Source organism: Neolamprologus multifasciatus, chromosome 7, assembly GCF_963576455.1.
Source record: "Neolamprologus multifasciatus chromosome 7, fNeoMul1.2, whole genome shotgun sequence".
Taxonomy (NCBI): domain Eukaryota; kingdom Metazoa; phylum Chordata; class Actinopteri; order Cichliformes; family Cichlidae; genus Neolamprologus; species Neolamprologus multifasciatus.
Genome location: NC_140445.1, coordinates 66,406,079 through 66,475,991, shown reverse-complemented (window position 1 = coordinate 66,475,991; position 69,913 = coordinate 66,406,079). Strand labels below are relative to the sequence as shown.

General features: G+C 42.6%; 5 protein-coding genes across 8 annotated transcripts in view; 1 reads left to right on the top strand and 4 right to left on the bottom strand.

Moving 5' to 3' along the window:
- Positions 1-5,254, bottom strand: part of LOC146515964 (cytochrome P450 2D15-like) — a 26,764-nt gene extending 21,510 nt beyond the window's left edge. For 2 of the 3 annotated variants that reach the window (XR_014874975.1, XM_085165638.1), the window contains exons 1-8: positions 4,655-5,254; positions 3,894-4,056; positions 2,999-3,151; positions 2,741-2,901; positions 2,437-2,505; positions 2,255-2,359; positions 1,914-2,052; positions 1,302-1,387 (exon numbers count right to left, since the gene is read on the bottom strand). Coding sequence is in view for 2 of the 3 variants with exons in the window: in XM_085165638.1 (XP_085021764.1) it covers positions 1,302-1,387; positions 1,914-2,052; positions 2,255-2,359; positions 2,437-2,505; positions 2,741-2,901; positions 2,999-3,151; positions 3,894-4,056; positions 4,655-4,822 (1,044 nt within the window). In the remaining variant the exon portion in view is untranslated. Of the gene's footprint in view, positions 1-1,301; positions 1,388-1,913; positions 2,053-2,253; positions 2,360-2,436; positions 2,506-2,740; positions 2,902-2,998; positions 3,152-3,893; positions 4,057-4,654 lie in introns of all 3 variants that reach the window. The other variant, XM_085165641.1, reaches the window with a different exon arrangement.
- Positions 5,255-12,893: 7,639 nt separating this feature from the next.
- Positions 12,894-17,662, top strand: LOC146515963 (cytochrome P450 2J2-like). The gene is made up of 9 exons (XM_085165645.1): positions 12,894-13,095; positions 13,202-13,362; positions 15,171-15,239; positions 15,337-15,441; positions 15,666-15,804; positions 16,443-16,528; positions 16,853-16,954; positions 17,036-17,177; positions 17,265-17,662. The coding sequence occupies exons 1-9, from the start codon at positions 12,951-12,953 to the stop codon at positions 17,450-17,452; spliced, it is 1,137 nt and encodes a 378-aa protein (XP_085021771.1). The 5' UTR covers positions 12,894-12,950; the 3' UTR covers positions 17,453-17,662.
- A 2,273-nt stretch (positions 17,663-19,935) lies between these two features.
- Positions 19,936-24,982, bottom strand: LOC146515962 (cytochrome P450 2J4-like). The gene is made up of 11 exons (XM_085165644.1): positions 24,725-24,982; positions 24,222-24,384; positions 23,652-23,804; positions 23,397-23,557; positions 23,179-23,247; positions 22,998-23,102; positions 22,665-22,803; positions 22,125-22,210; positions 20,651-20,752; positions 20,428-20,569; positions 19,936-20,333 (listed from the first exon to the last, which is right to left on the bottom strand). Exons 1-11 carry the CDS (start codon positions 24,884-24,886, stop codon positions 20,146-20,148), a joined length of 1,470 nt encoding a protein of 489 aa, XP_085021770.1. The 5' UTR covers positions 24,887-24,982; the 3' UTR covers positions 19,936-20,145.
- A 10,797-nt stretch (positions 24,983-35,779) lies between these two features.
- LOC146515961 (cytochrome P450 2F3-like) lies at positions 35,780-46,285 on the bottom strand. Its single transcript, XM_085165642.1, has 11 exons — positions 46,031-46,285; positions 44,465-44,627; positions 43,969-44,121; positions 43,701-43,861; positions 41,711-41,779; positions 41,509-41,613; positions 41,146-41,284; positions 36,826-36,911; positions 36,400-36,501; positions 36,177-36,318; positions 35,780-36,089 (listed from the first exon to the last, which is right to left on the bottom strand). Exons 1-11 carry the CDS (start codon positions 46,190-46,192, stop codon positions 35,902-35,904), a joined length of 1,470 nt encoding a protein of 489 aa, XP_085021768.1. The 5' UTR covers positions 46,193-46,285; the 3' UTR covers positions 35,780-35,901.
- A 5,345-nt stretch (positions 46,286-51,630) lies between these two features.
- Positions 51,631-68,742, bottom strand: LOC146515960 (cytochrome P450 2F3-like). 2 transcript variants are annotated; one of them, XM_085165636.1, is made up of 11 exons: positions 68,532-68,742; positions 63,067-63,238; positions 56,144-56,296; positions 55,887-56,047; positions 55,690-55,758; positions 55,480-55,584; positions 55,153-55,291; positions 54,811-54,896; positions 54,588-54,689; positions 54,365-54,506; positions 51,631-54,277 (listed from the first exon to the last, which is right to left on the bottom strand). In XM_085165636.1, exons 1-11 carry the CDS (start codon positions 68,691-68,693, stop codon positions 54,090-54,092), a joined length of 1,479 nt encoding a protein of 492 aa, XP_085021762.1. In that variant the 5' UTR covers positions 68,694-68,742; the 3' UTR covers positions 51,631-54,089. The 2 variants fall into 2 exon arrangements, with proteins under 2 accessions (XP_085021762.1, XP_085021763.1); XM_085165637.1 differs by having other exon boundaries at positions 63,076-63,238; positions 68,532-68,741.
- Between the last annotated feature and the right edge of the window lie 1,171 nt (positions 68,743-69,913).

The following is a 69,913-nucleotide window of genomic DNA, read 5'->3' as shown; positions in this document are numbered from 1 at the left end:
CAGAGAGCTTTTCTATTCAGAGGGCTCTCTTCACTGTTACTTAATATGGAATTGATCTGAACACAGTAAGAAATCCTGATAAAAAGCCATATCAGTCTAATTTCCTCATTAAAACAAATCGTTACCTGTTGTTATTAATTAACCTGCAATCACATGAAAACTACTTTGTCTGCACACACCAGTGTTCTGCAAGAACAACACCCAGTGGAGTTTGTCCAAGTACTCCATGTGTTTTTTATCGCACAGCAGCATTACTACATGTTATGCGTCACGTTAAAACATGTTGTTTGCATAAATAATGTTCCTTCTAATAGTCATTACAAATAACTATTCAAAGCATGGAAAAGGTTAATGATGATACTCCTTTACCATGAAATGCTTCTTTTATGGTCCATAGATCAAGTCTACATCAAGTCAGACCAATTCCTTCAGTAAAAGCAGAGCTGATGGTTTCCTGAATAATGCTGTTTATGTGCATCTTCTAATTCGTTTTGTAGTTTTAAGATTTTGGATCTGTTGCCAAGACAACCAGACCATGAAATCTTTTGCTTCTTTTGAAGAAGCAAAAGATTCAGGATGACACCGATTTGACAACATTTTAATTCAGCTGAAATGCTGGAATTTGTGCTTACTGTCTCCATCTCATCCTATCTCTGGCATCCTCTTTTTGTCACGCCAACCCTCTGCATGTCCTTCTTCAATATATCCATGAACCTTCTCTATGGTCTTCCTCTTTTCCTACCTGCCAGCTCCGTCTTTACTATCCTTTGTCCAAATTATCCACAGAGGAGGGATGTACATGTGTACAGCAAACCATCTCAGCATTGCATCTCCAACTTTGTCTCCAAAATGATCAACGTGAGCTGTCCTTCTGATATTCTGATTTCTAATGTTTACCATCATAGTCACTCCAGAGCATACGTCTGCTCTGCAGGCTCTTTCCACATGTTCCCTACTCTCACTATAGATCACAATGTTATCTACAAACATTAAAGTTCACAGAGACTCCTGCCTGATCTCATCTGTCATTGTAAACAAAAGGTCCAATCCTGAAGTAATTCCAGCCCCAACTTGAACCAATTTTCAAATCCTGCTACATTCCTGATCGCTGTCTTGCTGTCCTCGTACATGTCCTACACTTTTCTAATATATTTTGTATCCACTCCTGACTTCCTCATCCAGTACCATAGTTCCTCTCTTGGCATCCTATCATATGATTTCCCTCGATCTATGAAGACCCAGCGCAACTCGTCTAAATAGAGGACAACTGTAAGTAGCAAGATCTCTAACATATACAGTACCTGGGTGTAAGGCATCTTGTGTCTGTCCTCAAAACTGGCTCGATCTTTCCCTTCCAATACTTGATCTATTTCTTGCTGACATTTTTCTGTGTAAGAGAGATAACATCACACATTAACATCCACATTTCACAATACAGCTTCCATCCATCCATCTTCTTCCATTTATCCGGGGCCGGGTCGCGGGGGCAGCAGCCCAAGCAGAGAAGCCCAACTTATTGCCGGCTATGAGGACCAGGCTCTTACAACGGTTGTATAAGGATCGAATGGCCCGTAGCAATGGGTCAGACACTCCACAGGACACCTGAGGGACACGGTCGAATGCCTTCTCCAAGTCCACAAAACACATATAGGCCAGTTGGGCAAACTCCCATGTGCCCTCAAGTATCCTCGACAGCTTACACAACATGATAACACTGTATTTTGTAAGTAATAATTTGGGGTTCAAAAGAAAGTTGAAAATGCATAATGATTAAGCAGGTCTCCTTTTGGCCCCGCCTACATTTTTTATAAGCTGTGTTTCAATTTAGACTCTGTTATGTGAAGGCTACAGACAAGTCATAGAATTCAATGACAAATAACCATAACATGCATTATTTACATGTGCCGGTTTACCTTGTATGTGCGGGTAGTTCATAAGGTAAAGAAAACCAGTCAGTAGGGTGTTGGAGGTAGTGTCAGTCCCAGCAACATAAAGATCTAAAGAGTACATAATGAGCTGGTCCTCTGAAAATGAAGACCCGTCATTGCCTCGCTACAAAAAAGGGGAACAATTATTGTAAGACAAATGTCTTAATCTGTTACTGGAAATTAATTAAAAATTGTAAAATAAAAACAAAAACATTTCTGTGAAGTATTTAGGCATTTCCTTTTAGAAAGTAGGATTAAATTAATTTGATTTTAAATATGCCTAATACATATGTAAAACAGATCTGTTTCTTTTCACACTCACACACCTTCTCCAGCTCATCCAGATAGCAGTCAATAAAATCTCGTGGCTCTCCAGGAACTCTGGTCTTCTTGTGCTCATTGATTAAATCAATTGTAATATTGCTACAAGTCTAAAGAGCAAACGACATTATTCACAGTTTGAAAGAATTTTACTTCTTCCTTCTGTAAAAGTGAAAATTAAAATTACCTCCATATTCTGAAGGGCCTTTTGGAAGGGCAGTGGCAGGTTACGAATTATAGGGAAAGAGTCATAGAGCTGAAAGGAAAGACAAGCTGGGTAATTTGCTTGAATATCATCAGAGGCGACCAATCCTGGTTTTCCTTTTTTGTTGGTTCTACTTATCAAATTAACACGCTAACATGCTAAAGCTAGATGTGACAAAAACATCTGCATGTTAGTTTTGTTACAGGTGCAATTGTTGCAGTAAAATCTCCGCCTTAATGATATTCCTGAGGAAACTTTGTTACCTCAGAAACATGCTTTTACTCACCATAGCCCACGGTCCATTGACTATCTTGGTATTCTCAGTGAAGCACTGAACAATCTGTTTGATTAATGCGTTGTCATACTCGTAGCGTCTAGCAAACAGAACCTGGCAGATGATGTTGGAGGCCGCATTGTGAAACATAACTCGAGGACTCATGGTTTTACCTGGTAATGTAACAGCACAGCATTGTAAAACAACACAAAAGAACATTATGGAAACAACGGCTCAGGACAAAATTCAGTTATGTGGACCAACGCTTACCAACGCTCTCCTCCAGCGTGCTAACAAGATATTTTATCTCTTCATGAATCCGGTCCTCCATCGAGTTCTTCCCCAGACCAAAGTTCCTCAAAGTCATCAGAGCAAAGCGACGATGTTCCCTCCAACTAGAGCCGTAATCTATCATAACGACCCCTATGACAAAATTAGAAACACAAAGAAGGGAAAGACGTAAAGATCATCAATGCTGACAATTTGTCATCATTGCTCTACTTTCTGGCTTATTTCATCTTTTATTTATATTTTATTCAGTACAGCTCGATACACCAGCATCTCACTGGAGTTTCACTGCAGTCAGAAAGGACTGTTAGCATCTCTAGCATGCATGCTAAAATTCAATTATTGATTTAACCGTGAACCGTAGTGCAATTCCAGGATAACTATGAGAATATTAAAATAAGCAACAGGTCAACTGATAGAAGCTGCTCTGGGAATGTTAGACTCTGGTTAAACATGCAAACACGTGCAATAAAAACATTTCATTGCCTGAACATGTGAAGCAAGTCATTTTTTAACCAGCTTGTTTCAAAGAACATGAACCAAAGTGGTTTGAAAACTTAGATCATCTTATAATTTAGATTTATATTTGCTGTTTAAAAAAAATGTGTTTGTAGTTTTTTGTATGATGGATGGAAGTTATTAGTAATAATGTAGCTTGATGTATTTTTTAATTTTACATCAATTTATTTGCAATGTTTTGTGTCTGTTTTGCCACCATGATTATTTCCAAAGTAATGAGTATTTTCTCTTATGAACGCACCAAATAACAACAAACTAAAACCTCCAACATTAGAATCCAGAAAGAAATAGAAAGACTTTGTTTGGCTTTTTTTTTGTAACAGATGTTATGTTTTTTGATAGATAACATCTGTTCTACCTTTCCTGTTGGTGATATCATTAATAAACAAGTCTTGGGGTCGTCCAGCAAAATCAGCAGCCTTAGTCACCATCGCCTCCTTTACGGCCTTCAGCCCATTGATAACTACAGCTGGTTTACGACCGATGAAAATACTGTAGACATCTCCATAAGACTTCCTCAGCTGGGAGGGAACAAAATGACATGACAGTGACTGAAATCATTTAAAACATATTCAGATCAACATTTCTTTCTAAAGGACTTAAACATATTTACCAAATTATTTAAATTCAGTGTTTACTGACCTTCAGGGGAAGTACCATACAAGTTTATATAGGCAGAAGTTAACAGTCATGAGATAAAAGGTATTGTACTGGTAACTAGAAAGCTGTTTATTGCATGTTTAGCGTGCATGTTGTTATTGCAAATTTGTAACTTCAAAGTACATTAACAAAACGATAATACACCACAACCCTTAGTTTACCACAGAGATTAGCTGATATGCAATGTTACTGAACATTCCTGCTAAATCGTTATAGTGTAAGATTTATGGATTTCAAATGATTTCATTTACCAGTCACAGCTGTTTCATGGTTTCATGTCTTTAACAATAAAACCACAACAACTCTTGAATCTGTTAATGTCAGGAAAATCACAATAATGTTAATTTATGTGTGAGTTTTAGTATCTAAACATTTAGAGCCATTTAATACTATTAATAAATCCACTAGTGGGATAAGAATATGACATTTAAACACATTTCATTGCAAGGTTTTTCTTACCCTCTCAAAGTCCTTCAAGGGGTTCTCTAAACTCAGCTGCAAAATGGTTCCCAGTATGGGAAAGACTGGGGGTCCTGGTGGGAAGTTCTTTGGCCTTTTGGATTTGACCTGAAGGAAGATAAAGAAAATGCAGATCCATAGCAGCACAACTGAAAGAAACATGGTCATACGAGTTGGACTGCACTGAGAGGAGTAGCTGGCTGACCTGATTATAAACGCGTAACTCAGCCAGCTGTTTACCCTTTGCTCTATGTGAAAGGTTAGCCCCACCTTGAAAGAACAGCACACATTGTTCAACCACTTTTTGCATTCAGAGGCTAGTGGTGTCTATTCAATGCCTTGTTCTCCACTTATTTGTTCTTTTTCTTTGTACTGGAATGGCAAACTTTGGTAGTCTAAGAGCACTGTGCTGGGTTTGATTGATACAGATGATGGAGTATTACAGGGGTAAAGAAAGTGAATGGCCTAATATCTCAGAGGTAGTTTATGAAAGAAAACTGTGAAAAACCTTCGAGAAAATATGCTGAAATATTTGAAAAAAATCTTTAAAAATTCTGTAACATGTTTAAAGTCAAGATGTTGCTGCTGCCCTCACCATGCGCTGTACAGTTTACACGGACAGTGAGCTCAACAAGTGTCCAATAAAACACTTTTACTGGACCATACTTGTTAAACTGTAAGCAAACATAGATAAAGATAAAAGACAATTTCAGTGTAATTACATAAATTATGTAACAACGTAAGTTCACATCAGTCGCACACCCTATTCAATATATGGTCAAGTAAAGTAACTCTGCAAGGTTTTGAAGCCACAGTGACATACTTAGTTCTGACTGGATATTACCATCTGCCTCACTAACTTTAATCATGAGACAATTAAATTACAAGAAAATAACAATCTGTGAATCATGAAATCAACTGAAACATACTTACAGATTGTACAAACTCAACACCAAATAATGCCTCTTTACACTGCTGTGCCCCAGAATAAAACTGTTTTATATGCAGAAGTTTAAATTACTTTACTGGGATCAGTACACTCCCGGCCTGGCATCTATAAGATGCCAAATCCAGAAACAACATATATACACTACCAAACACAACAAGCAAACACAAACAAGAAGAATGACCTCTGACACAGGTCTTGGGAACCGTCACCATTTCTGATAATCTTTAATAACATGATGTTTACCAGGAATGAGTATCAGGTGTGATTCATCTGATGTTAGCTGGGCTCTTGTTAACCACCCGACAACTCTGAGATGTTTCGAGGAAAGGTTGCGCTTTGCTGAGTTGGCTTGATTAGCCATGAAGAAAAGACTAGCTGGTCAGCTGGATTGTTGTTGGTATACACATACTTCCATTGTCTTACTCTTGTGAACTGTTTGATCTGTTCTTTTCAAACCATAGATGGCCGCCGCTGGAGATCGGCCATTACCAAACACATGGACCTTCATCTGAAACTCAAGGTTGAGGTCACAAAACCATAAGACACAAAAATAATACCAAAGTTTTTCTTTGGGATTCAAGAAGCTGTGGAACATTTGCTGAATGTCAGTTATACTGCAAAAGGTCCGCACTTGAAACAGACAAGCAAAGCGAACAGGCTGTTATTTAGACCTGAGCCCGGTGTAGCACATGAAAAAGGGACATATTATTGTACTGAGCGCTGAAGTCAAACACTCCTTTGATTTGCCATGACTACTGCGGATGACAGACACCAAACCTTGGTAAGTACCAGCATTCTTTACCATGTAAGAAGAATCTGGTTGACCATTGCAGGGCATCTTTTCCATGAACTGTACATAGTGGTCTTCCATCTCTGGCTTCCTTCCTACACCAAAGAGACATGAGACATTTGAGGTCTTGCTTCCTGTTGTAATAGCTGACGCTGTCTCAGTGACTGAAATGGGAGAGGGGCCACCCAACTGTCAGATCAATCCTTGACGAATTCATATGCAAAGAAAAAGCTTCTTTTCAAATGAAAATGTGTCTAACTGTTCTTCCCCACTCTGCGACACACCCGCTGGGGGTCAAACTCTGGTAATTGGTGATTCTGTTCTCAGACATGTGAAGCTAGAGACACCGGCAACCATAGTCAATTGTCTTCCAGGGGCCAGAGCAGGCGACATTGAAGGAAATTTAAAACTGCTGGCTAAGGGTGAACGTAAATTCAGTAAAATCCTAATTCACGTCGGCAGTAATGACACCCGGTTACGCCAATCGGAGGTCACTAAAATCAATATTGATCGTTGTGCAACTTTGCCAAAACAATGTGGGACTGTAGTTTTCTCTGGTCCCCTCCCCAATCAGACCAGGAGTGACATGTTTAGCCGCATGTTCTCCTTAAATCGCTGGCTGTCTGAGTGGTGTCCCAGAAACGATGTGGGCTTCATAGATAATTGGCAAACCTTCTGGAGGAAACCTGGTCTTGTTAGGAGAGACGGCATCCATCCCACTTTGGATGGAGCAGCTCTCATTTCTAGAAATATCGACAAATTTATTAAACCCCTCAAAATATGACTATCCAGAGTTGGGACCAGGAAGCAGAGTTGCAGTCTTACACGCCTCTCTGCAGCTCCAACCCATCTCCATAGAGACTGTGTCAGCTCCCAAAAAGACAAAAAACAAACTAAAAACCAGCAACAAACAACTTAAACATAAACAATTACAAAGAAAGAACAATACAGTATCCACATCTGAACCAAAGAGTAAAACAGTGAAATGTGGATTATTAAATATTAGGTCTCTCTCCTCCAAGTCTCTGTTAGTACATGACTTAATAATTGATCAACAAATTGATTTACTCTGCCTTACAGAAACCTGGTTGCAGCAGGATGATTATGTTAGTTTAAATGAATCAACACCCCCGAGTCATTCTAACTACCAGAAACCTCGAAGCACAGGCCGAGGGGGAGGTGTGGCAGCAATTTTTCACACCAGCCTATTAATCAACCAAAGACCCAGACAGACTTTTAATTCATTTGAAAGCCTGATGCTTAACATTGTCCACCCCAGCTGTGAAACTCAGAAACCAGTCTTACTTGTTATCATGTATCGTCCACCTGGGCCTTACACAGAGTTTCTGTTTGATTTCTCAGACTTTTTATCTGATTTAGTTCTGAGCTCAGATAAAATAATTATTGTGGGTGATTTTAACATCCATGTAGATGCTAAAAATGACAGCCTCAACATGGCATTTAATCTGTTATTAGACTCAACTGGCTTCTGTCAAAATGTAAAAGAACCCACCCACCACTTTAATCACACTCTAGATCTTGTTTTAACATATGACATAGAAACTGAACATTTAACAGTGTTTCCTGAAAACCCTGTCCTGTCTGATCATTTCCTGATAACATTTACATTTACAATAATTGATTACACAGCAGTGGAGAGTAGACTTTATCACAGTAGATGTCTTTCTGAAAGCGCTGTAACTAAGTTTAAGAATATAATCCACCCACTGTTATCATCTTCAATGCCCTGTACCAACATAGAGCAGAGCAGCTATCTGAACGCTACCCCAACAGAGGTCGATCATCTTGTTAATAATTTCACCTCCTCACTACGTACGACTCTGGATACTGTAGCTCCGGTGAAAACTAATGTCACGGTTCTGGGTCAGTTTGACCCAGTATTTTGAGTTGTCATGTTTTGGTGTGTTTTTGCATTTTGGATTCTTTTCTTATGATGATCATGAATCTATGTTTCAGTTATTCTTGTTTAGGGAGTTGTTCGTAGGCTTTGTGTTCTCATGTTTTTGCAGGTTTAGTTCAAGTTCCATGTGTCATTTTCTGTCTGTCTCTCAGTGTTGAGTCAAATTTAGAGGATCATCATTTAGCCTGGAGAAATAGTTTGCTGCTTTATAAGAAAGCCCTCCGCAAAGCCAGAACATCTTACTGTTCGTCACTGATTGAAGAAAATAAGAACAACCCCAGGTTTCTCTTCAGCCCTGTAGCCAGGCTGACAAACAGTCAGAGCTCTTTTGAGCCAACCATCCCTTTAACGTTAACTAGTAATGACTTCATGGTGAGGACGACTCCGAGTACAGACAGTGGACTCTGGACTTTGTAGAACCACCTGCTGATCAATGCCGGGAAAACCAAGGAGTTGGTGGTGAACTTCCGGAGACGCAGACCCACCACACTGACACCGGTCAGGGAGTGGACATTGAGATAGTGGACTCTTATAGGTACCTGGGTGTTCATCTGAATAATAAACTGGACTGGAGCCACAACACTGATGCTCTTTACAGGAAGGTTCAGAGCAGACTCTACCTGCTGAGGCGGCTGAGGTCATTTGGAGTACAGGGAGCGCTTTTAAAGACCTTCTATGACTCTGTGGTGGCGTCTGTCATTTTTTACAGTGTTGTATGTTGGAGCAGCAGTTTATCGGCAGCTGAGAGGAAGAGGTTGGATAAACTCATCAGGAAGGCCAGCTCTGTTCTGGGATGCACCTGGACCCAGTGCAGGTGGTGGGAGACAGAAGGACTCTGGCCAAAATAACATCTCTGATGGACAGAGTCTCCCACCCCATGCATGTAATTGTTGCTGAACTGCAGAGCTCCTTCAGTGACAGACTGCTGCATCCTCGATGCATGAATGAGTGTTTCTGCAGCTCCTTCCTCCCTGCAGCTGTCAGACTGTGCAATCAAAACTGCTCCCAACAATCATAGATGTTTACATCTGCGTTGTAACTGCAATAATTTAATCAACCAATTCACACTACAACCTGGGTTTGCCTCTTATCTGTAGTTAATTTTTTAATTTAATAACTGTACAGTACTCTGTTTATAGTAACCATTATCCTTGTAAATATGTAAGAAAAAAAAACTGTGTATGTTTCTGTTCTGTGTCCTGTGTACTGTTTGTTCATATATGTGTCTTTCTGGCTGCTGTTACAACCAAATTTCCCCTTGTGGGACAATTAAAGGATTATTCTATTCTATTCTATTCTATTATCTATTATATTCAAGTTGATGATAACAGTTCTTGTTGATCGGAGCTGGCTTGGCCCTGACTTATCGAAGAATTAAGGAAGTGGAACCGGTTGTTCAAACCCCCACAAGGCTGCCCGCTGGGATTGAAACAATGGGACAAGGCGTGAGTTCTCAAAATGGGCTCATTGAGTGCAGCATGGATAAGATCTTGGAGAAGCTTACGGCTGCCGTGAACACTCAGAATAAGACCTCTGAGTGCAAGTTGGATTACATCTCGGAGAAGCTCACTGAGTTCTCAGAAATCGGCTCTTTGAGCACAAGAATGACAACATCACGGAGTGCAAGTTTGATAACATCATGGAGAAGCTCGCGGCTCTCCAACGGGAGATTGAGAGACCAGTGTTGGACTGTTAGAACATCTTTGAAATTCACATGAGTTGTTCGCACTAAAGTAAAAACCACCATCACTTGATGCGGATACCCCTTTGGCGCCAGCTGTGGTCTCAAGGCTGGAGCTGAACAACACCCTGATAACAGGCTGTGCTTTGACTGTTCCTCCTATCCTACGCAAGGCCACCTGTGTTGGCTGGTAGACTGTTTACTTAGCCTGGCAGGGCGAAGGACACTGTCTCAGCTGAACTCTGGACACACACACACAGACATATATACACATGCAGATGTACACTCATCCCCCCTCCCCCTCTAAACGCCTTCGACGCTTATTCCCCTCCGATGCTGACGGTGGATCAAGGAGACCAGCGCTTATGCTGCAGGCCCGGATGTACTGTCTAAATCAGCTGTCTCTCACCCTTTACCCACCCCTGTTGCTTGCCATGTGTTTCTTTGGTGTATTTAGAGTTTTTTCATGTGCAGAGGTGTTGGAGCTCAGTCTGGGGGGAGTTATTTTTTTCTCCTTATCTTTCCTCATGTTGTGCTTTTCCATGTTATACCTCTCTGACCTGTCTTCCCCATGTGATGTTTGTGTAACGTATGTCTGGTGGGAAGTGTAAGACGGCGCTGGCATGGCTGGCAGCCTTGACCCAATTTCCCTCGGGATGAATAATTAATCAATAACAGTGGAGTTCAGTTTTTTTCTCTTTCAACTCCAGCACTTACCTTTGGCCTCCAAAGCTCGCTTACTTACCTTTGGTATTCCAACTTCTTGTTAATCAATACGTGACACTGATTAGGGCTGTTTGATATAACAGTATATATCGGATGACGATAGGAAAATGTCTATCGTTTAATATTACGCTATCGTTTGTTTCGTGGTGTTGCAAAATAAACTTTTTATGGTGATGGTCACTGTAGAGGCTATATTAATTTCTTAAAGTTGTCTTTTTTTCTTATATTTAAAATAACCACACTACAGATGGACAAGCGACTGTTTTAATGCGTTGTCATTAGCAACAACAACGGTAAACCCATCGTGTGACTCTGCTGTCCGCTTGTGTATTTTCCACATAAACCTTTCACAATAAAGCTGAAGAGCCTGTTGAGGTTTTTCAAAATAAACTGGAATGATGACAACAAACATTATTCTCAAACATCAAATTTCAGAATATGCATCAAACAAATGATCTCAAATAATAACATAAAGTAAGTATAAATGGCACTTAGAGTCACCACGTGGATGCAGGCACAGAGAATACCAGTATGACCAGTAAAGATGAGGCAGAACCAGGTAGCTCCAAACAGAAGTACAAGTCCAAACAAATCCAAATTTATTCTTAAATGAGTGGCTACCTCTGTAGCATGGACATGGTTTGGTTATGAAAAGTGTGACATAGACCAGAGAACTGTACGATGCAAGTTATGCAGGAAACCGGCCCCCACCTCAGACTCAAACACGGCAAACCTCTTCTACCACCTACGCAAGAGTCATGTGAAAGAGTGTGGAGAGAGTTTATGGATGAGAAGCAAAAAAGAGCCGTCAGGTGCTCAAAATAAACCTTAGACTCAAACATTAGAACAGCAGCACGCCGTGTAGTAAATACATAGAAGATGGCGGCCGTTAAAACGTATGTCTAAAAATGTATAGTTTAATGCATCGGTCAAAACACTCGACTCCAGGTACACGACACCCAGCTGAACACGCAAGTCAAGTTGCCCGAGATTCACAGAAAGTGTAAAATTTTTGTGAAATATATTGTTGTCGGGAGGATAAATGTCATATCAGGATATGAGATTTTGGTCATAACACTGATTAATCTGCATTTATCTGGAGGTGGTTGAGTCAGAATGACTTTTCTCCTCACTTACCTTTCACACAGAACAAAAAGTAAACACCTTGACTTGCTTTCAGCAGCATGATAGCGCCATATCACAAAACTCAGATAATCTCAAACCAGTTTTTTGAACGTGATGTGGAGCCAACAAATCTGCAGCTACTGCATGATGCTTTCCTGTCAGTACGGACCAGAATCTGTAAGAAGTGTTGCAGGCACTTTGTTGAGTCTATGTCTGAGGACAAAAATGGGTTCAATTTGGTAACATTGAGGTGTACCTAATAAAGTGTCTTGGAGAGCACTTTGGAGAGTAAGTAAGTAAAATTTATTTATATAGCACATTTCACAGATAAAAATCACAAAGTGCTTTACAATAAGATCAGACATACAAGTGAAAATTAATTAAAAGCCTGTTTGTATGAAAATGTCTTCAGCTGCTTTTTAAAGGAGTCAGTACACTGTAAAATCTAATTAGTTCCCAGAACTCAAAAAAATTGAGGAAACTCGTTTCCAACATGAGTGCTGGTCCCGAACCTCAAAGATAGTAAGAAGCAAGCAGAGGGAGAAAAAGCAGAACATTTTTCAGAAATCGATTTGATCCTTAATGGCTGTGCAATTATTGTAACATAGAGTTTGCTTATGTTGTTAAATAAAGTCTAGATTTGACATTAATATATGCCACAGATGTTCAAAAGCTGCCACAAAGCATGAAAAAGAAATGACGTCTCTGAAAACGTCTGAGCATTTTTGCAAATATGTGATGTCTTGATATTTTAACTTTACACAACTACATTCTCACCTGAAAATATCTTAAAAGTTTATTTTGTGTTTTTTTTTTTTTGTGACTCAGAAAAAGTAATAAGTTTTTTAGCTGCGCTCCTCCACCATCCATCAATTCATTTTTAATGAATTGAATTCAATGCGATGTTAGGTAGGACTACAAAAAAGACGTGAATTTGTATTCACACATTCAAATTAAAATTCCACCAAAAGAGAAAAAAGATCACAAAATGTTGCCAGTTTACTTAAGAGGAGGCAAAGTTCAGCTCTGTCCTGTAGGATAACCACATGAACTATTCTTAGGTTCTCTCCTCTTTGAGCTACTAAACTTGTTGTAGGGGTCCTTATGGCTGATTACGGCTCTAGTTGGAAGGAACATCGTCGCTTTGCTTTGACCACTTTGCGGAACTTTGGTCTGGGGAAGAACTCAATGGAGGACAGGATTCATAAGGAGATAAAACACATCATTAGTACCCTGGAAGAGAGTGTTGGTAGGTCCATCTGTGCATCCATAGCTAAATTGGGTAGTGCTTTTTCCCTGTCACGTTATTGTGCATTATTTCACAATTCTGTGCTGTTACATTATTTCTTGCGCAGGTAAAACCATGAGTCCTCGAGTTATGTTCCACAATGCGGCCTCCAATATCATCGGTCAAGTCCTTTTTGCCACACGCTATGATTATGATCATGCGTTAATACAATTTATTGTCCGATGCTTTACTGAGAATACCAAGATAGCCAATGGACCATGGGCTATGGTGAGTAAAAGCACCTTTCTTAGTCTATAACAATGATAGCTGCTTTATGTGTCACAACCTCTGTGGAGTCTGTAAAGTTTCAAGAGGAACTAAGATCCAGAATGAAGATACAGAAACACCAACAAAAGACAAAATGTCCCAGAAACGCAAAATCATTCATTTGAATTTTCAATTTCATGCTCCTAACTTTGTGGGAACAGTTTGGGGACGGCCCATTCCTGTTCCAACATGACTGTGTACCAGTGCACAAAGCAAGTCTATAATGGATGATGAGTCAGTTTGCTGCAGAAGAAGCTGACTGGACTAAACAGAGTCCTGACCTCAACCTGACACAATCCTTTTTGGATGAATTAGACTGGAGACTGTAAGCCAGACCTTCTCGTCCATCATCAGTCAAGAATGGCCAAAAATTGCCACGAACACTCTTGTGAACTGTGTCGAAAGCTTTCCAAAAAGAGTTGAAGCTGCCATAGATGAAGAGGGTGATTCAACATGATCTTAAACCCTTTGGGTTAATAATTGGATTTCACTCATATGCTTGTGCAGCCAGATGAACGAATACTTTTGGCAATATAGTGTATATCAGACAGAAACTGAAAACCTAAGCAAGACAAACGATTAAAGTAATTATCAGATTAAAACTGAAAATCAATCAATCTTTACACACACACACACACTTAAAGAGTAAAATCTGGCTGGGCACACATGAGCCAGGTGAGGAAACACTATCACGGGGAGCCGGTCACAGACCGCAGCCTCCAGGCCGGGCACACAGCAGGAGGGAGGCAAAGAAGCCCCCCAGCCAGGCTGAGAGGACCCACAGAGCCCCAGCAGCCACGGTCGATCACAGCCCCGGTGCAGAGAGCGCCCTCCGAGGAAACACTGGAGATATGACACAATAGGATATATACTGGGTAAAAAGATAAAATAAATAAGAACGGCATACAATATAAATATAAATATAAATAGAGTAAGAAGATAAAAATTAATAAGAATAAAATCAATAAATATTAGGTAAAAACTGAATTAATAAATAGAAAAACAGAATAGAATAAATAAGCGTAAAATAAATAAACGTTAAGTAAAAGCTAAATTAAAAAGGTGGTCTTGAGCCTGTTCTTAAAAACATGTACGTTCTCTGCGGCCCTGAGCTCCTCCGGCAGGCTGTTCCACAGACGAGGACCATACCACTGAAAAGCTGCCTCTCCGTGAGTATGTGTCCTGACTTTAGGGACAATCAAAAGGCCAGTACCAGAGGACCTCAGGGTCCACGAGGGTTCATATGGTAAAAGCAGATCTGAGAGATAAGAAGGCCCAAGACCATTAAGACATTTAAAAACCAATAAAAGAACTTTAAAATCGATCCTGAAACACACGGGGAGCCAGTGCAGCGATTCTAAAACCGGTGTAATGTGGGCCCGCCCTCTGGTCTTCGTCAGCACACGAGCTGCAGAGTTTTGTAAAAGTTGTAAAGGTGAAATATTCTTTTTGGGGAGACCAGAGAGCAGGGCAGTAATCAATGCGACTGGTAATAAAAGCATCAGCATCTCCGTGTTGGCCCGAGAGAGAATAGGGCGGACTCTGGCTATATTCTTTAGATGATAAAATCCAATTTTGGTTACATGTTTAATATGTGGGATAAAACCAAGCTCAGAGTCAAAAATAACACCCAAGTTTTTCACTTGTAGCGAAGCACATAGTGAAAATGCAGTTCATGTTGTCCTTTTTAGTGGTTGGAAATACTGAGGATCTTTTATCAGGTACAACTGAAGCTCAAAGGAAAACTGAAGACTTCTCTTTATTTACAGCTGTATGACTCTCTTCCTTTAATTCGTTACCTGCCGCTGCCTTTCAGGAAGGTCTTCAACAATGCTGAGGTAATACAACGAAAACACTAACTACAAGGACATACTCTATGTACTTTATTTGTTGAAAGCAAATTGTAAGAAATGAAGAATCCCTTGTATTTTTTAGGCTTTAGAAAATCTTATAGCTGATTTTGTGAGAGAGCACAAGAAGACCAGAGTCCCGGGAGAGGCACGCGACTTTATTGACTGCTATTTGGATGAACTGGAAAAGGTGTGTGTAAAAGGAGCAGTTTACAATGTCATATATTAGAATTTATATAAATACAGGTTGCAGTTTAATGAATTAAAAACTAATCAATTTGAATTCATTCTAACACAACTCTTTAAAACGAGATTCATAGTTTTAATGCAGAAAGGTGAACATACGTGTGGCTGTGACCGTTCTCTCTCGTACTGTGTCTGTCACTTTCTTTTCCATTTGTAACTTTTTCTTAGAGAGGCAACGATGGTTCTTCATTTTCAGAAACGCAGCTCCTTAGGTACACCTTGGATCTTTACATTGCTGGGACTGACACTACATCCAACACCCTGCTTACTGGTTTTCTTTATCTTGTGAACTACCCACACATACAAGGTAAAGCTGCACATATGACTTGGCTTTTTGTTATCAGCTCTTGTTCTCTTGTACCATGAAGTCATGCACACTGCTGTGCTGTATACTAAGGCCCTTAATGTAAAACAGCATTTTTGCAAATGATTTGGGATGTTTAGGTCCAATATACTGGACTGCATACACAGTACAGCTACAGGGGCTGCTCGTCCATGGAAACCCATGTCACGAAGCTGCCGATGTATAGTTTTAATGCCAATGGTAATGCCAGAGGAGGACGGCTCTGCATTGTCATTGATTCAGCAGAGCATTAGCAAGTTTAATGCACTGTGTGCCTCCGCATTCAGCAAACCCACTGTAACTTCATATGGTCTGTCACTTTGTGGCTGACTTTAGTTGATTGGAGTACCACACTCTGATTCAGTGTGCTCTGTGTAACAACTCATTCCTTCACAGATGTTCGTAAAGGCACATTGCATGGCTACGTGCTTAATTTGTTACATCTGTGGCAAAGACACTGAAAACACCACAATATTAAGCATTGTGGTCAAATACTTGTCCATATAGTGTATATCAAATGTTGTATGTTACTTTTCTAAAATCATAGTTATATCACTGGTTATGGTGTACTGCAAAGTGTTTGTGTTGTCCTGTTCTAACAGAACAATGTCAGGAGGAGATAGACCGAGTGCTGGAAGGGAAAGATCAGGCCAGTTTTGAGGACAGACACAAGATGCCCTACATGCAGGTATTTTTCTTTTACTTACATTTAAGGTGTTTGGTTGTGAGTGCCGTGTTTGTTAGATGGTGACACAAAACCATGTAAAGTTTAGAAATAATTTATAAATGAGTAAAAATGAAACGGTAACTCTATTTGTAGCTGTGTCGATTCTTCTCAGAGACTCAAACCAAAGCACAGACGGTCAAACAACAGCTGCTCTGTGGAACTGCAGATCCACTGGATTATTCGTCAAAATATTGCTCAAAGTATATATGCAATGTTTTTGTGGCTGAATTTGACAGCATGCATGTATTCTGCTCTAAGTCAAAGAAATGTCTTGTCTTCATCCAGGCTGTGATTCACGAGATACAGAGAGTTGCCAACACTGTTCCTCTCAGTGTCTTCCACTGCACCACTAAAGACACAGAGCTGATGGGTTATTCCATTCCCAAGGTAAGGGCCAACTGGTTAAATAGGTAGAGGCAATAAAGTGACGAGCATCCTTAATGGTTTTGAGCTTGATTTCGTCCTCAGGGAACAATGATCATCGAGAATCTGACCTCAGTGCTCAGCGAGGAGGGACAGTGGAAATTCCCTCATGAATTCAACCCTGAAAACTTCCTTGATGACAAAGGAGAGTTTGTTAAACCAGAGGCCTTCATGCCTTTCTCTGCAGGTACATGAAAACACGATTCACATACCGACATAGTTGATTAAATCTTCTGTCGTAGATGATACTGCGATATTTTTTTCAACGTCTCAGGTCCTCGGGTGTGTCTCGGGGAGGGTCTGGCTCGCATGGAGCTCTTCCTCATCATGGTGACTTTGCTGAGGAAGTTTAAGTTCATCTGGCCCGAGGACGCAGGAGAACCAGACTTCACTCCGGTCTATGGAGCCACTATGACTCCCAGCCCTTATCACATGAAGGTCCAACTCAGGACCGTGCACTGAAGTGGCGTGCATAGGTGGAAGATGCAGAAAGAAAAAGTGCCACTTAGTTTTGAAAACCTGTTTAATGAAGAATGCTGTACTTAGTAGTTTAAATAGCTTCTGCTGGGATGTTTTTAACACAATGATTCTCAAACTGTGGGACATGGAGCCTCTGCAGGTGAACAAGTGTATTAAAACACTAGACAGTCTCTAATAAACATGCCAAACTCATACTTGTCTTACTCCTTTTTAAATCACTTTCTCAAACATTAGGAACTTTGTTTTGGAGCTCCTCGATATTAGATATTATTCATAACTCTTGACTAACTCTGAGTCAGTATAAATGGAAGCATCACTGAGGCTACGAACAACTCTGAATGCTACAGTCACTTACATTATTCCTCTTTCCATTAAAAAGGTGCATTTTTAAACTCTAATAGCACTTTAGAAAACAATGAATGATAACCAACAGCACTGGTCTGAGAAATGATGGAGGTATTGACGTGTGGAGACGTGTCATCAAAGCATTCAAATTAAATGTGTACCAGCTGCTGCAGCATGGGTGTTGTTGTTGTTGAGTGTGTGCAGCAGTGTTGTCACGGCAAAACGTTGTCCTTTAGACGTCTCATGTAGCAGAAAAAATGACAGAGTTAAACCCTTTGTCCTTTGGCCTTACTGTCTTTGAACAGTCAACACAACCACTCAAGATGTGTCGAAAACTTTCCACATGTGTAGTTAGAAGATGGGTCTGGTCCACGATGGGAACACATCAGTCTTCTGCTTTATGACAGCAGATTTGCCTCCACTAGTTGAATATCAGTTGTTTTTGTTTACTAGCACAAGTTAAAAAGAAATAATCACTTTGCGACCGACCGTCAGAGCCAGACTTTGGCCATTTAGCACAACTGTTACTGTTCAACAACAGTTTGAAATAATAACCTAAACTGAGGATACGCAGTCATTCCTGACTGCTGAATCATGCAGTTTTTCAAATGACCTAAATTATTGATGAATATTCAAAAGTATTACTGAACAATATAAAGCACCTTGAGGCGACTATTGTTGTGATACAGCCAAGTGTGACTCACTTCACACTTGGCTGTATCCAGTGAATACTGTGAGTCAGTTCTTTGGCAGTTCTGTGCCTTCCTTTCTTTATAAGCCAATATTTGCAAAGATTATTTTCTATATGGGTGAAAGGGCTTGTGTTATCTAATTGATTGCATATCAATCAATTAGATAACATGAGTGATGTTAGTATTTTGAGTTCACTGTTAAGTTTTATTAAGTTACATTTTTTTGTTGAGAATTAATAAAATAGAAGATGTCTATAATGTCCTGATGGTCCTTGAAGTATACAGGGGGAAGTACCACCTCCTGCAGTTCACTGCATGGTTGAGCTACAGGGGCCGGCTGAGCTACATATTTAAATGTGGGTGTGCCAGCTAAATATTTTTACACTATGACCTGAAAATTAGACTCTGTGCATGTGTTATCTAATTGATTGATATGCAATCAATTAGATAACACATGCCCTTTCACCCATATAGAAAATAATCTTTGCAAATATTGGCTTATAAAGAAAGGAAGGCACAGAACTGCCAAAGAACTGACTCACAGTATTCACTGGATACAGCCAAGTGTGAAGTGAGTCACACTTGGCTGTATCACAACAATAGTCGCCTCAAGGTGCTTTATATTGTTCAGTAATACTTTTGAATATTCATCAATAATTTAGGTCATTTGAAAAACTGCATGATTCAGCAGTCAGGAATGACTGCGTATCCTCAGTTTAGGTTATTATTTCAAACTGTTGTTGAACAGTAACAGTTGTGCTAAATGGCCAAAGCCTGGCTCTGACGGTCGGTCGCAAAGTGATTATTTCTTTTTAACTTGTGCTAGTAAACAAAAACAACTGATATTCAACTAGTGGAGGCAAATCTGCTGTCATAAAGCAGAAGACTGATGTGTTCCCATCGTGGACCAGACCCATCTTCTAACTACACATGTGGAAAGTTTTCGACACATCTTGAGTGGTTGTGTTGACTGTTCAAAGACAGTAAGGCCAAAGGACAAAGGGTTTAACTCTGTCATTTTTTCTGCTACATGAGACGTCTAAAGGACAACGTTTTGCCGTGACAACACTGCTGCACACACTCAACAACAACAACACCCATGCTGCAGCAGCTGGTACACATTTAATTTGAATGCTTTGATGACACGTCTCCACACGTCCATACCTCCATCATTTCTCAGACCAGTGCTGTTGGTTATCATTCATTGTTTTCTAAAGTGCTATTAGAGTTTAAAAATGCACCTTTTTAATGGAAAGAGGAATAATGTAAGTGACTGTAGCATTCAGAGTTGTTCGTAGCCTCAGTGATGCTTCCATTTATACTGACTCAGAGTTAGTCAAGAGTTATGAATAATATCTAATATCGAGGAGCTCCAAAACAAAGTTCCTAATGTTTGAGAAAGTGATTTAAAAAGGAGTAAGACAAGTATGAGTTTGGCATGTTTATTAGAGACTGTCTAGTGTTTTAATACACTTGTTCACCTGCAGAGGCTCCATGTCCCACAGTTTGAGAATCATTGTGTTAAAAACATCCCAGCAGAAGCTATTTAAACTACTAAGTACAGCATTCTTCATTAAACAGGTTTTCAAAACTAAGTGGCACTTTTTCTTTCTGCATCTTCCGCCTATGCACGCCACTTCAGTGCACGGTCCTGAGTTGGACCTTCATGTGATAAGGGCTGGGAGTCATAGTGGCTCCATAGACCGGAGTGAAGTCTGGTTCTCCTGCGTCCTCGGGCCAGATGAACTTGAACTTCCTCAGCAGAGTCACAATCATGAGGAAGAGCTCCATACGAGCCAGACCCTCCCCGAGACACACCCGAGGACCTGAGACATTGGAAAAGACCGCAAAATTATCAAAAACACATTGATTGAACTGGCCATGTCTGTGCTGTTACTCAGCGTGTTTATGCTCATGTACCTGCAGAGAAAGGCATGAAGGCCTCTGGTTTAACAAACTCTCCTTTGTCATCAAGGAAGTTTTCAGGGTTGAATTCATGAGGGAATTTCCACTGTCCCTCCTCGCTGAGCACTGAGGTCAGATTCTCGATGATCATTGTTCCCTGAGGACGAAATCAACCTCAAAACCATTAAGGATGCTCGTCACTTTATTGCCTCTACCTATTTAACCAGTTGGCCCTTACCTTGGGAATGGAATAACCCATCAGCTCTGTGTCTTTAGTGGTGCAGTGGAAGACACTGAGAGGAACAGTGTTGGCAACTCTCTGTATCTCGTGAATCACAGCCTGGATGAAGAGAAGACATTTTCTGTGCTTTATCTGACTCTGAGCAATTTTTAAGTATTTTGACTTAAAAACAACAGAAATTAGAGGCTGCAGAGGTGGGGACCTCTCCCTATAAGCCACCAACAGGATGCAGTATTAATGAGATAATTTCAGCTGATATAACCTTAAAAAATATTCAGACAGGGTCACCTGGACTAGCACATGCCTCTGGCAGTGCCAGGAAATCTGATCCTATCTAATCTTCACAGTCATGTGATGAAACACTCCTGCCATAACATGACCATTAGGTGCAACCCACAACATGTTCAGACATGCAGGCCCTTCATGCAGCCAGAGCTGCATGTTATTGTGTTTGTAAGCCAGGGCTGTGTTAGGGAAAGGCTGTTCCTAACATCCTTCCTACCTATCCTGGTACTTCCTAGCTACAGCCTGTAACCAGGACATTATGCAAAACAAGCTTTTAAATTACAATATAATTCTTTCAAAGCAGGCAACCCTGATGGTTGAGTGCGTATGTTTCTTATAAAATCAGTGGGTTTGCTGTGGCTCAGCAGGTAGAGCAGTGTGTGTGAATGTTAATAAGGAAGCACGTAAAACGACAGAAAAAAGTGTGAATGGGTGAATGTGGCATGTGGTGCTCCACGAGAGCAGAAAAGCGCTATATGAGAAGCAGCCCATTTACCATGTTAGGCTTTCTAAATATTCTGGAGCATGAACCTGACACTCAACGTTTGTGACAGCGCACGACGACAGAGAGGCTACTCTCCCTGTTAGCTGACACTGCTGTGGAGCATCAGTCTAATGTTCTGCTTTAAATAAACAGTTACCTGATGTGGAAACATAAAACTTCTTTGTCAACATCATCACACAGCAACCTTACTAGATTTTATGCATTAAGATAAAACACGTTTGTGTTTCATGTCTAATGAAAACATTCAAACATCATAGTTCACAGTGTGGAAAAAGGTCATGATGACTCTGCAATATGATTTCGACATGAAACGCTCTTTTTATTATGAGTAGACCAGTTCCAGTCAAACCAGTTCTTTCTACAACAATGGAGGCTCCACGGTTGGGTGGATTTCCTGAAAAGAAGCTGCTTAAATGCATCACCTAATGTTAGTAATGATGACCAAAGTGGTGAGTTTTTGTGTCTGTTGCCAATATAAACCAACATAAACTGTTTTGAGGAACGAGGAGATTCAGGCTGATATTTATTCTGTTTTCCACCTACTGCTTGACCTGGAGCTATCGTCTTATTGTGGACCCTGTGCATGTGTGTGTTCTCTCTTTATGATTACCTGTAGGACTTGCTATGCTGTTTAACAATGCCTGCTAAATAAAAGGCAATTATAAGTCTGATATACAGTACCTGTGTGTAAGGCATCTTGTGTCTGTCCTCAAAACTGGCCTGATACTTCCCTCCCAACTCGTCGTCTATCTCCTGCTGACATCTTTCTGTGCAGGAGGGATAAAACCACACATTAAATTCCACATTTCAGATATCTGTAGGTGAGACAAAGGCAGACTACACACAAGTAATGTAACACTAAAGCATTAGGCCCGCAGAGATGGAACCTTCTGTATTCATTCAATTTGTCTTCAACCTTTAATATGAGATGATATTAGTCATATCAAACACCACATCCACACCTAATCTAATACAAATAATTTGTACCAGTAAGGAATTGAGTTAAGTGGGACTCTCCTTTGTTAAGTTAATATAACGAGCATATAGAATATAGCATGCTGGGACAGGCATGGCCCCTTTTGCTGCTATCGGGTGTGGCTCAGGCTAGACTGTATTATGTGAAGGCTGAAGTACAAGTGAACACCTGGAAAACCTCGAGCAGGACCACAGACACCAATGACAAATAACCATAATATGTCTTATTTACATGTGCAGGTTTACCTTGGATGTGTGGGTAGTTCATAAGGTAAAGGAAAGCAGTAAGGAGGGTGTTGGAGGTGGTGTCAGTCCCAGCAAGGTGAAGATCTAAAGCATTCATAATGAGCCGGTCCTCTGAGAATGAAGACCCATCATCGCCTCTCTAAAAAGAGGGGAATAATGAATATGATAGAAATGCCTTCAGCTCTTTACATTTAAAACAGATTTTTTAACCATCTTGTGAACTAAAACTATACAAATATCTCCTTTTGGAAAAGTGCAGGTTTAAACTCACATAATTTTTATATTTCGTATACTCAAAATAGAGCAGATCTGTTTCTTTTCACACTCACACACCTTCTCCAGTTCATCCAGATAGCAGTCAATAAAATCTCGTGGCTCTCCAGGAACTCTGGTCTTCTTGTGCTCATTGATCAAACCAATTGCAATTTTCTTTGAAGTCTAAAAAGCAAACGTAGTCACTCACAGTTTGAACAAATTTACTTCTTCCTGCTGGTAAAGTGAAAATTAAAATTACCTCAATATTCTGAAAGGCTTTTTGGAAGGGCAGTGGCAGGTTACGAATTATGGGAAAAGTGTCATAGAGCTGAAAGGAAAGATAAGAGAGTTAAATGAGAGTGGGGGGGATGAACACAGAACTTAGTTTTGTTATCAGTGAAATTGTCGCTGCAAAACTTCAGCCATGACAGGATTCCTAAGTAAGCACGATTACACGGGAAACATGCTTTTACTCACCATAGCCCACGGTCCATTGGCCATCTTGGTATTCTCAGTGAAGCACTGAACAATCTGTTTGATTAGCGCATCATCATACTCGTAGCGTGTAGAAAACAGGACCTGGCAGATGATGTTGGAGGCCGCATTGTGAAACATAACTTGAGGACTCATGGTTTTACCTGTAGAAGAGATTATTCAGCAGAACAGAATTTTACAGGAATGCAAAGGAAACAACAGCAAATGCAACGTCGTTGTGGTCACAGACGGACCTACCAACACTGTCTTCCAAGGTTCTAACGATGTATTTTATCTCTTCATGAATCCTGTCCTCCATCGAGTTCTTCCCCAGACCAAAGTTCCTCAAAGTCATCAAAGAAAAGCGACGATGTTCCCTCCAACTAGAGCCGTAATCGACCAAAATTACTCCTAAAACAGATTTATCAGCACAAAGGGAAACAAGATCATTTACTTTCTGGACTGTGTCATCTTTTATTACGCTCCACATTCATTAATAGAGCTCTATTGTTCACATGGTCCAGCATGTGTGCTGCACCGTTGTATGAAGAGGAGTATTCTACAAAGAGATAACAGCAAAAGGTGAATTTTCCTAACCCATGTTGTCCCTGCATGCTTATCTCAAACTGGGTGTTTTTCCTCATGCATGCAGTAAATAATAATACACTAAAACATGAAACCATAGAATCTAGTATATGCTAACGTATATACTGGATTTTTTAGTTTGTTTTGTTTTATTTATTTAATTTTTCGTTTTGCTGTTTTGGGTACTGATGGTAAAATGTGTGTGAACACAGTGTATCATGTGATAGATAACATCTGTTCTACCTTTACTCTTGGTGAAATCATTAATAAACAAGTCTTGGGGTCGTCCAGCAAAATCAGCAGCCTTAGTCACCATCGCCTCCTTTACGGCCTTCAGCCCATTGATGACTACAGCTGGTTTACGACCGATGAAAATACTGTAGACATCTCCATAAGACTTCCTCAGCTGGGAGGGAACAAAATGACATGACAGCTTTTGAAATTTATGAACCAGATACTCAGGTGGACATTTCCCTCCAACACGGTTAAACATTTCTGTCCAGTAATTTCAGTTATTCTGTGGAGAGAAATAAGCATCAAATGAACTGATCCTGAACATTTCATGGAGGGATACAGAGGAAGCCCACATATTTACAGTGGGACATGCTTACATTTGTGGATCTGTGCAAAGTTGACAGCGTGAAATTTGTCTCAAGACTCCACGTGACTGATCAGATGATTCGTGCACGTGCATTTCAGGTTTTCTAAGCAAGTGAGAGTGAAGTAACGTGTATGTTTTTTCTTACCTTCTCAAAGTCCTTTAAGGGGTTCTCCAAACTCAACTGCAAAGTGTTCCCCACCAGGGGAAGGCCTGGGGGGCCTGGTGGGAAGTTCTTCGGCCTCTTGGATTTGAGTTGAAGAATAAGAAATAAAAGGCAGAGGCATAGCAGTGCAATAGAAACAAACATGGTGAGATGATTTGGACTGCACTATGAAAAAGTATTAGTTATTACTGATCTCTGGCTCTCTTCCACAGCAATGACTTGAAATGAGAGGAGTAGCTGGCACACCCACATTTAAATATGTAGCTCAGCCGGCCCTCTTCTAGCTACACACCTTGAGATTTGTGTGAAAGGTGAAACACAGCGTGATCAAAACAGAGCACATTGCTCCACCACCTTTAGCGTAATGTGACAGGCTACTGTACAGCGGTATCAGATTTCCTTAAATATCACATAGTGTCAGGCATTTTCTGTGTTTCATTTTCTTCCATTGTTAATAAAACACATTTCAATACGATGGTCCTCATTTCTATGTGAAGAAGAAAGTGGAAGTAAACTGGGAAAACTGAATAATCTACAAGAATTTGCAGTGACTTGTAAAGATCTGAAAGAAAAGAGTGAAAGAGTCAGAATTTCCAGGTAAAAACCGAGCTGAACATGCTCTAACAGCAGGAAACCCTCACATAAGATCATAAACTAAATAAACTTTAATATTAAGATACAAAGAGACAAAGCGTAAACAAGATTTAGATAAAAAGACCTGATTCTTTATTTTATAAATTTGTAACGTGTGGTTCTTATGTAGCACTGGCAACAATGATTGCACAGCTGTGATATGGAAAAACTAAAATCATAAAATGAAAATGTATCCATGTACAAGGATCACTCTAATGGCTTTAAAATATCAGTCGGCTGTTTTCAAACTCTTCTTTGAGAAAAAGAATGAACAAAAGAAAACACTCCATTTGTGTGAGTTGAAAGGCCTGTTGGATCATTGAACTGTACAGGTGCTGAACTCTATCCACAGGTTTCTGTAAGAGCGTACGTAGGCTGCCATGACAGACCACTACTTCCGTTGTCCGGTTTTATACTTCCGGTTACTCAAAGCGAGACCCAGCGTTCAGTCGTTGCTAACAACAAAATTAGTTACTTTGTGCGGTAATAAGTGGCTTTACCTGTTCGAAGATGAGCTCGGGTTCAACGTGTGCTGTCGTCGGCTGCCACAATAATTCAAGAAAACTGAAAAACGCATTAGAAACATTTTGCCTTGAACATGAGCAACTTAGAAAGGCCTGTCCGTGCCCACCGCCCTACGCACTGCACTCTATGCCGCGGAAGGAGGATCGGAAACTAGCGTGGCTGGCAGCTTTAAGACTCAAACACCCTCCAAAGAGAGTTTATGTTTGCTCCTTTCATTTTATCGATAAAAAGCCCACAGAGCTACACCCCGACCCGGAGCTTTATCTTGGCTATGACCGACCCCCACCGAAGAAAAGAAGAAAGCTCACTCGGACCACTTTGAGTGTGACAGCTTCCAGTAATACGAACAAGAACACAGAATCTGTACCCGGTAAGTGAAAGTGTAAATGTGGTTTGCCACCGTTTCGCATTTTAATCACGCAATTACTTTTACTAAATAATAGCCTATGGTGAATGGCGTTAGTATCAGCACTAGCTGGTTATTAGCAGCAAAGTCTCAATTTTAACGAAAGTTTACACCCGTGGTTAGTAATTAACACCAGCCGCATGCTGCCAAAAGATTAGCTCCAAGGGCTGTAAAAGTCTTAGGTTTGTGTTTATAAAGAACATGTTTTTTCAAGTCGAGAAAACTCAAGTAAAAACGTTAAAAGCAACCTTTGCAAAAATACCAACATTGGTGACTTTTTTTTAGAATGAAAAATAAAATCTAATCACAGTAATGGAATAAAATTGTGACAAATTTTTAGGGGACTTAGGAACATTTTATGTTGACATTTATGATTTTGCATTTGTGTGAAAAAATGTAGAATGAGAAATTTCACTCAAAAAATATAATAAGCTAAGTGACACTTTACAGTTTCTCTTATGCTAACAGTTTGACTGTACATCTGATCATATTTTTGTCTTATTCAGACTCCACAGTGTTATGTTCAGTGGAATTAGACCAGGCCAGCATCTCCACACAACCCCCTGAGCCACATCTGCACTCAGTCCACACACAGTGGGAGGATCCTTCGCAACAAGACCATCAATACTGCAACAGGTCTCGCAGAAAAGATGTGCAGGATAAGATGACTCAGTGTGATGAAGTTGCATATTTCATTCTTCAAAATGATGCAGACGCTTTGCTGTACACTGGGATAGCCTTAGAAACATTTAACACACTTGTGTCGACACTGGAAGGATATGACAACAATGAATTTACCATGCCTGTCCGAGATCAAGTCCTTATGACACTTATGAAATTAAAGAGTAACCGAGTAATGGGTGACCTAAGCCGCCAGTTTCATATATCACAAAGCATGGCCAGCAAGATCATCTCACACTGGTTAGACAAGCTGGAGGAAGTTCTCCGACCATTAATTCCATGGCTGCCAAAAGAAACTATTCAAGCAACTATGCCTGAAGCCTTCAAGAAGAACTTTCCAAATACTACATGCATTATAGACTGCAGTGAGACCCTTTTACAGAAACCCAGAAATCTGGGCTCAAGAGGGGAATCATACAGCCATTATTATTCACACAACACAGTCAAATATTTGGTTGCTGTTGCACCATGTGGACTAATCATGTTTGTGTCTGCGGCATATGGCGGCCGATGTAGTGACAAATTTATCACAATGGACTCTGGAATATTAACATACCTAAAACCTGGTGATGAAGTCATGGCAGATAGAGGTTTTACAATTAAAGACTTACTCTTTGAGAGAAAAGTTAGATTAGTAATACCCGCTTTCACAAAAAAACGTAGACAGCTAACTGAGGAACAGCTAACATACACACGTCGGATTGCAAATGTAAGAATCCATGTTGAAAGAGCAATCAGACGCTTGAAAGTCTACAAAATACTTTCACAAATTGTTCCTATAAGCATGGCTCCTAAAGTAGACAAGATACTGAGAATATGTGCTGCTCTAGTGAACTTAAGAGAGGATCTCATTCGTGACACACAATAAATGTGTATGTTATGAACAATTGTGGACTCTGGGATATTAAGATGGTTACTCAGAACATAAAGTTGTGTAGTGTAATGTAATTATTTTAAAGTTAAAATTTGATGTACATATATGTAGAGAGTAAATAATTCCAGGTCTCCCTTTTTTATCTTCTGTTCTAGAAGAAAGGTTATGTGATACAGTACATATGTATGTGTGTGTATGTATGTATGTGTATATATATATATATATATATATAACAATTGCAATCAATTGAACAATTATCACTTTTTATTCAACCACAATGTGATAAATTTCTTAAATGAAAAAAAAAGATGTTTTTCTCAAATCTACAATAATTAGTTGTGCATTCTTGACATTTTTTTGTGTTGGAAGATTACAGAAATACAGAACTATTCACAGCATTTAATGTTGTCAGTTTGTCATTCATTTCCCACCATATGTTACAACTATGTACATTTTAGTTGTATTGAAATATTTAACAGATTTCATATTGAATGTGTCCTTTCATTCACAAGACAGAGACCAAACTCTGCAGACATGTTGGTGTCTGACTGTCCCATTTATAGTTGTAACAAGCATTAAACCTTGCTCATTATCTTCAAGTATCTCTCATTTAACTGAAACCGTCCTGCTGCATACTCCTCTACAAGTCGAGGTAAGAAATATGAGAAGTAAAACCCTCTCAAGCGCTTTACTTGTTCCTTTACAAATGCTTCATCATATTGCACTGTAAATGAAACATGCTCAGTAGGTGTCCAGATCACAAGTGTGGCAGTCTTGAGCCCTGTGCAAAACATTGTAAGTTGGACTTGCATGTAATAGCCTCTGCTGCCAGTTTTCTGCAGCTGCAGTTCGCCATCTACCAGTTTGATATCGCTGCATTTCTGGGTAAGCTGCTCCATGAGTGAAGGATAAGTCGGCACAGGACATTTTATTTCTAGAAGCACATCTGAGTCAATGACCCCGTCAGGACTCGCAGAGAGCCATGGCTCCTGGATGCTGATAACACTACCCATGTGAAGGATGTTCATACCCTGTTCTTTCAGCTGATGACAAGCTCTAACTTCATTTTCTTTACCATGGTTTGTTGCATAATTCCCACGAAAGGAAGGGTACATGTGCTCAGATAAAAATTTATCATTTTTTGTGGTGGCACGTACTGGAACTTTTTTAGCGGAGCTTGCTGTAAGTCTGATTTTCCTGCAGTTGTGCCACAAATCAGATGCACTTTGCTCTTTTGTTTCTTCTTGTAATTGTTCTGCTTGCTCTTCAGAAACTTGAATGTATGCCTGGTAGAATGCCCTGCATGGATTACAGCTTAGTTTGTAACTGTGTGCTTGGTGTGGCTGAAAAAATTGCTCATCAACTTTACTGTTGCGGTGAGGACCTGCAGATGGCGAGGCATTGTAACACTTTCCAATTAATGTGTTCTTGAGGAGGAAAAGTGGCTTCACTGGTGCTTTGCTAACACTGTCAATAAAGTCTTGGTGTGTAAGGTGATATGGTGTGTTAGGGAGAGATTGTGTCACTGCAGTCCGGGAGTTCACATCGTACTGCTGCTCTGCCCTATGATGTCTGAAGTTTATCTGGCTTAGACGTTTAGGTTCAAGGTTCTTTGCTGTCCCTGCATTCCACCTGTGCTGCTCGTCTGTACACGCAAGCCCTGTCTTTCCACTGATCGCAGCATTCTGCACCTGTAACAAACATTAATAGTTTTTTCTGTCAATACTCTAGATTTAACATAATGAGGAAGTTTACACTAACAAAAGCAGTACACGGTCGGTGTCCTGCATGTTATAGATATGACCCTGGGTCAATACACCTGAATCCTATCCAAAACAGATATAAACACTGGCAAAGTCACCCATATTATCCATTTCATATTAATAGTCAGTTACTTTTTGATGCAGAAATATACATCCACAGTCTAATTTTTTTCAAAGTAGTGTGTGTGTACAAATATACATATATATAAACAAACGTGTATTATACTACCCTGTGTCACTTCTTATAACTATAGTTTTTCTTGTCCTGTAAATTTGCCCTTAATGTGCAGTCTTTTATTTATTTTTTTATATTTTATCTTCATGTGATTGTACAGCATACAGCCCACACAAAGTTAACGAGTGGCTTTCACATGTAAACAGTGCTCCACGTAATACTTGGCTAGATGGCAGTAGCGTGACTCCTTAATCACAGCCTTTGACCAGTCCAGTGTTTCTGTTTCAGTGATTTAAACATTGTGATATCCAGATAAGTGATATACCTTCCACAGAATAGCAGCCGCATGACTACATGATCTTCCTAATCCGGCGATACAGGAACAGCCGACTGTCTCCACTACTCCACTTTCTCTTAGCATTACCCATGCTAAGTGTTTCGCTTGATTAATACTCTGGCTCGGCTCTACAGCTGCTTTAAGAAAAATAAAGTCGCCTTGTTTGTTGAGCAGTACTTTATCAATTTTGTTGCTGTGCAGGTAATTATACGCCTCGGTGCTCTTGTAATTACGTAATTCCTCGCCATCAACGCCTTCGGAAAATACAAGGTAATTAATAATGTCGATGTAGCTAACATCGGGCCATAGTTTCATGTCATCTACCCACTCCGTGAGAAGTGACGGGTGAGGCACTGCAACTGAACTGTCCTCGCTTCTTTTTAAAACATCTCTACTGTGTATCCACCTTCGATGTGTTGCCATTTACTCCAGGTAAAAGAAACTGCAGTGAGAGAAATCTTTATCAACAGTCAAGGTGTAACCCCACAACTGTCAATAACAGCGCAAGCGGAAGTAAAAAACCGGCTTCCGCTATGAATCGGGGTAATGGCGCGAAATCAGAAATACTGTGGATACAGACAGCACATTACGTAATCAGCTAAGTAGCAAAGGGCCAGCTGCTGCTGAGCAACCAACCTCGTTTTATTGCAAGGATTTTGTAAAGTAGATGAGTCATCGTTACTTTGCAACAAAATCTTCACCTAGCTGCTCTTGCTAATGCTGCTAGCATTATGGAAACATTAAGGCTAGCAGAGTTACTGAAGTCCATTACATCAAGACTAAAAGAATCTTGTTAATGTTTGCAAGTGCTGCACTGCAGGGAGGACTTTATCGTGAAAGCATGGCTATAAAAGTCTAAGAATCCAAGAGATGCAGTTGGATCAAGTTGAGGATGTGCATTTCTTAAATAAGGGTTGTATAGGAATTTCTTTTACTTATGTATTAATCACATTATTTTATTGTATGATGCCTTGGTGCCACTGGATTTTAACAAGTCTCACACTCATACATTAAGACAAATGGTGGGGGTGTAGTAAGGAAGTTGGGGGAAGCAGACGACTCCACAGGAAGAGTCTTTTGTCTCTTCGAGGACTCTGGGAGGTAGCAAGGGAGTGTGAACCTTAAGGTGTGAAACAGCTGTGTACTGCCTTTTGTTCCTGAAGAAGGTATTTTACTGAGAGCCATGCTAGGCTCAGAGAGACTCTGCTGACCGTCTGCCCCGCGGTCATGTAGGCTCTCCACAAGCTTGCTTTTCTGTTCTTTGTGTGTTTGGATTAAAGAATGTTAGCTACCGCTCACCGCTCGTCTGCAGGCTTTATTTAAGGGAAAACTTCCACAACAGGGTTTCAGTAGATTTAATGCAAGTTCAAATCTTCAATGTTTCACGTTTGAAGTTTGAAATAATCATATTTTAATACTTTTTATGATCCTGTAAGTGTCTGATATTGAGTTTAAAGAGATTCTTTGAAAAATTCTTCGAGGCCTTTAATGACCATAATGATCATGGTGTGGTACTAATAACTGACAAAAGCTCAGTTATTTTCTTCTCAGTCAGAAATAAGAAATGGATAAAAGTTTCCCAGATAACTTCTGACCAGGACTAACTGCTAGTTAATGTCCATCTGCACACCGCCTCACTGTGGCGCTCTGAGTTGGACTTTCATGCGGTAAGGTTTGGGAGTCAGAGTGAGCCCATAGACTGGAGTGAAGTCTGGTTCTCCTGTGTCTTCGGGCCATGTTTTGGAATGTTCTGTCGTTCTTTCTGTATACTGAAAAGGTAAAATGCTAATTTGTTAGTATGTATGAACGACACATAAGAAAGGATATATGTATAAATGACTAAATATAGATTTTTTTTAATGTTATTCTGACTGTGTCATACAGGTCAGGTTTTTTTACTTGGGAGTACAGTTCAGTGATGATCCAGTCCAAAGATGGCGAGCCGCCCCTCCAGGATCCTTGAGATGATTGTTTTAAGAAGAGAACTAAATTCTTTGGACGAGCCGTGAACTGTACCAATTCTACTTAAGTGGTAGGACAGATTTGCACTTCATTCCTCCTTTGCACATCCTGCAAGGAGAATCCTCATTGCTGGACTCACACTTAAGGGTGTCGGCTGTGTGAGGAATTAGAAATTATTTTGCTGCTATTGTTAATAATCATCATCATTACCATTGCATTAATAACATAATCTACAGTATTGATATTGCATTTAGATGTTTAAACATTTTGGTACCCAATTAGCCTTTATTACAGGTGCAGTTATAACCATGTTAAACTGTTGAGTTGAATCTATAATCTTAAATGCTTTTGAATGCTTGTTATAATCTTAAATGTGTACGTGCTGGCCTTCTGTCTGGTGGAAAAGGTTACAAGGTTCAGCTGGTGAAGTGAGAGGTGAAACTGAGTGCAGTTCATGCTGACACACACACACTCACACATTAGATAGATTCATTTATAGGTGAGAGGTTAATCATGTTTGCTTGTAACTCTAAAATTGTCTCTGTAAAAGAGGAATAGTTTCTTGCTGTCTCTGCAAAAACAGGAACAGTTTCTTGCAGGGTGTGGGTCTGGTGTTCCAGACGGGAAGTGAAAGTCAGAAGGCTGACAGGAAGCATCTGTCGTGGAGATGGAGACAATGTTATTTTAAACTGTGTTAAGTCATTGTGGTTTTGAAACCTATGTATGAACTGTATCTGAGTGACGTTGAAGGGGCGTAGTAAATTTAAGCCCTGAAAGGTATAAAACACCTGCTTATGCTCTGTAAGTCGGGGATCGGCGCTGTCTGCGTACAGCGGCGGTCTTCCCACGCGTGTCATTAAAATCATCGTTTGACTTCACCCGGCCGGATCAGTGTTGTTATTTTGAAAGTAGATTACCTCCTCTATCCCTCCTCAATATTGAACCTAACAGCTGACACGAGAGAGAGACTGAGTCAAATCCCCCGGGGTTGTGTGTGTTTTGTTTATTATGTTCTGCGACTTGGGCCCAATTTTTCCTTTCATGTACTGTTATTGTTTTAATTGTATGTATGTGAGATTCTTTAATTGTGAATACAAATTGATCAAACCAAGTTCTCGCGTTTCATTAGTCATCCACTCTGCTCCAGTAGTCGAACCTCAGCTATTGGCCCAACACACAGGTAACCATTTAAATCTGTATCCCAAGTGTTGAAAGGGGTGTTACAGAAAATTGGCGAGCCAGCCAGGAGCAGGTGGCAGACTATTGACGCTTTGTTTTCATTTTTTCCTCCTTTTTGGGCAAAAATTCTTATCTTCAGTCATTATAACAGTAATTTGCCAAATTGGTGACATGGAAGTAGTGACCCGTGAGCTGGTAAAAATCCCTAAATCTGTCATGGTTGAAGGGTTAACCTGGACTGAGGTGGACAATGAAGTACAGAGCTATCTAGAGACTCATGGTTCTATTAACCGTGTCCTGCGTATAGATGAACCCAACTCAAAGTTCCATAACAATGCAATTGTTGAGTTCACTTTTGGTACCGCGCTGCAAACGCTTGCTCCTTTGTTGCCATTTAAATACAAAAGCCCCACACGGCCTGATGTGACTTTCCACGTGTGTGTGCTTGCTAGTGTCTAGCTGCGGTTAGCCATAGTGCTACTGAGAGTTACATGTCTGAGTTGCAAACCATTGCTAAGTTTACAGGGAAGTCATTTCAGCTTCTTTTGCAAGATGAACTAACTAAGTTGAGCTCTACAGTTGCAGCTACAGTAGAAAATGCCCCTGTGGACAGGAGTCATCATGAGGGAAGTCAGGCACCTAATTTCAGCTCGGCATCATTACCGCAAGGTGCAATGCAATCTAGAATTGCTCCTGATACCACTATTCAGGGTGCTGCACTACGCTCAGCTCCAGAGATACAAAACCTGACCAAAGAGCAACATCCGAGAATACCACCAGTGATGGTGAGTTCATGCCCAAATCATTTGCAAAAATGGCTGTTTTATATTAAGGGCCTTAGTATACAGCACAGCAGTGTGCATGACTTTATGATACAAGAGAACAAGAGCTGATAACAAAAAGCCAAGTCATATGTGCAGGTTTACCTTGTATGTGTGGGTAATTCACTGCTCAAACAGCAGGAAACCCTCACATAAGATCATAAACTAAATAAACTTTAATATTAAGATACAAAGAGAAAGCGTAAACAAGATTTAGATAAAAAGACCTGATTCTGTATTTTATAAATTTGTAACATACGTGTGGTTCTTATGTAGCACTGGCAACAATGATTGCACAGCTGTGATATGGAAAAACTAAAATCATAAAATGAAAATGTATCCATGTACAAGGATCACTCTAATGGCTTTAAAATATCAGTCGGCTGTTTTCAAACTCTTCTTTGAGAAAAAGAATGAACAAAAGAAAACACTCCATTTGTGTGAGTTGAAAGGCCTGTTGGATCATTGAACTGTACAGGTGCTGAACTCTATACAGACAGCACATTACGTAATCAGCTAAGTAGCAAAGGGCCAGCTGCTGCTGAGCAACCAACCTCGTTTTATTGCAAGGATTTTGTAAAGTAGATGAGTCATCGTTACTTTGCAACAAAATCTTCACCTAGCTGCTCTTGCTAATGCTGCTAGCATTATGGAAACATTAAGGCTAGCAGAGTTACTGAAGTCCATTACATCAAGACTAAAAGAATCTTGTTAATGTTTGCAAGTGCTGCACTGCAGGGAGGACTTTATCGTGAAAGCGTGGCTATAAAAGTCTAAGAATCCAAGAGATGCAGTTGGATCAAGTTGAGGATGTGCATTTCTTAAATAAGGGTTGTATAGGAATTTCTTTTACTTATGTATTAATCACATTATTTTATTGTATGATGCCTTGGTGCCACTGGATTTTAACAAGTCTCACACTCATACATTAAGACAAATGGTGGGGGTGTAGTAAGGAAGTTGGGGGAAGCAGACGACTCCACAGGAAGAGTCTTTTGTCTCTTCGAGGACTCTGGGAGGTAGCAAGGGAGTGTGAACCTTAAGGTGTGTAACAGCTGTGTACTGCCTTTTGTTCCTGAAGAAGGTATTTAACTGAGAGCCATGCTAGGCTCAGAGAGACTCTGCTGACCGTCTGCCCCGCGGTCATGTAGGCTCTCCACAAGCTTGCTTTTCTGTTCTTTGTGTGTTTGGATTAAAGAATGTTAGCTACCGCTCACCGCTCGTCTGCAGGCTTTATTTAAGGGAAAACTTCCACAACAGGGTTTCAGTAGATTTAATGCAAGTTCAAATCTTCAATGTTTCACGTTTGAAGTTTGAAATAATCATATTTTAATACTTTTTATGATCCTGTAAGTGTCTGATATTGAGTTTAAAGAGATTCTTTGAGAAATTCTTCGAGGCCTTTAATGATCATAATGATCATGGTGTGGTACTAATAACTGACAAAAGCTCAGTTATATTGTGGTAAATAGACCAAGCTTAAAAACAACTTAGTGAAAAGCCAAATCAAATGTAACTAAGAAAATGACTGAGGTGAAATGTTTGTTTGAAGTTTTATGTTGTTGGGCCAGAAACAATCTTTAATCTCTTTATGGAGTCATGAGCTAACAAATAAAGAACAGCCTGAAAATAAAAGAAGCTGATTCAAACTGTGGAAAGTGTGATATACAAGAAACAAATGTGAGTTTCATACGTTTATTTCATATTTCACCAATGCAGTAGAAATAAGAAATGGATAAAAGTTTCCCAGATAACTTCCGACCAGGACTAACTGCTAGTTAATGTCCATCTGCACACACCGCCTCACTGTGGCGCTCTGAGTTGGACTTTCATGCGGTAAGGTTTGGGAGTCAGAGTGAGCCCATAGACTGGAGTGAAGTCTGGTTCTCCTGCGTCTTCAGGCCAGATGAACTTGAACTTCCTCAGCAGAGTCACCATGATGAGGAAGAGCTCCATGCGAGCCAGACCCTCCCCGAGACACACCCGAGGACCTGAGACGTTGAAAAAAATATCGCAGTATCATCTACGACAGAAGATTTAATCAACTATGTCGGTATGTGAATCGTGTTTTCATGTACCTGCAGAGAAAGGCATGAAGGCCTCTGGTTTAACAAACTCTCCTTTGTCATCAAGGAAGTTTTCAGGGTTGAATTCATGAGGGAATTTCCACTGTCCCTCCTCGCTGAGCACTGAGGTCAGATTCTCGATGATCATTGTTCCCTGAGGACGAAATCAACCTCAAAACCATTAAGGATGCTCGTCACTTTATTGCCTCTACCTATTTAACCAGTTGGCCCTTACCTTGGGAATGGAATAACCCATCAGCTCTGTGTCTTTAGTGGTGCAGTGGAAGAGACTAAGAGGAACAGTGTTGGCAACTCTCTGTATCTCGTGAATCACAGCCTGGATGAAGAGAAGACATTTCTTTGACTTAGAGCAGAATACATGCATGCTGTCAAATTCAGCCACAAAAACATTGCATATATACTTTGAGCAATATTTTGACGAATAATCCAGTGGATCTGCAGTTCCACAGAGCAGCTGTTGTTTGACCGTCTGTGCTTTGGTTTGAGTCTCTGAGAAGAATCGACACAGCTACAAATAGAGTTACCGTTTCATTTTTACGCATTTATAAATTATTTCTAAACTTTACATGATTTTGTGTCACCATCTAACAAACACAGCACTCACAACCAAACACCTTAAATGTAAGTAAAAGAAAAATACCTGCATGTAGGGCATCTTGTGTCTGTCCTCAAAACTGGCCTGATCTTTCCCTTCCAGCACTCGGTCTATCTCCTCCTGACATTGTTCTGTTAGAACAGGACAACACAAACACTTTGCAGTACACCATAACCAGTGATATAACTATGATTTTAGAAAAGTAACATACAACATTTGATATACACTATATGGACAAGTATTTGACCACAATGCTTAATATTTGAATTCAGGTGTTTTCAGTGTCTTTGCCACAGATGTAACAAATTTTTTCAATTTCAATTCAATTCAATTTTATTTATATAGCGCCAAATCACAACAAATGTCGCCTCAAGGCGCTTCATAGATACAGAGAAAAGCCCAACAATCATATGACCCCCTATGAGCAAGCACTTTGGCGACAGTGGAAAGGAAAAACTCCCTTTTAACAGGAAGAAACCTCCGGCAGAACCAGGCTCAGGGAGGGGCGGCCATCTGCTGCGACCGGTTGGGGTGAGAGAAGGAAGACAGGATAAAGACATGCTGTGGAAGAGAGACAGAGATTAATAACAGATACGATTCAATACAGAGAGGTCAGTTAATACATAGTGAGTGAGAAAGGTGACTGGAAAGGAAAAACTCAATGCATCATGGGAATCCCCCGGCAGCCTACATCTATTGCAGCATAACTAAGGGAGGATTCAGGGTCACCTGGTCCAGCCCTAACTATATGCTTTAGCAAAAAGGAAAGTTTTAAGCCTAATCTTAAAAGTAGAGATAGTGTCTGTCTCCTGAATCCAAACTGGAAGCTGGTTCCACAGAAGAGGGGCCTGAAAACTGAAGGCTCTCCCTCCCATTCTACTTTTAAATACTCTAGGAACAACAAGTAGGCCTGCAGAGCGAGAGCGAAGTGCTCTAATAGGGTGATATGGTACTACAAGGTCATTAAGATAAGATGGGGCCTGATTATTTAAGACCTTGTATGTGAGGAGCAGGATTTTGAATTCAATTCTGGATTTAACAGGAAGCCAATGAAGGGAAGCCAAAACAGGAGAAATATGCTCTCTCCTTCTAGTCCCTGTCAGTACTCTTGCTGCAGCATTTTGGATTAACTGAAGGCTTTTCAGTGAGTTTTTTGGACATCCTGATAATAATGAATTGCAGTAGTCTAGCCTGGAAGTAATAAATGCATGAACTAGTTTTTCAGCGTCACTCTGAGACAGGATATTTCTAATTTTAGAGATGTTGCGCAAATGGAAGAACGCAGTCTTACATATTTGTTTAATATGTGCGTTGAAGGACATATCCTGGTCAAAAATGACTCCAAGGTTCCTCACAGTGTTACTGGAGGCCAAGGTAATGCCATCCAGAGTAAGAATCTGGTTAGATACCATATTTCTAAGCTTTTCAGCGCCGAGTACAATGACCTCAGTTTTATCTGAGTTAAGAAGCAGAAAGTTAGTGGCCATCCAAGTCTTTATGTCTTTAAGACATTCCTGCAGTTTAACTAATTGGTGTGTGTTATCTGGCTTCATGGACAGATAGAGCTGGGTGTCATCTGCATAGCAGTGAAAATGTATGCTATGTCTTCTAATGATGCTGCCTAGGGGAAGCATGTATAATTTAAACAGAATTGGTCCTAGCACCGAACCCTGTGGAACTCCATAATTAACCTCAGTGTGTGAAGAGGACTCTCCATTTACATGCACAAATTGGAGTCTATTAGATAGATATGATACAAACCACTGCAGTGCAATACCTGTAATACCTACAGCATGTTCTAATCGCTCTAATAGGATATTATGGTCAACAGTATCGAATGCTGCACTAAGGTCAAGAAGGACAAGCACAGAGATGAGTCCACTGTCAGAGGCCATAAGAAGATCATTTGTAACCTTCAATAAAGCTGTTTCTGTGCTGTGATGAACTCTGAAACCTGACTGAAACTCTTCAAATAAACCATTCCTCTGCAGATGATCTGTTAGCTGTTTGACAACTACTCTTTCAAGGATTTTTGATATGAAAGGAAGGTTGGAGATTGGCCTATAATTAGCTAAGACTGCTGGGTCTAGAGATGGCTTTTTGAGTAAAGGTTTAACTGCAGCCACCTTGAAGGCCTGTGGTACATAGCCGATTATTAGAGATAGGTTGATCATATATAAGATCGAAGAATTAACCAATGGCAGGACTTCTTTGAGCAGTTTTGTAGGAATGGGGTCTAAAAGACACGTTGATGGTTTGGAGGAAGTAATTATTGAAGTTAACTCAGAAAGATCGATTGGAAAAAAAGAGTCTAACTTAACATCAATGGAACTAAGAGTAGCTGTAGATAATATTACATCTGTGGGATGATTATTGGTAATTTTTTCTCTAATGATAAAAATTTTATTTGTGAAGAAGTTCATGAAGTCATCACTAGTTAACGTTAAAGGGATGGTTGGCTCAAAAGAGCTCTGACTTTTTGTCAGCCTGGCTACAGTGCTGAAGAGAAACCTGGGGTTGTTCTTATTTTCTTCAATCAGTGATGAGTAGTAAGCTGTTCTGGCTTTGCGGAGGGCTTTCTTATAAAGCAACAAACTATTTCTCCAGGCTAAATGATGATCCTCTAAATTTGTGGCACGCCATTTCCTCTCCAGATTACGAGTCATCTGCTTTAGGGTACGTGTTTGAGAATTATACCACGGGGTCAGGTACTTCTGATTAGAGACCTTAGTTTTCACTGGAGCTACAGTATCCAGAGTCGTACGTAGTGAGGAGGTGAAATTATTAACAAGATAATCGACCTCTGTTGGGGTAGCGTTCAGATAGCTGCTCTGCTCTGTGTTGGTACAGGGCATTGACGATGATAACAGTGGCTGGATTATATTCTTAAACTTAGTTACAGCGCTTTCAGAAAGACATCTACTTTGATAAAGTCCACTCTCCACTGCTGCGTAATCAATTATTGTAAATGTAAATGTTATCAAGAAATGATCAGACAGGAGAGGGTTTTCAGGAAACACTGTTAAATGTTCAGTTTCTATGCCATATGTTAAAACAAGATCTAGAGTGTGATTAAAGTGGTGGGTAGGTTCTTTTACATTTTGAGAGAAACCAATTGAGTCTAACAACAGATTAAATGCCATGTTGAGGCTGTCATTTTTAGCATCTACATGGATGTTAAAATCACCCACAATAATTATTTTATCTGAGCTCAGAACTAAATTAGATATAAAGTCTGAGAAATCAGACAGAAACTCTGTGTAAGGCCCAGGTGGACGATAGATGATAACAAGTAAGACTGGTTTCTGAGTTTCACAGCTGGGGTGGACAATGTTAAGCATCAGGCTTTCAAATGAATTAAAAGTCTGTCTTGGTCTTTCATTAATTAATAGACTGGTGTGAAAAATTGCTGCCACACCGCCCCCTCGACCTGTGCTTCGAGATTTCTGGTAGTTAGAATGACTCGGGGGTGTTGATTCATTTAAACTAACATAATCATCCTGCTGCAACCAGGTTTCTGTAAGGCAGAGTAAATCAATTTGTTGATCAATTATTAAGTCATGTACTAACAGAGACTTGGAGGAGAGAGACCTAATATTTAATAATCCACATTTCACTGTTTTACTCTTTGGTTCAGATGTGGATACTGTATTGTTCTTTCTTTGTGATTGTTTAAGTTGTTTGTTGCTGGTTTTTAGTTTGTTTTTTGTCTTTTTGGAAGCAGACACAGTCTCTATGGAGATGGGTTTTTGGGGGGGTAGCAGGAGGAGAGAAGCTGCAGAGAGGCGTGTAAGACTGCAACTCTGCTTCCTGGTCCCAACTCTGGATAGTCATGTTTTGAGGGGTTTAATAAATAATTATTAAAATTATTAAAATTATTAAAAAGCCATAAAAATTAAGCACGTAGCCATGCAATGTGTCTTTACGAACATCTGTGAAGGAATGAGTTGTTACCCAGAGCACACTGAATCAGAGTGTGGTACTCCAATCAACTAAAGTCAGCCACAAAGTGACAGACCATATGAAGTTACAGTGGGTTTGCTGAATGCGGAGGTACACAGTGCATTAAACTTGCTAATGCTCTGCTGAATCAATGACAATGCAGAGCCGTCCTCCTCTGGCATTACCATTGGCATTAAAACTATACATCGGCAGCTTCGTGACATGGGTTTCCATGGACGAGCAGCCCCTGTAGCTGTACTGTGTATGCAGTCCACTATATTGGACCTAAACATCAACAAATCATTTGCAAAAATGCTGTTTTACATTAAGGGCCTTAGTATACAGCACAGCAGTGTGCATGACTTCATGGTACAAGAGAACAAGAGCTGATAACAAAAAGCCAAGTCATATGTGCAGGTTTACCTTGTATGTGTGGGTAGTTCACAAGATAAAGAAAACCAGTAAGCAGGGTGTTGGATGTAGTGTCAGTCCCAGCAATGTAAAGATCCAAGGTGTACCTAAGGAGCTGCGTTTCTGAAAATGAAGAACCATCGTTGCCTCTCTAACAAAAAGTTACAAATGGAAAAGAAAGTGACAGACATGGTACGAGAGAGAACGGTCACAGCCACACGTATGTTCACCTTTCTGCATTAAAACTATGAATCTCGTTTTAAAGAGTTTTGTTAGAATGAATTCAAATTGATTAGTTTCTAATTCATTAAACTGCAACCTGTATTTATATAAATTCTAATATATGACATTTTAAACTGCTCCTTTTACACACACCTTTTCCAGTTCATCCAAATAGCAGTCAATAAAGTCGCGTGCCTCTCCCGGGACTCTGGTCTTCTTGTGCTCCCTCACAAAATCAGCTACAAGATTTTCTAAAGCCTAAAAAATACAAGGGACTCTTCATTTCTTACAATTTGCTTTCAACAAATAAAGTACATAGAGTATGTCCTTGTAGTTAGTGTTTTCGTTGTATTACCTCAGCATTGTTGAAGACCTTCCTGAAAGGCAGCGGCAGGTAACGAATTAAAGGAAGAGAGTCATACAGCTGTAAATAAAGAGAAGTCTTCAGTTTTCCTTTGAGCTTCAGTTGTACCTGATAAAAGATCCTCAGTATTTCCAACCACTAAAAAGGACAACATGAACTGCATTTTCACTATGTGCTTCGCTACAAGTGAAAAACCTGGGTGTTATTTTTGACTCTGAGCTTGGTTTTATCCCACATATTAAACATGTAACCAAAATTGGATTTTATCATCTAAAAATATAGCCAGAGTCCGCCCTATTCTCTCTCGGGCCAACACGGAGATGTTGATGCTTTTATTACCAGTCGCATTGATTACTGCCCTGCTCTCTGGTCTCCCCAAAAAGAATATTTCACCTTTACAACTTTTACAAAACTCTGCAGCTCGTGTGCTGACGAAGACCAGAGGGCGGGCCCACATTACACTGGTTTTAGAATCGCTGCACTGGCTCCCCGTGTGTTTCAGGATCGATTTTAAACTTCTTTTATTGGTTTTTAAATGTCTTAATGGTCTTGGGCCTTCTTATCTCTCAGATCTGCTTCTACCATATGAACCCTCGTGGACCCTGAGGTCCTCTGGTACTGGCCTTTTGATTGTTCCTAAAGTCAGGACACATACTCACGGAGAGGCAGCGTTTCAGTGGTATGGTCCTCGTCTGTGGAACAGCCTGCCGGAGGAGCTCAGGGCCGCAGAGAACGTACATGTTTTTAAGAACAGGCTCAAGACCACCTTTTTAATTTAGCTTTCACCCAACGTTTATTTATTTTATGCTTATTTATTCTATTCTGTTTTTCTATTTATTAATTTAGGTTTTACCTAATATTTATTGATTTTATTCTTATTAATTTTTATCTTCTTACTCTATTTATATTTATATTTATATTGTATGCCGTTCTTATTTATTTTATCTTTTTACCCTGTATATATCCTATTGTGTCATATCTCCAGTGTTTCCTCGGAGGGCGCTCTCTGCACCGGGGCTGTGATCGACCGTGGCTGCTGGGGGTCTGTGGGTCCTCTCAGCCTGGCTGGGGGGCTTCTTTGCCTCCCTCCTGCTGTGTGCCCGGCCTGGAGGCTGCGGTCTGTGACCGGCTCCCCGTGATAGTGTTTCCTCACCTGGCTCATGTGTGCCCAGCCAGATTTTACTCTTTAAGTGTGTGTGTATGTGTGTGTGCGGGGGGGGGGGGGGTGTATGTATCCATGTTTGTTTATGTCAATAAGAGTGTGGGGAGTGAGTTGGAGGGCGGGGTGGGGTGGGTGCTTTATAAATAAAGATTGATTGACTGATTGATTGATTTTCAGTTTTAATCTGATAATTACTTTAATCGTTTGTCTTGCTTAGGTTTTCAGTTTCTGTCTGATATACACTATATTGCCAAAAGTATTCATTCATCTGGCTGCACAAGCATATGAGTGAAATCCAATTATTAACCCAAAGGGTTTAAGATCATGTTGAATCACCCTCTTCATCTATGGCAGCTTCAACTCTTTTTGGAAAGCTTTCGACACAGTTCACGAGAGTGTTCGTGGCAATTTTTGGCCATTCTTGACTGATGATGGACGAGAAGGTCTGGCTTACAGTCTCCAGTCTAATTCATCCAAAAAGGATTGTGTCAGGTTGAGGTCAGGACTCTGTTTAGTCCAGTCAGCTTCTTCTGCAGCAAACTCACTCATCATCCATTATAGACTTGCTTTGTGCACTGGTACACAGTCATGTTGGAACAGGAATGGGCCGTCCCCAAACTGTTCCCACAAAGTTAGGAGCATGAAATTGAAAATTCAAATGAATGATTTTGCGTTTCTGGGACATTTTGTCTTTTGTTGGTGTTTTCTGCATCTTCATTCTGGATCTTAGTTCCTCTTGAAACTCTACAGACTCCACAGAGGTTGTGACACATAAAGCAGCTATCATTGTTATAGACTAAGAAAGGTGCTTTTACTCACCATAGCCCATGGTCCATTGGCTATCTTGGTATTCTCAGTAAAGCATCGGACAATAAATTGTATTAACGCATGATCATAATCATAGCGTGTGGCAAAAAGGACTTGACAGATGATATTGGAGGCCGCATTGTGGAACATAACTCGAGGACTCATGGTTTTACCTGCGCAAGAAATAATGTAACAGCACAGAATTGTGAAATAATGCACAATAACGTGACAGGGAAAAAAGCACTACCCAATTTAGCTATGGATGCACAGATGGACCTACCAACACTCTCTTCCAGGGTACTAATGATGTGTTTTATCTCCTTATAAATCCTGTCCTCCATTGAGTTCTTCCCCAGACCAAAGTTCCGCAAAGTGGTCAAAGCAAAGCGACGATGTTCCTTCCAACTAGAGCCGTAATCAGCCATAAGGACCCCTACAACAAGTTTAGTAGCTCAAAGAGGAGAGAACCTAAGAATAGTTCATGTGGTTATCCTACAGGACAGAGCTGAACTTTGCCTCCTCTTAAGTAAACTGGCAACATTTTGTGATCTTTTTTCTCTTTTGGTGGAATTTTAATTTGAATATGTGAATACAAATTCACGTCTTTTTTGTAGTCCTACCTAACATCGCATTGAATTCAATTCATTAAAAAAAAAGTATATAGCACCAAATCACAACAACAGTCGCCTCAAGGTGCTTTATATGAGTGAACAGTTGTTGGGATTTGGACATATCACATGACATATGTCTTATATTACATGTAATGTTTATTGTACCTTTCCTCTTGGTGATATCACTGACAAACAAGTCTTGGGGTCGTCCAGCAAAATCAGTAGCCTTTGTCACTATAGCTTCTTTGATTGCCTTCATCCCATTGATGATTACAGCCGGTTTGAGACCGATGTAGATGCTGTAGACATCTCCATAGGACTTCCTCAGCTGGCAGAGAAAATAACAAGTGTTTGCAATTATTTTATGACAAATTCAGATGGATATTTTCATCAAATCTTGATGTGGGTTCAATCATCCAGTTAAGGAAACCTCGAAATGTGATTCTGCTCATTTGGATGTAGCATATCTGAGTCTTACTGGAAGCACTGAAAATACAGACAATTGTTGCTATGTGCAAATGTGCATGGAGATTTGTCTAACGTCATACTTTGTAAGGCTGTAATACAGTCCTTAAGCGTGGTATTAGTCGGCTGTTAGTGGTGGTTGTGTCAACGTAAGTCAAGCTCAGATGGACAGACCACAACGGATGTGCTCTGTTCACTGTAAGTAGATGTTGAAGGTTTTTTCAGTAGGTGTCATAAGTAGCTAGTACTTGTGTGTATGTGTTACTCCTCTGCATTTGACCCATTCAGTGAAGCAGTGGGCAGCCACCAATGCAGCCCGGGGAGCAGTGTGTAGGGATGGTACCTTGCTCAGGGTAGCTGTTCAGTGGAGTCGAACCCCCGACCTTACGATCATGGGGCAACCACTCTACCTACTGAGCGGTCCCTGCTTTTTGCAAAAAATAAAATGTTACCCATAACTTGTTCAACTTATGGTTCACCTAAGCAAGCTCTTACATCATCTGACAGAAATGACAAAATAATAAAGTAGCTAGCTAAAAAAAAAAGCTCAGTGGAGGAACTGATATCTAACTACAGTAGAAGCGACGGTAACGTGCTTGAAACTCACAGTATAACCTTAAAGCTACACACATTTGCAGATCTGCCATGGCAAAAGTTATTAAATTGAAAAGCTGGGTGATTTATGACTGATGACTTACTTGTATTTTCAATGCTTCCAACAATGTTTTTCTGCTATTAATCTCTATGCACACTTAAATGATTATTTACACATTTAAAAAATCCGATTTATACACTGAACATTCTGAATACCCGTCTGCAGATCCCTGCACAGACTCACAAACCTTTGTACAGATTAACAGATTTAATTACACATCTCCAAATCTGATTTGATTTCAAAACAATCCAAATAACAAAATGTATGACTTGGAATATGGGATGGATACACAAAGGGTGTAGCTAGTGCACTCTATGCAGACATTGTGTTATGCAATCACATAAAGGAACGCAGGATTGGTTACCTGTGCCATTATATTGCAAGATTTTCAGTGCTTTAAAAAGTATATTAATTTTTACAACCATTGTTTTACATTTGTAGTTTTTAACCTATAGCAATGATGGAATCTGTTAATGTTAGGAAAAGCATAATGATGATCATATGTCTTTGTAACTTAACAGACCCATTTAAATACTAATAACAGTCATTACATCTGTGCCATAAAATAGCCTATTTAAAGAAAATAGCTTTCATTGCAAGTGTTTTCTTACTCTCTCAAAGTCCTTTAAGGGGTTCTCCAGTCTCAGCTGTAAAATGTTTCCCAGTAGGGGCAGGATTGGGGGTCCTGGTGGAAAGTTCTTTGGTCTTTGGGACTTGAGTTGAAGGATGATAAAGAAAATGCAAAGCCATAGCAGCAAAACTGAAATCAACATGGCAGAATCAATTGGACTGCAAAAAGAGGAGTAGCTGGATGACCTGCCAGAAAAGCTTAGCTCAGCTCTGCCTTTGCTAATGTTGACTTTTCGCCCTGTGTCAACTTCCTGTCAAGAGACAAACCACTTTCAGATTAAAGCTGACAACTCAGCGTCAAGTGAAGTTACCCCTCAGACAATAAGTAACAAGAATTTATAGAAATGGAGGGCCAAAGGTAAATGCCAGAGCTCTTTGAAAGAAACTTGACTCCACTGTTATCTTCTCCTGTTATCTCCACTGGACTGACACGTTCAAAGTTTATCTTAATTATGAAAGTTAACTATAGATGCAGTGCAACTGCCACCACTGACACCAACAGTGCACATACTCTTTTAGTTGTAACTTTTAGAGCTCTGCACGGTGAAGCTCCCCAGTATATCTCTGACCTGTTGAAACCTCATGCTTCATCCCGAGCACTTAGGTCTTCAGGTCAGAGGCTACTGGTGGTCCCACGTACCAGGTTTAAAACCCGTGGGGATCGGGCTTTTCAGGCACGGAGGCTGTGGAACTCCCTGCCGTTGTCTTTACGCTGTCTAGACTCTACTGACTCCTTTAAAAAGCAGCTGAAGACATTTTTATACAAACAGGCTTTTAATTAATTTTAACCTGTATGTCTGATCTTATTGTAAAGCACTTTGTGATTTTTATCTGTGAAATGTGCTATATAAATAAATTTTACTTACTTACTCTCCAGACACTTTATTAGGTACACCTCAGTGTTACCAAATTTAACCCATTTTTGCCCTCAGACATAGACTCAACAAAGTGCCTGCAACACTTCTTACAGATTCTGGTCCGTACTGACAGGAAAGCATCATGCAGTAGTTGCAGATTTGTTGGCTCCACATCACGTTCAAAAAACTGGTTTGAGATTATCTGAGTTTTGTGATATGGTGCTATCATGCTGCTGAAAGCAAGTCAAGGTGTTTACTTTTTGTTCTGTGTGAAAGGTAAGTGAGGAGAAAAGTCATTCTGACTCAACCACCTCCAGATAAATGCAGATTAATCAGTGTTATGACCAAAATCTCATATCCTGATATAAGACATTTATCCTCCCGACAACAATATATTTCACAAAAATTGTACACTTTCTGTGAATCTCGGGCAACTTGACTTGCATGTTCAGCTGCGTGTCGTGTACCTGGAGTCGAGTGTTTTGACCGATGCATTAAACTATACATTTTTAGACATAAGTTTTAACGGCCGCCATCTTCGATGTATTTACTACACGGCGTGCTGCTGTTCTAATGTTTGAGTCTAAGGTTTATTTTGAGCACCTGACGGCTCTTTTTTGCTTCTCATCCATAAACTCTCTCCACACTCTTTCACATGACTCTTGCGTAGGTGGTAGAAGAGGTTTGCCGTGTTTGAGTCTGAGGTGGGGGCCGGTTTCCTGCATAACTTGCATCGTACAGTTCTCTGGTCTATGTCACACTTTTCATAACCGAATGATGTCCATGCTACAGAGGTAGCCACTCATTTAGGAATAAGTTTGGATTTGTTTGGACTTGTACTTCTGTTTGGAGCTACCTGGTTCTGCCTCATCTTTACTGGTCATACTGGTATTCTTTGTGCCTGCATCCACGTGGTGACTCTAAGTGCCATTTATACTTACTTTAGGTTTTTATTTGAGGTCATTTGTTTGATGCATATTCTGAAATTTGATGTTTGAGAATAATGTTTGATGTCATCATTCCAGTTTATTTTGAAAAACCTCAACAGGATCTTCAGCTTTATTGTGAAAGGTTTATGTGGAAAATACACAAGCGGACAGCGGAGTCACACGATGGGTTTACCGTTGTTGTTGCTAATGACAACGCATTAAAACAGTCGCTTGTCCATCTGTAGTGTTGTTATCTTAAATATAAGAAAAAAAGACAACTTTAAGAAATTAATATAGCCTCTACAGTGACCATCACCATAAAAAGTTTATTTTGCAACACCACGAAACAAATGATAGTGTAATATTAAACGATAGACATTTTCCTATCGTCATCCGATATATACTGTTATATCGAACAGCCCTAATCAGTGTCACGTATTGATTAACAAGAAATTGGAATACCAAAGGTAAGTAAGCGAGCTTTGGAGGCCAAAGGTAAGTGCTGGAGTTGAAAGAGAAAAAAACTGAACTCCACTGTTATTGATTAATTATTCATCCCGAGGGAAATTGGGTCAAGGCTGCCAGCCGTGCCAGCGCCGTCTTACCCTTCCCACCATACATACGTTACACAAACATCACATGGGGAAGACAGGTCAGAGAGGTATAACATGGAAAAGCACAACATGAGGAAAGATAAGGAGAAAAAAATAACTCCCCCCAGACTGAGCTCCAACAGGGAGATCAGTTTGAGAACAGAAAAAAACACCTCTGCACATGAAAAAACTCTAAATACACCAAAGAAACACATGGCAAGCAACAGGGTGGGTAAAGGGTGAGAGACAGCTGATTTAGACAGTACATCCGGGCCTGCAGCATAAGCGCTGGTCTCCTTGATCCACCGTCAGCATCGGAGGGGAATAAGCGTCGAAGGCGTTTGGAGGTGGAGGGGGGATGAGTGTACATCTGCATGTGTATATATGTCTGTGTGTGTGTGTCCAGAGTTCAGCTGAGACAGTGTCCTTCGCCCTGCCAGGCTAAGTAAACAGTCTTCCAGCCAACACAGGTGGCCTTGCGTAGGATAGGAGGAACAGTCAAAGCACAGTCTGTTATCAGGGTGTTGTTCAGCTCCAGCCTTGAGACCACAGCTGGCGCCAAAGGGGGTATCCGCATCAAGTGATGGTGGTTTTTACTTTAGTGCGAACAACTCATGTGAATTTCAAAGATGTTCTAACAGTCCGACACTGGTCTCTCAATCTCCCGTTGGAGAGCCGTGAGCTTCTCTATGATGTTATCAAACTTGCACTCCGTGATGTTGTCATTCTTGAGCTCAAAGAGCCGATTTCTGAGAACTCAGTGAGCTTCGAGATGTAATCCAATTTGCACTTAGAGGTCTTATTCTGAGTGTTCACGGCAGCCATAAGCTTCTCCAAGATCTTATCCATGCTGCACTCAATGAGCCCATTTTGAGAAACTCACGCCTCGTCCCATCGTTTCAATCCCAGCGGGCAGCCTTGTGGGGGTTTGAACAGCCTGTTCCGCTTCCTTAATTCTTTGATAAGTCAGGGCCAAGCCAGCTCCGATCAGCAAGAACTGTTATATGATGAATCAACACATAAGATGATGATAACAGTTGTGAACACCAACCATAGATGCGTTCTTTGCTGATGGGGGACATTCATACATATAATTGCTGGACACTTTATTAGGTATATCTCACTATCTCACTACATTCAAGGCTATCCATCATCTCTCGCCTTCATACCTCTGAACTTGTTCAGATCATCATTCCTTTTCGGTCTCTCGGATCTTCTTCTCTTTCCGTCCCTTCCCCCGGCTAGCCATTGTGGGGCGCAGGGTTTTCTGCTGCTCTGCCCCCTAAGAAACATCACTCATCCCTCTTTTTAAGTCTAGACTCAAAACTCACCTGTTCACAAATCCTGTTTGTGTAAACTGTGTGTCACAGAATCAAAGGCTGCAGGGGAGTCTGGTTCTTTGGAGTCGTCTGAGGTCGAGGGCAAAGGTGCTGCTCTGAGATCCTCCCTTTGCTAGCGAGTAAACACCAGTTAAGCTGTTTGTCTTGCTTTGTTCACAGGAATAAGTCTGTGAACATCCGGGAATAAGTCTGTGAACAGGAATAAGTCTGTGAACAAAGGGGGTGGCTGTAGCTCAGGTGGCAGAGCAGGTCAGCCACAAATCAGAAGGTTGGTGGTTCGATCCCAGGCTGGCTCCTGGCTGCATGACAAATATCCTTGGGCAAGATACTAACCCCATGTTTGCCTACTGGTGGTGGTCAGAGGGCCTGGTGGCGCCAGTGTCCGGCAGCCTCGCCTCTGTCAGTGCGCCCCAGGGCAGCTGTGGCTACAATGTAGCTGCCATCACCAGTGTGTGAATGTGTGTGTGAATGTCTGTGAAGGTTCTCAGTCATCCAGGTCATCGTAGTCAAAGGAACTTGCAAAGAAAAGCGTCTGGACTTCTTTAAGTTACTTGAAGACGTTTCACCTTCATCCGAGAAGCTTCTTCAGTTCTAAGGTCAAATGGTGGAGAGTCCCAGATTTAAACCTAGTGGGAGTTTCCGCCCACAGAGGGACAAAAGGACCCCCTGATGATCCTCTAATCGCCTGAGCCAAGGTGTGGAACTGGGTGTGGGTCCCAATCAGCCAGAGTTTCGGGTGAGTTCATTGTGAAACCTGGCCCCACCTTATCATGCGAATTCCTGAGGTCAGATGGCCCAGGGTGTGAGTGGGCGTTAAGGCGTCTGGGAAGGGAACTCAAAACTGGATTATAGATGGCAGAGAGTTGGTGTCGTAAACCACCGCCTCTGTTCAAAGATGGTCGCTCACAGTGGACATAGATGCTTCTTTCACTCTTCATTCAAACCATCTGTCCTCTCTGTCCAAAATGTGAACATTGGCATCCTCGAAAGAGTGTCCTTTATCCTTAAGATGCAGATGGACAGCTGAGTCTTGTCCTGTGGAGGTCGCTCTTCTGTGTTGTGCCATGCGCTTGTGAAGTGGCTGTTTGGTCTCTCCGATGTAGAGGTCTGGGCATTCCTCGCTGCACTGTACGGCATACACCACATTGTTAAGTTTGTGTTTTGGCGTTTTGTCTTTCGGGTGAACCAGTTTTTGTCTGAGTGTGTTGCTGGGTCTGAAGTACACCGGGATGTCATGCTTGGAGAAAACCCTCCTGAGTTTCTCTGATACACTGGCTACATAGGGGATGACAATGTTGTTGCGTCTGTCCTTCTTATCCTCCCTCGCTGGTGTCTGATCTTCTTTTCTGTGCCTCTTTGCTGACTTTAAGAACGCCCATTTAGGATAGCCGCACTTTTGAGTGCTTCCTTTACATGTGTGTGTTCCTTCTTTTTCCCTTCAGGCTTAGAGGGAACATGTTCTGCCCGGTGGTGTAGGGTCCTAATTACTCCAAGTTTGTGTTTCAGAGGGTGATGGGAGTCAAAGAGGAGGTACTGGTCCGTGTGTGGGGGCTTCCGGTAAACTTCGATGTTGAGGTTGCCATTCTCTTCAATGTGCACAGCGCAGTCCAGGAAAGGCAAACAGTCGTCCTTTGTGTCTTCCCTGGTGAACTTGATGTTTTTATCCACAGCGTTAATGTGCGCAGTGAAGGATTTCACTTCTTGTGTCTTGATGTTGACCCAGGTGTCGTCTACATATCTGTACCAGTGGCTGGGTACTCTTCCTTTGAAAGAGCCAAGAGCCTTCCTTTCCACTTCCTCCATGTAAAGGTTGGCTACAATAGGTGACACGGGGGAGCCCATGGCACAGCCATGTTTTTGTCTGTAGAAGCCTTCGTTGTATTTGAAATATGTAGTGGTGAGGCAGAGGTCTAACAGTGTGCAAATCTGATCGGGTGTGAAGTTGGTCCTGTCCTCCAAGGAGTTGTCTTCTTGTAGTCGTTTTCTGACAGTCTCCACTGCCTCCATGGTGGGTATGCACGTGAAGAGAGAGACTACATCAAAGGACACCATGGTTTCATCTGGATCCAGGGTAAGTTTCTGGACCTTGTCAGTGAAGTCGGTGGAGTTCTTGATGTGGTGTGGGGTGTTCCCCACGAGAGGAGCAAGGATGGTAGCAAGGTGTTTTGCAATGTTATAAGTGGCTGAGTTTATGCTACTGACTATGGGTCTGAGTGGGACAGCTTCCTTGTGGATTTTAGGAAGAAGCTTCTCGGATGAGAGGTGAAACGTCTTCAAGTAACTTAAAGAAGTCCAGACGCTTTTCTTTGCAAGCTCCTTTGACTGTGTGTGAATGGAATGACTGAATGTAGTGTGAAGCGGTTTGGGGTCCTTAGGAACTGAGTAAAGCGCTATACAAATGCAGGCCATTTACCAGGCCATTTTATCATCTTATTATTACTACTAGGACTTGGGGATGTTGCAGGAAGCATGTTCATCAAACGTGATGAAAACAGGGTTTAAAAGCTCTGACTGGCAACTTTGAGTTTTAGGTCACAGGACAGAACAGCTGTCCAGTAACCATCACAGTGGCAGACATCCAGAGGGTCTCCAGTATGAAGACTTGCTTCTTCATGCCCCAACATGATTCTTGCCTACTGGCTGAAGAAGCTGACTGCACTCCCCGAGCATCTGGCAGCACAAATGAACCAGCTGCTAATCAATGAGAGACAGCCGGAATGGCTAACCGAAGGCCAGACAGTCCTGATCCCCAAGGACCCCCAGAAGGGACCGGTCCCATCCAACTACCGGCCAATAACTTGCATCAGTATCACATGGATGCTCCTGCCAGCGTCTAAGATGAACAGGCACATGGGTCAATACACGAGCGGCGCGCAGAAAGGATTCGGCAGAGGGGTGAAGCACCAGCTCCTGGTAGACATGGCTGTCGCTCGATGCTGTAAGACCCCGCTCCCCAACCTGTGCACCACCTGGATAGACTGCAAGTCAGCCTGTGACTCAGTGCCCCACACACAGACTTTTTTGTTCAGTGTGACTGTTTATGATGAGACAAATGAACATGTAAATGCAAGAAAACTGACTGGTTTTTTTTCATGCTCTCATATGCAATTACTCAACACTCAACCAACGTGGAGACAGACATAGAGAGACACTGTACACACAATCACACTCCCCAAGCGTACTCTAAGAACCGGGTCTAGGTACCCTTGCCCCTGGAGGGGGAAACTGCAACCAGACCCAGTTGGTGTTACCCTTTTCCCTGCGGTGGGGAGAAGCATACTGCCCCGACTCAGCAGCAGCAGGGAGGCCCCACACTCCAGACCCCAGTCGGACGGTCAACTCCTCCTCCTGGCCCCCCGCTCCAGCAGGTCGCAGAGAACGGGGGTGTGAGAAGACTCCAAACCTCCCTCCGCCCGCTCATATATAGTGTTGATGCATGTGTGTTCTAAGGTGCCTTTAAAACCCAGGAGGACATGGAGCTGCCTGCCAGAGAGCAGCAGGTAAGCGCATAGCCCCTCCTGATAGCCCTCAATGTCTACGTGTATTTAAAATTGAGAGGTGGGCAACAACGCCAGGGGTGAGGTGTACACCCTGATGGTCTTTTGGAGTCCGTGTAGTGTGCCCACCCCCAAGATCCTATATGTATGTGTTATGAGAGTGTGAGTGATGTGAATGTCTAAGTTGTGAGATAAAATTGAGGCACAGGCAGGCAGAAGGGGACAGAGGGGGGGATGCCTTCCCTGCACCCTGGTGACACACCTTTACCCCAAGGCCCTGCATGTGTGGGTGATTGTGGTGGAGCGGGAAGAGGGAGGCAGCTGGAGATGGGGAGGGAAGGAAGGGAGGGGCAAGTGACCCCTCCCTGGGGCCAGCTCGCCCGCTGACCCCAGTAGGCACCCCCATACTCTGCAACCCGCCAGGGAAAGGGGGCCCAGGCCCATCCAGACCGGGGCCCAGAACAGCAGCGCCGCTGGGCCCCACAGAGCCCGGAACAAGAAAACTGACTGTTGACAGTGGTCAGACGCCTGTAGTAGTGCAAGAGACTTTTGTAAGGTGGTTGCTTGATGTTTTAATGTTGTTTGGCTAGTAGCTGCCTTTAGTCCATGTTTAGAGCTGTGAGCTAAGAAAAAAAGGACTGTGTGAAAATAAATATTTAGACTGCAGGAACTGTTAGAAACATAGAGGTGAGTTTCATGTGTTTATTTCTTGTTTCAATAATACAACAGAAGACAAAAACTGGAATGCTGTATAATCTTTCACTTAATAGTATCCCAGATGCATTCCCACCAGGATTTCCATGGTTAAGTGTTAGTTTGTGACCTCACTGTGGCGTTCTGAGCTGGACTTTCATGCGGTAAGGTTTGGGAGTCAGAGTGACCCCATAGACTGGAGTGAAGTCTGGTTCTCCTGCGTCCTCGGGCCAGATGAACTTGAACTTCCTCAGCAGAGTCACAATCATGAGGAAGAGCTCCATGCGAGCCAGACCCTCCCCGAGACACACCCGAGGACCTGAGACGTTGAAAAAAATATCTCAGTATCATCTACGACAGAAGATTTAATCAACTATGTCGGTATGTGAATCGTGTTTTCATGTACCTGCAGAGAAAGGCATGAAGGCCTCTGGTTTAACAAACTCTCCTTTGTCATCAAGGAAGTTTTCAGGGTTGAATTCATGAGGGAATTTCCACTGTCCCTCCTCGCTGAGCACTGAGGTCAGATTCTCGATGATCATTGTTCCCTGAGGACGAAATTAACCTCAAAACCATTAAGGATGCTCGTCACTTTATTGCCTCTACCTATTTAACCAGTTGGCCCTTACCTTGGGAATGGAATAACCCATCAGCTCTGTGTCTTTAGTGGTGCAGTGGAAGACACTGAGAGGAACAGTGTTGGCAACTCTCTGTATCTCGTGAATCACAGCCTGGATGAAGAGAAGACATTTCTCATGCTTTGGCTTGGAGCAGAATGTATGTGTGCACCCAGAACCAGGTGAGCACCTTAAAAATAAGTTCAACAGTGAATAAAACTTTGCTGTACGGCACCTGCACGTAGGGCATCTTGTGTCTGTCCTCAAAACTGACCCGGTCTTTCCCTTCCAACACTCGGTCTATCTCCCGCTGACACCGTTCTGCCAGAGCAGGGCAACACATTACCGTCTACACACTGCAGTCACCACAAGCAATGATACACAACAACATTATACCAAATATATTCAGTGAATCAGCAGTATGTTGAGTTAAACCAATTGAAAACAGTTGCTTTCCATTGATTGTCATAGTCTACAGCATATAAGTGACATGTGTCACACAAAGGTAAATGCAACCAATTTTAAATGGACAAATATCAGTTGAACTGAAAGAAAAGAAGAAAATATGCAGGTTTACCTTGTACATGCGGATAGTTCATAAGGTAAAGAAATCCAGTAAGTAGGGTGTTGGATGTAGTGTCAGTGCCAGCAAAGTGAAGGTCTAAAGCGTACAGACAGATCCGGTCTTCTGAAAATGAAGACCCATCATCTCCTCTCTGAATCAGAGGAATGATTTCAAGATTTACGCAAATAAGGAAATTCAACTTTGTTGTTACAGGGTGAAAAGATCACAGCCATATGTGTAGTCTCCTTAATGTAAAATCTATTTTTTCTAGTTATTTTAAATGTAATCAATTGCTATATTATAATATCTGGGATAGTATACTCCTCATTTCACACACACCTTCTCCAGTTCATCCAGATAGCAGTCAACAAAGTCCCGTGGCTCTCCGGGAACTCGGGTCTTCTTGTGCTCTTTTACAAACTCATTTACAAGATTTTCAACTGTCTAAAAAAACACAAGTAACTATGACTGTATTAGCATTGACTTTTTCTTATTATTGATGAAATACACAGATTATTTCAATGTAATTAAAGGGATTTTAAGTGTTACCTCTGCATTCTTGAAGGCTTTCATGAAGGGCAGTGGTAGGTAACGAATTAAAGGAAAAGAGTCATACAGCTGCAAAGAAGGACAATCGTTTATTTTCCTTTATGCTTCAGTTGTAACAGAAGATGGTTACAGGACGCTGTATTTCCAATAATTAAGTAATTTCTTTTATTTTATCATTTTGTTGCTGTTTTACTCACCATAGCCCACGGGCCATTGGCTAGCCTGGAATTCTCAGTGAAGCACCTAACAATCACTTTGATTAGCGCGTTGTCATACTCGTAGCGTCTAGCAAACAGGACCTGGCAGATGATGTTGGACGCTGCATTGTGAAACATAACTTGAGGACTCATGGTTTTACCTGTGGGAGGCATAATGTAAGTTATAAAAACCAAAGGAATACACAAGAACAACAGAAACAACAGCACAATGAACAATTCTATGTTAAATGACATACCAATGCTCTTTTCCAGGGTACTGACGGTGTATTTAATCTCTTCAAGAATCCTGTCCTCCATCGAGTTCTTCCCCAGACCAAAGTTCCTCAAAGTCATCAGAGCAAAGCGACGATGTTCCCTCCAACTAGAGCCATAATCTGCCAGAATAACCCCTACAACAAGTTCACCAACACAAAAGGGGAACAACAAACTTAAGAATCATCTATTTGAACATTTGATCACCATCGCTGTTATGTTCTAGAGCAGCGGTCCCCAACCCCCAGGCCACGGACTGGTACCGGTCCGTGAATCATTTGGTACCAGGCCGCGAGAGTTGAGGCTCGGGTGTGAAATGTATGGTTTTCAGGGTTTTTAGCGTTATTTTGTTATCATTTTTATCATTAACTCGGTTTTCCTGGGTCTTTTCACGTGTGTTATGAATAAATCTTTTTTTGTTTCGGCACCGGTACTAGTTTTATTTTGTTGTATTTATCCGCGACACTTTAAAGGCCGGTCCGTGAAAATATTGTCGGGCATAAACCGATCCGTGGCGCAAAAAAGGTTGGAGACCGCTGTTCTAGAACTCTAAATTGTGTTAATGTAGAGAAAATTCACTGAAAATCGCTGGGTGACAGGTATAAACTGCATGCAGACCTTTTTAGTACCATTACACTTTACAGAGTCATGCTGATGGTACACATGCAGAATCTAGTTTGGGATTGTCGTGTTAACAGTGCCAAACTACACAATTGGACATTGTCAGCAAAGTTCAAGAATTTAGTATTAGTAGTATTTATTTCATATTTTATTTGACCAAGAAGTTACACTCTTGAGATTAAAAAGGTCTTTGATGAGAGTGACATGCTCCGAGATAGAGAGCATGTTTTAATGATGGAAGAAACCAGAGAACCAGGATTAAAATGTCTTGGTGCATGCTCAATCATCCATGTAAGTAAGACTGAAGAAAACGTTTCTCCCATTGAAAACACTGTCTAGATGAACAGAATCAACCTTCTGGGAGAGAGAACCAGAAGAAAAGCCATGCAGACACATGGAGACCACCAGACAACCACTGAGCTGCCATGGTGCCTCTTTTTAAGTGTTTGACTAGAAAAGTGAAGCAACCTGGCTTTCAGGAGGCTGGTGGAGCCTGAACTGTCTGGTCTGGGGTCTTTGACCCTATTTTTATGTGTTTGTTTTGTGCAGTCAATGCATCTGTTTATGTTAATTCAGCTGTGCCAGGGCCCTGCTCCGATTGGTGTGTGGATATACAGCTCCGACGTGGCTGGTTCCAGCCCATTAAAAGGAGGCTGGAGTGCTGCGGTGGGAGAGGTTCTCGCGTTTCTCCTCACGACCCAGCAGTGTACCCCTGCAGTGCTGTTTTGAAGTTGTGGAAGTGGAGTGGGTAGGGGTGAGCTGCCATTTCTTTTGACCACCAGTTTTCTCCTGTTTTGAATTAGTTAAGGAGGTCAGACCCTGTCTTTACTTTTGACTTTTGGTAAGGTCAGGGGTGCGGGATTTGTTTAGATTTTAGCTTTGTTTATTATTTTGGCCTTGGCTCACCCTAAAGTGTTGACACTCCCGTTTTTTTGTCACATTATAAAGAACAGATTCGTTTCCTGCCGCTGCTTGGGTGTTTGGGGGAGCACGAGTGCCTCACTCGTGTTATTGCCTGGCCCTAGATGGGTTGTAACAGTGTTTTCTCTTTGTTTAGTTGCTTTCAGAAGACCCTTATGAAGAAAACATCGAGGAAACAATTTACCCTGCCCAGGATAGGGTTACCGGGTATTAAATTTCAGTTCTTTTGGATTCTTTAGGGCCAAGAAAGACACAGCTCAAAGTGGTCTTTTACTTTAAAAACTTATCTTTATTTTACATATCCGGATATGGAGACCTTAAGACAAAACACACAACTCCAGGTCTGAAGCACAAACGGAAGCCTAGTTATTTATATACTTGCTCTCACATCACACCACACTTTAAGTTTCGATCAAACAGCCTAGTTGGTTTCACTTTCTAGCTGCAAAAGCACGCTTCTGCAAAAGCATGCAGTTTGCTGTCAGCACTTTTTGGCACCGAGTGTACTCAGAGTTAGGCCTTTCTTATATAAAGCAATATAATCAGCATATAAACATTTAGGATGATAAATTTAAACCTAAACACGGGGCCCTGCCCTGGAGCCAGGTCCGGGGAGGGTGCCCGAGGGCGAGTGTCTGGTGGCCGGGCCTTAGTCCATGGGGCCCGGCCGGGCACAGCCCGAAAAGGGGACATGGGCCCATCCTCCTGCAGGCCCACCACCCGCAGGAGGCGCCATAGGGGTCAGGTGCATTGTGTGCCGGGCGGCGGCCAGGAGCGGAGACCCTGGCGGACTGATCCCCGGCTGCCAAGACTGGCAATTGGGACATGGAATGTCACCTCACTGGTGGGGAAGGAGCCTGAGTTAGTGTGTGAGGTTGAGAAGTACTGGCTAGATATAGTCGGGCTCACCTCTACGCATGGCTTGGGCTCTGGAACCAACCTGCTGGAGATGCTGGACAGACCCGGTGCACCTAAACGCGTAGTGAGGGTGTGCTGGGAACGTCTAGCAGAGGCCCAGTCCGCGAGATCTTCAACGCACACCTCCGGCAGAGCTTCAACAGCATTCCGAGGGAGACTGGGGACATTGAGTCCGAATGGACCATGTTCAGCGTCTCCATAGTCGAACCTCGGATACAGGAGGAACAATGCGGTTTTCGTCCTGGTCACGGAACACTGGACCAGCTCTTTATCCTCTCAAGGATACTTGAGGGTGCATGGGAGTTTGCCCAACCAGTCTACATGTGTTTTGTGGACTTGGAGAAGGCATTCGACCGTGTCCCTCGGGGTGTCCTGTGGGAGGTGCTGCGGAAGTATGGGGTGTCTGGCCCATTGCTACGGGCCATTCGATCCCTATACAACCGTTGCAAGAGTTTGGTTCGCATTGCCGGCAATAAGTCGGACTCGTTTCAGGTGGGTGATGGGCTCCCACAGGGCTGCCCTTTGTCACCGGTTCTGTTCATAATTTTTATGGACAGGATTTCTAGGCGCAGCCAAGTGGCGGAGGGCTTTCACTTCGGTGGCCTCTGAATCTCATCTCTGCTTTTCACAAATGATGTGGTTCTGTTGGCTTCATCAGGTGAGGGCCTCCAGCTCGCACTGGAACAGTTCGCAGCCGAGTGTGAAGCAGCGGGAATGAGGATCAGCACCTCCAAATCTGAGGCCATGGTTCGTTTGGCTCGACACCACCGAACAGAGGCAGCAATATAACATAGCTAACATTAACAGTGCAGTGAATCCTGCTTGTGCCGTGATATTCAGGACTGCAAACCGAGCAGCATCACTGACTTTCAGCTTGTTGTGTTTGTGGATATATGACTGACTTTAATTATCCATCAAATCATCACATTCTCTGTAAGATTAAAGTCAACTATTGAACAGGGTATATTTGAAAGTATAGGTTTTAAAACCAAGTTAGTACAAACATCACTAATGTCACATAACTTTCCCGACATGTGGCCAACAGTAATGTTTTAATGTTCTTCATTATAAAAACATTCGCGCATAAATAAGTGACATAATATTCAGTACTTACTTCTGAAAGTTTACTCTTCGGTGGCTCCGCTTCCGCCGTTTTTTGCCCGGCCGGGCACAGCCCGAAAAGGGGACATGGGCCCATCCTCCTGCAGGCCCACCACCCGCAGGAGGCGCCATAGGGGTCAGGTGCATTGTGTGCCGGGCGGCGGCCAGGAGCGGAGACCCTGGCAGACTGATCCCCGGCTGCCAAGACTGGCAATTGGGACATGGAATGTCACCTCACCGGTGGGGAAGGAGCCTGAGTTAGTGTGTGAGGTTGAGAAGTACTGGCTAGATATAGTCGGGCTCACCTCTACGCATGGCTTGGGCTCTGGAACCAACCTGCTGGAGATGCTGGACAGACCCGGTGCACCTAAACGCGTAGTGAGGGTGTGCTGGGAACGTCTAGCAGAGGCCCAGTCCGCGAGATCTTCAACGCACACCTCCGGCAGAGCTTCAACAGCATTCCGAGGGAGACTGGGGACATTGAGTCCGAATGGACCATGTTCAGCGTCTCCATAGTCGAACCTCGGATACAGGAGGAACAATGCGGTTTTCGTCCTGGTCACGGAACACTGGACCAGCTCTTTATCCTCTCAAGGATACTTGAGGGTGCATGGGAGTTTGCCCAACCAGTCTACATGTGTTTTGTGGACTTGGAGAAGGCATTCGACCGTGTCCCTCGGGGTGTCCTGTGGGAGGTGCTGCGGAAGTATGGGGTGTCTGGCCCATTGCTACGGGCCATTCGATCCCTATACAACCGTTGCAAGAGTTTGGTTCGCATTGCCGGCAATAAGTCGGACTCGTTTCAGGTGGGTGATGGGCTCCCACAGGGCTGCCCTTTGTCACCGGTTCTGTTCATAATTTTTATGGACAGGATTTCTAGGCGCAGCCAAGTGGCGGAGGGCTTTCACTTCGGTGGCCTCTGAATCTCATCTCTGCTTTTCACAAATGATGTGGTTCTGTTGGCTTCATCAGGTGAGGGCCTCCAGCTCGCACTGGAACAGTTCGCAGCCGAGTGTGAAGCAGCGGGAATGAGGATCAGCACCTCCAAATCTGAGGCCATGGTTCGTTTGGCTCGACACCACCGAACAGAGGCAGCAATATAACATAGCTAACATTAACAGTGCAGTGAATCCTGCTTGTGCCGTGATATTCAGGACTGCAAACCGAGCAGCATCACTGACTTTCAGCTTGTTGTGTTTGTGGATATATGACTGACTTTAATTATCCATCAAATCATCACATTCTCTGTAAGATTAAAGTCAACTATTGAACAGGGTATATTTGAAAGTAAAGGTTTTAAAACCAAGTTAGTACAAACATCACTAATGTCACATAACTTTCCCGACATGTGGCCAACAGTAATGTTTTAATGTTCTTCATTATAAAAACATTCGCGCATAAATAAGTGACATAATATTCAGTACTTACTTCTGAAAGTTTACTCTTCGGTGGCTCCGCTTCCGCCGTTTTTTTTCGGCAAAACTATCCACACCCACCGCCGCGCTATGAAATCTGGGATACGTTGGGCCATGAAGGCTACACCGACCCATCCTTAAAATTCAGGGAAATTAAGGACGCATTTGAGGGCCGCATTTCGAGCAGCCTTTGAATTGGGACAGCCTTCGTCGTATCGCTGTGACGTAATCGGCCTTAAAATGTAGCCTTTAAGGCTGCAGACCCTGAATTGGGATACAGTCCAAATCCGGTCATTGGTACTTCCTGGCTTGTGTAGTTACTAGGTAACAAAAGCTCACCACTGCCCCTAGCGTCCTGGAGCACTTCCGTTGTGTTTTGGAATTTGCAAGTGTTTTGGGGTTTGCATGTGTTTTGGAGTTTGCAAGTGTTTTGAATTTTGCAAGTGTTTTGGAGTTTGCGAGTGTTTTGGAGTTTGCAAGTGTTTTGGGGTTTGCAAGTGTTTTGGGGTTTGCAAGTGTTTTGGAGTTTGCAAGTGTTTTGGGGTTTGCAAGTGTTTTGGAGTTTGCAAGTGTTTTGGAGTTTGCAAGTGTTTTGGAGTGTGCAAGTGTTTTGAATTTTGCAAGTGTTTTGGAGTTTGCAAGTGTTTTGGGGTTTGCATGTGTTTTGGAGTTTGCAAGTGTTTTGGAGTTTGCAAGTGTTTTGGAGTTTGCAAGTGTTTTGAATTTTGCAAGTGTTTTGGAGTTTGCAAGTGTTTTGGGGTTTGCAAGTGTTTTGGGGTTTGCAAGTGTTTTGGGGTTTGCAAGTGTTTTGGAGTTTGCAAGTGTTTTGGAGTTTGCAAGTGTTTTGAATTTTGCAAGTGTTTTGGAGTTTGCAAGTGTTTTGGGGTTTGCAAGTGTTTTGGGGTTTGCATGTGTTTTGGAGTTTGCGAGTGTTTTGGAGTTTGCGAGTGTTTTGGAGTTTGCGAGTGTTTTGGAGTTTGCGAGTGTTTTGGAGTTTGCGAGTGTTTTGGGGTTTGCAAGTGTTTTGGGGTTTGCAAGTGTTTTGGGGTTTGCAAGTGTTTTGGGGTTTGCAAGTGTTTTGGAGTTTGCAAGTATTTTGGATTTTACAAGAAGTGTTTTGGGGTTTGCAAGTGTTTTGTATTTTGCAAGTGTTTTGGAGTTTGCAAGTGTTTTGGAGTTTGCAAGAGTTTTGGAGTTTGCAAGAGTTTTGGAGTTTGCAAGAGTTTTGGAGTTTGCAAGTGTTTTGGAGTTTGCAAGTGTTTTGGAGTTTGCAAGTGTTTCGGATTTTGCAAGTGTTTTGGAGTTTGCAAGTGTTTTGGGGTTTGCATGTGTTTTGGAGTTTGCAAGTGTTTTGGAGTTTGCACGTGTTTTGGAGTTTGCAAGTGTTTCGGATTTTGCAAGTGTTTTGGGGTTTGCAAGTGTTTTGGAGTTTGCAAGTGTTTTGGAGTTTGCAAGTGTTTCGGATTTTGCAAGTGTTTTGGAGTTTGCAAGTGTTTTGGAGTTTGTACGTGCTTTGTCTCTAGGGGCCACTGTAGTCTGCTGAGTCCTGCACACTGGGTTCACTCTCTGCCTGCCACATGTCCTGTCTCACATGAACACTGAACAAAAAACTGGTTTTCTTAAAGAGAAACAAACTCTGGTGTAGCCACAGTTTAACTCTCACTGTTTTTGCCTCTTTCAAATGCTTTTTTATCAGTGTATCATATTTCCAACATGCTTACGCTCTGTAATTTTTGCACACTATGTTGAGATGCCTTTTACTACTACTGTGACATGTTACTGACACAGTGTATAAAACACTCTTATCTGAGTGTTACCTCAAAGTATTTCCTGAGATAATAATGCAAGAAGAACAAATGTGAAATATGCATATACTGCATACCATATGATAAAAATATAAAGACAAAAATGTGTCCTATACAGTATAATACCTGCTTTACCTTTATCCTTGGTGACATCATTAACAAACAAGTCTTGAGGTCGTCCAGCAAAATCCCTAGCCTTGGTCACCATGGCCTCCTTTATGGCCTTCACCCCATTGATGATTACTGCTGGTTTAGGGCCAATAAAGATACTGTAGACGTCTCCATAAGACTTCCTCAGCTGGGAGGGAAGGCGATAACAAGCACAGGATAAGTCATATGTTTAAAGTGGGCTAAACATATTTGCACAGCTGAGCACACGATATAGAAACATTGCATTTAAATATTACAAAACATACAGAGAGGATAAAATGCATTTAGGGACAAACCTCCTGTCACGGCTGGCGGGGTGAGCCGTGTGGTGTGGAGGAAACGGAGGACCCAAAATGCAGACGGCCGATATGGTGATATGAGTGAGGGTTTATTTACAGTGCACAAATAACACAACTGAGGGCAGGACAGAACATAAACCTAAACTGGGTGAGCTAAATAACAAACCTGAGATCATACGAATGGGGTGGGAGGCAGAGAGACACAGACGAGGAACAGACACCATGAAACACAGACGAGCCGACAACGAACACAGACCGACACCCACTATAAATACACACATCAGGTAATCAGGAAATGGCACACAGGAGGGGACACAGCTGGAACTAATGGACATAATGAGACACAACCCTACAAAGTAAAACAGGAAACACACAGACTGTTTTACATAACAACACGAGGACATGAACAGAGCACCGAGGGAGACGCAGGTAGGGAAGATAAACACTACAAACCCCAACCACCAATACAAAAACAGAATAAACTAGAAAATACTAATAACAAACTCAAAACGCTGGGTCACCGACCCAGGACCATGACAGTACCCCCCCCTCAAGGGCTGGCTCCAGACAGCCCAACAGAAACACAAACCCCCCCCCCAAAAACCAAAAACGACCCGACCAGGGCGGGTGGCGGGGGTCCAGGACGGAGGGACAGAGCCCAAAAAGGCCCAGACGGACAAGTTCAGGGGGCCGACCCGGAGGCCGACAGCGCCGGAGGCCAAAACAGTGCAGTTCCGGGGGCCGACCGTGCGGAAGGCGGCAACGACGGGGAAACAGTTCAGGCGGCCGACCGTGCACACGGCAGCGGCGGCGAAGCGGAAACAGTTCAGGAGGCCGACCGTGCACGCGGCAGCGGCGGTGACGTGGAAACAGTTCAGGGGGCCGACCGTGCGGACGGCGACGGCGGGACTGCAAGTCCGGGGGCCGGCCACGGTGACAAAGATGCCGATCATGCGGCCTGGCAGATGACCGACGGTGTTGAGGCGGCAGTTGGGGACCTGAAGGCTGCGTGGCCTTCGCAGCACCAGACGGGGCGGAAGCTGAGCCTGGACCAGACGAGGCGGATGCAGAGGCTGGACCAGGCGAGGCGGATGAAGCCGGAGCTGGACCAGGCGAGGCGGATGAAGCCGGAGCTGGACCAGGCGAGGCGGATGAAGCCGGAGCTGGACCAGGCGAGGCGGATGAAGCCGGAGCTGGACCAGGCGAGGCTGATGCAGAGGCTGGACCAGGCGAGACAGAAGCAGAGGCTGGACCAGGCGAAGCTGATGCAAAGGCTGGACCAGGCGACGGCGTGGGTGAAGCCGGAGCTGGACCAGGCGACGGCGTGGGTGAAGCCGGAGCTGGACCAGGCGACGGCGTGGGTGAAGCCGAGGCTGCAGCTGGCGAGGATGAAGACACGGAGGCTGCAGCTAGCGAGGATGAAGACACGGAGGCAGCAGCTAGCGAGGATGAAGACACGGAGGCAGCAGCTGGCGAGGATGAAGACACGGAGGCAGCAGCTGGCGAGGATGAAGACACGGAGGCCGCAGCTGGCGAGGATGAAGACACGGAGGCCGCAGCTGGCGGCTGCCCTCTAGCTGACGAGGCAGAAGACTGGACGGGCTCCTCGGGCCCTCCAGCTGACGAGGCAGGAAGCTGGCTGGGTTCTCCTGAACCTCCAGCTGACGAGTCTTGGGGCTGGACGGGCTCCTCGGGCCCTCCAGCGGACGAGTCTTGGGGCTGGACGGGCTCCTCGGGCCCTCCAGCGGACGAGTCTTGGGGCTGGACGGGCTCCTCGGGCCCTCCAGCGGACGAGGCAGGCGGCTGGACGGGCTCCTCGGGCCCTCCAGCGGACAAGGCAGGCGGCTGGACGGGCTCCTCGGGCCCTCCAGCGGACGAGTCTTGAGGCTGGACGGGCTCCTCGGGCCCTCCAGCGGACGAGGCAGGCGGCTGGACGGGCTCCTCGGGCCCTCCAGCGGACGAGGCAGGCGGCTGGACGGGCTCCTCGGGCCCTCCAGCGGACGAGGCAGGCGGCTGGACGGGCTCCTCGGGCCCTCCAGCGGACGGGACAGGGGCCTGGACGGGCTCCTCGGGCCCTCCAGCGGACGGGACAGGGGGCTGGACGGGCTCCTCGGGCCCTCCAGCGAGAATAGTCTCAGGACCAGCGGGCACAGGGGCCCCTGGCGGGCGCAGAACAGAACCAGCAGGCGCGGAGACCTCTGGCAGGCGCAGAACAGAACCAGCAGGCGCGGAGACCTCTGGCGGGCGCAAAACAGAACCAGCAGGCGCGGAGACCTCTGGCGGGCGCAAAACAGAACCAGCAGGCGCGGAGACCTCTGGCGGGCGCAGAACAGAACCAGCAGGTGCACGGGCCTCTGGCAGGGACAGATCAGAACCAGCAGGCGCACGGGCCTCTGGCAGGAACAAATCAGAACCAGCAGGCGCACGGGCCTCTGGCAGGAACAAATCAGAACCAGCAGGCGCACGGGCCTCTGGCAGGGACAAATCAGAACCAGCAGGCGCACGGGCCTCTGGCAGGAACAGATCAGAACCAGCAGGCGCACGGGCCTCTGGCAGGAACAGATCAGAACCAGCAGGCGCACGGGCCTCTGGCAAACACAAGGCTGACTGCAGCTGCACCGAGCATTGACTCAGCTCAGGCAGCGACAGCCGGGTGCAGTCCTCAGCTGGCTTCTTTACCTCCAGGGGTCCAGAGTCTGCTGGGGGCTGAAACCCAGCCTCTGGGGAGGCCTTGGAGTGCATCTCAGAACTGGCCAGCTCTTGAGGAGTGTTTTCAGGATTGTGTGGTTTGTCTCTTTGCAAAAAATACTTAGAAAAAGAGTCCAAAACGGGAGGCAGAGACGCAGCCTGCTGTACAGAGGGAGTCGGTGAAGATGGCATAGATGACTGGGCTAGTGGGGATACCGGGGGCCGAGCTGAATGCTGCTGTGCAGCTAAACGAGCTTGCGGCTGTGCAGCTAAACGAGCTTGCGGCTGTGCAGCAGGCTCAAAAAAAACAGCCCCGGTATAAACCGTCACAAGTTCTGGTGAAACAGAAAGAGTGTCTTGTCCACTCACCACAGCCGGTCGCTCAGAAATCCCCAGGTCCGACTGTGGCGAGGAGCGTCGGCAGCGTGAGCGCCGTTTCCCCCTTGAAGGCTGGGTTGACGGGCCGGGCAGAACATCCTCTGTCGGAAGTGAAGCATGAGTTGCAGGGTGGGTGGTAGCAGCCGGGGGGTGAAGACGGAGCTCGTTCAGAATGAAGTTCTGTGCGAGCGGGTGAAGTGAGTCCAGTAGCCAGGAGTGAGCAGAAATAAGCTGCTGTAGCCTGGCTTCTACAGCGCGGTGAAATTCCTCCCCCTCATGCTCAAGCCATAGGTTAACTAACCTCGAAACGGAGTCAATCACCCCCTCCCGAAACTCCTGGGAGGGTGCGGATGCTGCTGGGTCCATGTTTGGTCGGCTCGTACTGTCACGGCTGGCGGGGTGAGCCGTGTGGTGTGGAGGAAACGGAGGACCCAAAATGCAGACAGCCGATATGGTGATATGAGTGAGGGTTTATTTACAGTGTACAAATAACACAACTGAGGGCAGGACAGAACATAACCTAAACTGGGTGAGCTAAATAACAAACCTGAGATCATACGAATGGGGTGGGAGGCAGAGAGACACAGACGAGGAACAGGACACCATGAAACACAGACGAGCCGACAATGAACACAGACCGACACCCACTATAAATACACACATCAGGTAATCAGGAAATGGCACACAGGAGGGGACACAGCTGGAACTAATGGACATAACGAGACACAACCCTACAAAGTAAAACAGGAAACACACAGACTGTTTTACATAACAACACGAGGACATGAACAGAGCACCGAGGGAGACGCAGGTAGGGAAGATAAACACTACAAACCCCAACCACCAATACAAAAACAGAATAAACTAGAAAATACTAATAACAAACTCAAAACGCTGGGTCACCGACCCAGGACCATGACACCTCCTGTGTAGAGCTTTGTGTGGTTCCTAATATAGCAGCCTGCTGTAACATGATTTAAGACCGTGCATAATGGCACCTTTGTGTGATATGGTTATTGTCAACCAATCAGATGCAAATGTATCCATGTCCAACCAGAAGAGAATCACACCTGGACAGTTTGCTTGCTGGCACGTGTCCTAACCCACCAAAACCTTTTGTCTCCTTTATAACTGCTGAACTATGAAACGAATGAGTGTGTTGTACTAACACACACCCATACATTGTAGAATAACTATCTTATCTGATGCAATACTTTGGTAAAATATTGGTACTCTGCTGTTGTTTATAAAAAACAGTTTTTAAAATTGCTTGAAGGACAAAAAAATAACAACTTCCTTTCATTCAAATTATAAACATATTTAATAAATATCTACATAAAGATGTTAGAAAACTCCTGTTGTGTAAGAGGTGCAGTACTGCTGGGACACGTGCCAAGTTCATGTTTTGCAATCACACAGAGCAAACAGGTGCACTGTTGTTGGTGCCAGGTAATTTATGCCCTTACAGCTCAAAATGTTTTTGGTTGTCATTATGTTTCATTCAGTTTGTAACAGCAACGGTTTCATTCATTTCAGGAAAAGCAGAAAAATCTCCTGATGTGTTAGTGTAACGGGTGTATTAAAAAATAATTTATATTTCACCAAAGATCCATCCTGCAGTGTTATCTTGCTTTGTCAGTATTGGTTATGTATATGTGTTTATTTATATATGTTTATTTTCTGTATTTATATTTTGGGAGCTTTTATTTTGTTTATGTGACCTTTGACTTCCCACGAAGTCGCTTCCTGTAGCTGCGTGCTATTTTCCTCAGTCGTGTAGAGGCCCCGCTGAGGAGAGGTGTTCATGCAGAAGTCCAGTAAAGTGAAGTCGCTGTACTGTTTTGTTTTTATTTTAAACAGTTCTGGGAGAATAAATCCACCCAGCTGGCAAAGTGAGAGCTGACTCCTCTGGTCATTCGCACAATGCAGAGAACTAACGGCAATAAGAGTTTAAGGCCAGACCGGCTACATTAGCATCCAGACATTTAGACATATTTAAATGCTAATAGTAGTAATTTCGCCAGTGCCATAACAATATGCACCTTCAACAAAAGCAAACAGCATTTCTTTTCTTACCCTTTCGAAGTCCTTTAAAGGGTTCTCCAGGCTCAGCTGCAAAGTGTTGCCTAGCAGGGGCAGGATAGGGGGTCCCGGTGGAAAGTTCTTGGGTCTCCGAGATTTGAGCTGAAGAACAATGAAGCAAACACAGAGCCACAGCAGCACAACAGAAAGGAACATGGTCAAACTGGACTGTACTGAAAGCTGGCTGACTTGCCATTAGTAGCCCTGCCTCTTGTAAGTGTTTACTTTGTCCTCTGAGTCAAAGTTCAGAGAGGCTGTTAAACAGGGAGGCCATTGGAGTTTTGCAGGTTTTCAGTGAGAGCCACTGTTAAACCAAACCGTATGTTTTTGTGTCAGAGTATTTTCTTTTTTAACTCTGCCCATGTTAAAACACAAAAGCCAGTGAGTTCTCTCAATGCATCGCAGCTGAGGTGAATACTGATAGAGGGGGGAGAGCCCGTGTATTTTCCTGTTTCCATGGTGATGTGCTCATTTAAATGATTTTTAGGTTTGTTTAATTGTAAATGAAACAAGATTTGAAGCAAAGTGTTTGAAGCAAAGTGCGGTAAAGGCCCCAAATGGAGGACTCACATGGCAGCAGCAAGGAGCAAAAAACCAAACAGCAAAGAGTGGAATCGAAGCTCTTTAACAAAGGTACACTAAGGAAGGATAACACTGACAACGAGCACTATTAAACTGAGGCTTTAAATACACAAGATAAGTGAAGACCCTGGGAATTAGACAAAGCTGAAACTACAGCAACGATACACAAATAAAACAAATACAAAACACAATAGAAACATTACTGAACTACATTAAAACGAACTCAATCAATACCTCAGACTAGAAATAAAACAAAACTGTGAACACTGAAACATCCCAGAATCCATGACATGAACAGCAGTCCTGTAATCTTCTCTAAGGTGTTATGTATCAGGACATAATTAAAATAATCTGCACCTGAACAAGTAATAAACAAACTGGTAAAATTAGACTCACCATACATTACACACGTCATTATTTAAAAATAACAAAGTCAAAATGCAGAAGAAGCCTGAGAAACTAATTTCACCCTTATTGTATCTGTCATACACATCTGTACGAGGGTTAGGGTAAGTGGTCATAATCACATGCACTTCATAACTGATCATCAGCGAGTGTTACCATGGTTTCAGCCGGACTGTGAATGGACAGCAGACGGCAGAAAGAAGAGGCCAAAGATGAGCACAGAAGCAGGTGGATGGAGGAATAACGATGGGTGGGGTCAAGTACAAACGGGATTTTTTTATAGGCAAAGATCAGAGAAAAAAAACGAGTGAAATAAAACTTGAACTGTAACTGATCAAAAATTGTGATCAGCAAAAGTGATCAAGTCTGATGAAAACCCAGTTTTTGAA

What these genes read in the sequence shown, in the direction of transcription:
- LOC146515961 (XM_085165642.1), bottom strand. Translation starts at nt 46,192, where the DNA reads ATGTTGATTTCAGTTTTGCTGCTATGGCTTTGCATTTTCTTTATCATC. An exon ending in AGGTCTTCAACAATGCTGAG is followed by an intron (nt 41,614 to 41,710) that starts GTAATACAACGA and finishes TGTATTTTTTAG; the next exon opens with GCTTTAGAAAATCTTGTAGC. An exon ending in GAACTACCCACACATACAAG is followed by an intron (nt 36,912 to 41,145) that starts GTAAACCTGCAC and finishes CTGTTCTAACAG; the next exon opens with AACAATGTCAGGAGGAGATA.
- LOC146515962 (XM_085165644.1), bottom strand. Translation starts at nt 24,886, where the DNA reads ATGTTTGTTTCTATTGCACTGCTATGCCTCTGCCTTTTATTTCTTATT. An exon ending in ATCTGGATGAACTGGAGAAG is followed by an intron (nt 22,804 to 22,997) that starts GTGTGTGAGTGT and finishes CCCTCTTTTTAG; the next exon opens with AGAGGCGATGATGGGTCTTC. An exon ending in TGGGTTATTCCATTCCCAAG is followed by an intron (nt 20,570 to 20,650) that starts GTAAGGGCCAAC and finishes TTTCGTCCTCAG; the next exon opens with GGAACAATGATCATCGAGAA.
- LOC146515960 (XM_085165636.1), bottom strand. Translation starts at nt 68,693, where the DNA reads ATGTTCCTTTCTGTTGTGCTGCTGTGGCTCTGTGTTTGCTTCATTGTT. An exon ending in CAAGGATAAAGGTAAAGCAG is followed by an intron (nt 56,297 to 63,066) that starts GTATTATACTGT and finishes AACTTGTTGTAG; the next exon opens with GGGTTATTCTGGCAGATTAT. An exon ending in ATCTGGATGAACTGGAGAAG is followed by an intron (nt 55,292 to 55,479) that starts GTGTGTGTGAAA and finishes CCTCTGATTCAG; the next exon opens with AGAGGAGATGATGGGTCTTC.
- LOC146515963 (XM_085165645.1), top strand. Translation starts at nt 12,951, where the DNA reads ATGGCTGATTACGGCTCTAGTTGGAAGGAACATCGTCGCTTTGCTTTG. An exon ending in CCAATGGACCATGGGCTATG is followed by an intron (nt 13,363 to 15,170) that starts GTGAGTAAAAGC and finishes CTTTATTTACAG; the next exon opens with CTGTATGACTCTCTTCCTTT. An exon ending in GAACTACCCACACATACAAG is followed by an intron (nt 15,805 to 16,442) that starts GTAAAGCTGCAC and finishes CTGTTCTAACAG; the next exon opens with AACAATGTCAGGAGGAGATA.